Source organism: Schistocerca gregaria, chromosome 2, assembly GCF_023897955.1.
Source record: "Schistocerca gregaria isolate iqSchGreg1 chromosome 2, iqSchGreg1.2, whole genome shotgun sequence".
Taxonomy (NCBI): Eukaryota; Metazoa; Arthropoda; class Insecta; order Orthoptera; family Acrididae; genus Schistocerca; species Schistocerca gregaria.
Genome location: NC_064921.1, coordinates 705,927,395 through 705,999,483, shown reverse-complemented (window position 1 = coordinate 705,999,483; position 72,089 = coordinate 705,927,395). Strand labels below are relative to the sequence as shown.

General features: G+C 42.2%; 1 non-coding gene across 1 annotated transcript; it reads left to right on the top strand.

The window, feature by feature from the left end:
* The first annotated feature begins 39,563 nt into the window (after nt 1–39,563).
* Nucleotides 39,564–39,635, top strand: Trnaq-uug (transfer RNA glutamine (anticodon UUG)). Its single transcript has one exon. It is a non-coding gene; the product is annotated as a tRNA-Gln (tRNA).
* The last annotated feature ends 32,454 nt before the right edge of the window (nt 39,636–72,089 follow it).

Here is a 72,089-nt window from a genome sequence, read left to right as displayed (position 1 = left end):
GCGAGAGCGAGGAAGTTGTTTAGAGGACTCGAAGGGATAATAAAATGTCGAGGCGATTATTTTGTGGAAGGTGCGCAGATGGTATATGAAAACGTATGGGAGCCACAAGAATATGGCTGCAAACGATATTTCATGGAGAAGTAGAGGGGGCGGAGAAAAATATGGTAACACTAAAAAGACAACGCATTACCCATTCAAAACAGCTTGCAGTCGTCTCGGAAGTCCTGTATGGTTTTTGCGGGACTCATGCTTTCTGCAAAAACTGTGGTGAGTTCAGGTAACGATGATGGAGGTGGATAGCGATCAGGCACACTTGGTCCGCAGCTCGTCGTCTTCCGGTAAGAGTTCCCTCTTCCCGCGCACCGGGTCCCGGGCTCGATTCCCGAGGGGATCACGGATTTTTCCTGCCATGAGAAGACTGGGTGTTGTCGTGTCGTCTTCATCGTTATCATTCATCCCCATTACGGTAGGAGGAAAGCAACGGCAAACTACTTCCGCTAGGACTTTGCCTAGTCGGTGGTGTGGGTCTCCCGCGCCATTCCCTACGCTCCTCGGAGTATGGGACCTCATCATCACCATCATCATCTGTCGTCTTGGAGCACAGCATCACCATTTTGGACCAAACATCATCCCATGGGAAGGACTTGATCAGCTACAATGGTCTCATAACACTTGGGAGTAACACGACCTAGAATATTAATCATGGGGTCCACGGAATACCACGATACGGCTGCCCAAATCATTACCGAACCCCCGCCATGATTCACTCGTTTGCAACAAGTAGTCTGCATCGTACACTTGGAACGGCACGAGCCAGACGTAAAGTACGCCAGAAGATGGAAACAATGTCAAACAAAACTCGTCCGACCAAATAACTTTCTTCCATTGTTTTATAGCATCGGTACCACGTTTCCCTGTTACAGGCATCTGCATCACTGGTGTGTCATTTTGGAATTCCAGCCCTACTTGCAATTTCTGCTTATGGAGCTCGCTTTGCCTTGTTTTGGTAGTGACAGGTGTCGGGACCGTCACATGGAGTTCTGTGTGCTGAAAACATTGCCGTTCGTGGTCAAATACAACAGTTCAACCCGCAGGCTTCGACTTCTGCGTTTATGTTCAAGCATGCTTTTCTCGCGTTTTTTCGATTCTGTTGCCCAACACTTGTCGAAGCGGTCAATGGTAATCACTTAAAATATTATAAATGATACAAATCTCCTGGGAAGAAACCGTTGGATCTCATTTGGAATTTGCAAGATTGGACTAAAGAAAAGAGGTATATAACTGCTTACTTACTGCGAACTGATGCTTTGGACTTGTACACATTGTTGTCCACGGGACTTACCTGAAAAATTAAAGAAAAATAAATTAGAAATATATTTATTTTTAAAATTTTAGGTACTTTCATTTAAATGGTTGCAGAGACAGATGCTGAGTGAGAATATGTTAAAAGTATCGGTTAAAAAGAACTTCAAGGTTTTCTACCAGTTCGTCAGTCACATCGTGTCTTATTGCTATCGCAAGAAGAGGTTATGTTAAAAATGCGTTGACAACGGGAGACTTTCTTATGGGATACATGGAGACTGCCTGTTAATAGAGGAAATATTTGATACAAGATACTTTACGGCGGAACGAACAAATTTGGTAGGAACACCTATTAACTAGAAAACATCTCTGAAACCAGGTCTTCAAGAAATTGGATCTAATAGTGTGTATCTTGAATTTTCGTTCTAAAAGATAATTGACGAAAAAATTTTGATATGTTTTTAGTCCATCCTTTTAAATCTAGTACTAGTACTGCTGGCAGGCTGATGAAATGTTGACGACAACGTTAGTCATTTAAATACACTACTGGCCATTAAATTGCTACACCAAGAAGACATTCAGATGAAAAACTTTTATTCCTTGGACAAATACGTAATACTAGAACTGACGTGTGATTACATTTTCACGCAATTTAGGTGCATGGATCCTGAGAAATCAGTAACCAGAACCACCACCTCTGGCCGTAATAACGGCCATAATATGCCTGGGCATTGAGTCAAACAGAGCTTGGATGGCGTGTCCAGGTACACCTGCCCATGCAGCTTCAACACGATACCACAGTTCATCAAGAGTAGTGACTGGCGTATTGTGACGAGCCAGTTGCTCGGCCACCATTGACCAGAAGTTTTTAATTGGTGATAAATCTAGAGAATGTGCTGGCCAGGGCAGCAGTCGAACATTTTCTGTATCCAGAAAGGCCCGTACAGGACCTGCAACATGCGATCGTGCATTATCCTGCTGAAATGTAGGGTTTCGCATGGATCGAATGAAGGGTAGAGCCACGGGTCGCAACACATCTGAAATGTAATTTCCACTGTTCAAAGTGCCGTCAATGCGAACAAGAGATGACCGAGACGGAACCGGCCGCGGTGGTCTCGCGGTTCTAGGCGCGCAGTCCGGAACCGTGGGACTGCTACAGTCGCAGGTTCGAATCCTGCCTCGGGCATGGGTGTGTGTGATGTCCTTAGGTTGGTTAGGATTAAGTAGTTCTAAATTATAGGGGACTAATGACCACAGCAGTTGAGTCCCATAGTGCTCAGAGCCATTTGAACCATTTTTTTTTTACCGAGACGTGTAACCAATGGCACCCCATACCATCATGCCGGGTGATACGCCAGTATGGCGATGACGAATACACACTTCCAATGTGCGTTCACCGCGATGTCGACAAACACGGATGCGACCATCATGATGCTGTAAACAGAACATGGATTCATTGGAGAAAACGACGTTTTGCCATTCGTGCACACAGTTTTGTCGTTGAGTACACCATCGCAGGCGCTCCTGTCTTTGATGCAGCGTCAAGGTTAACCCCAGCCATGGTCTCCGAGCTGATAGTCCGCGCTGCTGCAAACGTCGACGAACTGTTCGTGGCCCGCCGGAGTGGCAGAGTGGTTCTAGGCGCTACAGTCTGGAACCGCGCGACCTCTACGTTTGCAGGTTCGAATCCTGCCTCGGGCATGGATGTGTGTGATGTCCTTAGGTTAATTAGGTTTAAGTAGTTCTAGGTTCTAGGGGACTGATGACCTCAGAAGTTAAGTCCCATAGTGCTCAGAGCCTGATAAGGGTTTGCAGGTACTCTGGTTGTGCAAAATTATTTTCCGACATTTTACTCATTACGCTATCTGGTGCGCCCCCCGTTGCGTGTGTAGCAGAACTCCCGCAACACGAGCTCGAGCACCCCAGCGATTCTCCTTTCAAGATGTATGGACATTGTTCTTCTGAGAGAGCGTCTTCGGCGTCGCTGAGGCGGAAAGTTCTCGGCCCTCTTGTTCAGAAAATACTACGTAAGTGTGGTAGTTGTTAAGCTGCGTCGCCTGGCTAGGGATGCTCTCGAAAGCAGCTGAGTGACGTTACCGGCCAGCGTACTGCTGTGCCAATGCTGTTCGGCTCCTGGTCAACCAGTACACACCCCACTAGAAAGAAGATCAAGAATAACGGAAAAAGAGTACTCTCTTTTTTGTGAGAGGTGATCAAGAAGTTCCCTTCCGAATGTTTACAATACACGATCGGTATACCGATTGGTCGAAATCGCCGTCAATATTGACGCAATGGTCCTATCGACGCACCTGGTTGAAGACTGTTTGATAGAATATCATGTCCCGCTTCGTGTGAAGAAGCCTGTAACTGCCTGTTGGACATCCTCGTCCGCCAGGAATCGCCGACCTTTCAAGGCCTTATTTGAGAGACCAAAAGCGTGATAATCGCATAGACAGAGATTAGGACTAAAGGGCGGGTTATCGAGTGTTACCGCATTTACCGCACGCAAGTCGGAAAGACACGAACCCCTCATTAATCCCTCTCTTACACGTCGATTTATATATATCCACATCGGGGTTACGCTACGCTGCATATACGATGCAGCAACGCACTCAAAATTTTCACATTCGAGTCACTGCTAGTTCAAAGTAAATGTATGAATGCATGGTGTCGCCTTGACATGACTTGATAAAATCATCTCATGACGACAGATGGCCACGGTTTTGTGCTGAGTGGTAGTGGCTAAGAGCAAGCGTGTAGGTTTTTCTGTACACACTGTGGCTGAGGTGACCCTTGCTTTTCCGGCTCTCCCTCGGTCGAAGATTCGAGTCCTCTCTCGGGCATGGGTGTGTGTGTTGTCCATAGTGTAAGGTAGTTTAAGTTAGATTAAATAGCGTGGAAGCTTAGGGATCGATGATCTAAGAAGTTTCGTCCCGTAAGATCTTACCACAACTAATCCTTTTCCGGCGAACGGACACGTCAAGCAAGGGTAATGTATCATTAGTCTCTGCTTGCATCGTCAACTTTATGTGGTCATGAATGCCGTTCAGATGTTCGAAGAATTCTCCCAGTTTCTCTCGTCCATGGGCCCAGACGATGAAAGTGTCGTCATTGAAACGACAAAAACGATGTCTTCAAATTTCTCCATAAAAATGTTAGCTATGGGGGGAGCTGACGGACTTCTCATCACCACACCGTGCAACTGGTCGAAATACTGGGCGCCATATAGGAATTACGCTTATGACAACGAGTGCTTAAACAGTCCCACAACTATAGTATCGAATAACAGAGAGGAGATCTATGCAGTCTTTAACTGGAACACCAGGAAATAGGGAGACAACATGAAAATGACCATTCTATCATCTTGCCCAAGATGCAGGTGTTTGATTCGGTTGAGAATGTCGTTGGTGACCTCGATGTGATGCACACAGCGACCCCTATGCGGAGTAAGGGGGCTGTCCAGGCGTTTTGCCAGTCTGTAAGTTGGTGGCCCAATAGTGTTCACAATGGGACGTAGAGCAGAACCAGTTTTGCGAATCTTTGGCAGCTCATTAACCGTAGGTGATCTCGGCGCCTTATGGAGGAATTTCTTAGTAACAGCTTCCTCTAATGATGACTGTTTTAGGAGCTGTGATGTCTTCCTCATTATTCTTGACATCTTCCAGGGCCCGACGTGTTGCGTGCAAACCGTGAAGCTAAAGATTTGAAAGTAATCCAACGATGAAAGTTATTTTAATCCAAATTGAACATATTTGGAACAGGTCCCTTATAAAAACTTTATCTATTCAGTCCTCTTTACAGCCCCTAGAAGTCTGTAACAGGAAATGTGAAACACCCTGTATATTAGAAAATATACTCTTTGCGTATGTCAAATAAAGGTGTAATCCACTATCCGAGAGTCGACAGCCAGTATTCTTCGTATCTACGTGGTACGTACCGGCAGTGTACATATTTCCTTTATTATGCACACATGGCAATCTGGACAACTCTTGTTAAATATGTGTGAGGGCAGGTCAGTTTTTGGCAGCACAAAACTCCGCTTCACTACTTTTAAAATGTGGTTGCTTGGGTGACATCCGGACGCAACAAGAAAGAAAGAAAGGACTTCGGATGCAATATGCTCATCTTTGCTGAATTCAGTTAAAGTTTCACGTTCAAAAACGCAACGTTAGCTGTTTATCCCATTCATATATGACTGCTCATTCTTAATCGTTTTGCACCTTGCAGACAACTAAGAAAAGTATGTTTTCTCTCACAGATGTATGTGAGCTATAAATTCATAGTTTGAAATACAGACCAGATACATCCGAATATCTTTCGTTAAGAACGGTTACATTTTCATTTATTTTAGAATATTTATCTTTCAACTGTCACTATAAATATAATTTACTTCTAATATTACAAATGTATTCACAAACAGACATAATACTAGTCTGCCTCACTGAAGTAATAATTACAGACGTTCCGTTTAAAGATCACCACACCATTGCCGGCTGTTGCACGAACCTCTTAGCTGTGGGATGTCCCTTCCCTCTGCCACCATACTCAATCAGTAAGTAAACTCCAGTGCCTGATTCGTGAGGTGCACGTCCTTTGATACAAAGAAAGCACGGTCAGAACTGAAACTATGTTAGGGCCTTCAGAAAAAAAGTATCGAGGCTTACGACATCCTTAATAGTTAAAGTAAGTCACGTAAGTTAACAACGTCGAGTTTGAAGACATTTCCAGTGATTTGAAACATACACGAGATTTCCACTTGCCTCTTGACTATCTGGTTACAAAATGTGGTTGTAAAGGTAGGAATAACTGTGGTTAGGAAGTGCTACCTGCTTTCGGAACACACTGGAAGAATACGCAGTTAACCAAATAATGACTGCATTTGCGCAAGGTGATGTGAAGCCTCAACATGTAAGCAGACAGGACCAAACAACTGCCAACCCCAAGACAAATCACGCATATGCCGTGGAACACTGCCTCTGGCACTGGTAACAGGTTAGCCTCAACTGGGTGACGAAAATCGTCCACAGGTTTCTTTCGGTTTGCTAAATCCAGATGAAACCAGTCATTGAAGATTAGATGCCGCAGAGCTACAAAATTGCGGATATACTGATTGCTACGTTCCAACCCCTGTTTCAAATAGTCTCAGACATTTTCTATAGGATTCAGATACAGTGATTTACAGGACCAGTGGAGGTGCAGTAGTGTTCCTGGGTGTTCTCCAAACTACGAACGTATTCATGCAGCCGTGTGAACACAGCTGTCGTCATCTTGGAATACGGAAGTGTCACATCATACTCGTCATGAAGACGTAGCACAAAGACCAATACTTAGTCACCGAGGATGTTGGAATAAACATCCTAGCTCATGTTCACGGGAAAGTGAAAGAGAGGGCCCAAGTCATGGTACGAGAAACACCCTCCGAAACACCACAAAACTACCTCTGACTTGAACTACACCCTCTGCACATTTCGGGTTAACGCTTCATTATGTCCCCGGTGCATTCGACGCCTTGTAACATCTGAAGAGAGGCAAAACTGCGATTCATCGAATTAAACTACACGCATCCAGTCAGCTAGTTTCCAATTTCTGCGTCGTTTAGGCGATTGAAGGTGTGCAGCTTTATCTATCGCTTTTAACAATGATCTTTCGTAAGGTAGACGACTCCAAATGTGTACTAGAATGAGTTATTGATATACCTGGAAGCTATTGTCATAAATTTATGAACCCAGAAGATATTAACAATTATTACGTCTTATACTCCACTTATACACAGTACAAAAGGACGGTTTTGGAACGCTTCTGAATCAGAGCTTTGCATTGTGAGAGGGAACTAAGCCAACTTGGACTATGTCTTTACTCCAGAGGACTGGTTCAGAGCTGTACAGAAAGATCCACTGAAGAGGTTTCTCGGTGTGCAGAGAATGACCAAGGAAGACTTTCGAGATTTACAGGCAGCAGCTGCAAATATAGATAAGAAATGTGCACATTCGCGAAAAAGATTAAATTTCGCAATATTTCTTTCGTGATGATCGAAGCCATTAAGTCTGATCTTGTGCGATTTAAGGAAAACTACTCTCCACTGTTTTTTGTGAGGAAATTAAGGTCTTAAACAAAAATACTGGGTGACCTCGGAAACATAGAACATCAACCGCATCACAGCGTGTTCACGCTTACAAAACGCGGAGTGCGTCTAAAGAGATGGTAGAAGGACTGCTCCTGTAAAAAGCAGAGACTTAATGTTCCTGCTCGTTGCATCCTCGAAAAACGTCATGCGGTGTACTATGCCATCAACCAGAAGTTCATGGTGGAAATAGCGTGGAGGAGGAGAATCCAGACCGTTGAAAGTGAATATGGGTTTCGATAAAAGACGGCTGCTTAGAGTCGATGGGACTTGTATCCCAGACATTATTAGTAACCAATAAACGTAACGAGAAATACATGCTGAAGTAAATCTGAACTCAACCACATTTTACAACAAGTAATAGGTGAAAACTGGACTGTTATAAAACTAATCCCTTTCTTAAATTTCATTTTCCAGGTTTGCAGCTGAAATTTTCTGATAAGTAATGGATATTATAGGACGATTTCAATATTTTTTTAATTTTTTGACTATAATTAGTTGTTTATGGACATAACAGTTACCTGTTAATATGCTCAGCTTCATACAATAAAGGCAAACTCAAAACTGAAAAATTTCAGTTCGACGTCTGTGTGGGTTAGTTCCCTCTTACATTCGGGTATACAGATGTCCATTTCATGCAATTCCCTTCGCAATATTCGCTCGAAAAGTAATTGAAGTGGACCTGAATTCACTGATACAAATAATTCCTATTTGATTCGAACCCGACTGTCATGAATAAGGTGTGACATCCGTCTCCAATCTTTGTCAGATAGGATCTTTTTCCTAGTACAGGACTGGAACCACGTTACATGGTTGCCAGTGGTACATCTTGCACAGATGTTGGACAATGTGTTGATGCAACAACAAATTGGCCAGTTTTATTAAAGATGCAATATTAGGCAAGTCCACAGACGATATCTCCTTTCCTTCATTTTATCGCGTCTCCGTGTCCACACTGGGCGCTGTGTTGATTCCATTCGACTGACTGCCGCAGCACTGCTATACTTTACGTCACCAGTGGAGAGTCACATGACTGTCTGATACCATTTCTGCTCCATCAAGAACTCTCAAAAGCGACCAGTAAAGTCCTTAAAGTCCTTTAAGAGCGTGACTCACATTTTGTCTGGTGTGCTTACATCTTTTAAACCACGAAAACGGAAGGTGAAAAACTCGATTTTGCTTGTGTTTTCCTGCACACACGAGGTTTGATAAACTAAAACGAATTACTCATTACTGAAAGACCGAGCGAGGTGGCACCGTGGTTAAGACTCTACACTTACGCTCGCGAGGACGTCGGTTCAGAACCCCTCCACTCGTCCACATCCGGATATTCGTGGTTTCCGTAAATAGCTTATGGCAAAAGCCGGTATAGTTCGTCTGATAAAAGCACGACCGATTACTTTCTCCATTACTCCCCAATCCAAGCTTGTGTTCTGCTGCAATGACGTCGTCGATGGGTCGTTAACACTTTGAATCCCATGCCCGTAATATTACGTTCTTAGTATTGGAAAGAAAGACATTATGACCATAGAATTATTTCCAATATTGGACACAACGAAATATTACGGGCAAGGCACTCAAAGTGTTAAACCCTAATTTTTGTACGTTAAACCCAAATTTTCGTACGGTACTGAAATGTACATTCGTATGAACATAGTCTCTTTATTGTGAGATTGACTGACAAATAATCAAAACCTAGTATTTAATCTCTCGCCGACGTTAAGGTTGTTGGAGACGGAGTGCGCATTAAACAAGAACATTAGCCGTTGCTACTTCAAAGGAGCCATCCCAACAGGGCCATGAAGTGATTTATGGACGTTTAACCAATGGAGAGTACTTCTCGGTTTTCTATTGCGTTTTCGCTACGTCAGAAGTAATTACTGAAACCCTTCCATCAGTAACAACAATGGAAATGGAATGCAAAACAGCCAATCGTCTTCTCGTTGCGTAACGACGAGTAGGAGTATTTTTTTCCAAGTTAGGAAACAAATTCGTCCGACAAAGTGGGCTGCAGACTGGTTGTTTCACACGACACACCCAGTGAGTAAGAAATCGACGAGAAACACAAATGTTGGGAAAATGACGTAACCGGTCGTACTTAGTCTATATGAACGTAAAAATAACTAATGTAATCAAAGAGCAGTACATCGCTCACATCTTCCAACGCCCTTCACAGCCATCTCGAGTCCTCTGAGCGTTCACTTTTTGCACGAGTACGATGTACGAGAGCGTGCTCAAAACTAATGCCTCCGAATTTTTTACCTGAAAGCTCTTGAACCGTTTCTAAATAACACAGACGTTATTAACGTTCTACGTATTTATTCTTCATATCTATGTATCTGCCGCCCTCTGCAGTTAGAGGGGTCCGAACTGTAATGTTTAACATGGCAGTGTATAACCTAACCATGTCGGTGCTGTACATGAGTTTCGAACTCAAAGTGTTCGTTCACAAATGGAACACACTTTCCTTCAACGTGTCAATGATAGATCACACATGAGCGCTGCGACATCTGCAACAGTCTTGGCTTCACTCTCATCGATCGTTCTCCATGCGGTCCCGGCTTGGTACCATCCGATTTTCATCTGTTTCCAAAACTTAAAGGACACCTTCGAGGACTTCACTTTGATAGTGATGACGCGGTGCATGCAGCGGTGACGTTTTCGCTCCGTCCAACATTCTACCGTGGCAGTATCAACGAACTGGTCTCTCGTTGAGGGAAATGTGTTGACCGCCAGGCAAACTGTGTTGACAAGTAAGCTTGTAAACATCAAGAATAAAGATGTAGAGTGTTAAAAAAGTTTTATTTAAAAAGCTTTAAAAGTTTTCATTGTAACAGTTCGAAGGTATTACTTTTCAGCACACCCTCGAACATCCAGTGGTACGGATTCGACAGCGCTGATTACTGGTGTAGATTTCTTTTATGTTAGCTGCATAATACTCCAGGCATGGCTTACGAGCCAGTCTCACAGCTCCTGTTGTGTCAGTAGCGATCTCTCTTGCTCTGAAACCATCACATAAGCACTCCTGCTTACCTTGCTACACTAGCACATCTCAAAGAAAGGATGTTCTACAGAAATGACTTAGCCACTGCCTAGGGAATTATTTCCAGAATGTGAAGGCTATTCGTGTGTGGACAGTTCATTCGATAAGATTACTGCCGCCAAAAGTAAGAATCCAATTTTAATCTATCTCTTAAGTTTCAAAGATAGAGAGTACTCCGGTGCTGAATGAAGTATCCAAGTCTCATCCAACAGATACAGTAACTCAATATTTAAAGTTTTCGAATTCAATAAATTTTAGAGCTACGTAATTAGCACCATTAAAATTACCCATGATCGTCATGTATCGGTCTGCAAATAAAAGTGTTTGAGAATTGTAAATCATCTGTTTGCAAGTCCGTTTTGCTGTCCATTCTTTTTCCCTTACGTAATTCAGCTTCTTTGCCGGACTCCAAAAGGTATGCAAAGACTGAGGCGACGACCTGATAGAAATGGGATAAATGAGACTAGATAACATGCAGAAGAAAACATAGTAATGAATGGAAAAATTTCGGGAGGTCTTTGTACATTAGTAGATGTCAAATGACTGATGCTGATAATGATGTCGATGACAAATGATGAAGATGACGACGATGGTGATGAGTATCAAGATCTCTGACGATCCACTCTTGGTGAAACTTCGTGTAACGCCAATCGATATCGATTTATATGCTTCTGCAAGCTGAAGAGTAGAATGTTATGTGGTCCATATCTAGTTGGCATTTCAATAGAGACAGAACAAATTCGGAAGTGCGCTCCTAGGATGTGTAGCTCGCGCCAATTGTAACAGAAACGCTGTGGAAGCTTAAACAAAAATACTTGGAAAATAGACCAAGTACTCTGTTGGGTAACTTTGGAGCAGCTCACTTCTAAGAAGACTGTGACACCTATTTCTTACTTAAGAATCCTGAGAACATGGCACTAAAGGACAGGGCGCGTCCGGAGGCATAAAGATAGTTATTTCTCCTTCGAAAAATACGAGTATGGAGCTGATACTGGTGGGAAGTACTCTTTATTGTGCACTGCATACAGGCTAATGGATATAAGATACCATTATGTATATTTTATAAAATTAACTGTGCTTGTGAGTTGTCCTCAATAACGAATGTGATTTGTTTTTGAGGAAGGAATGGCGGAACAGCCCAGCATCCCTTTATAAGTGCCTAAAATTTAGTGGGAAAGCGTCTCAAAACTACAACCCTGCTGTGTGGTGCGGCAGACAAACGATCGTTATCAAACACCCTGCAAACGACACGAGATTGACTCATTCGGCTTTTTAGGAAGCCAGATAACTCTACTCCCGGAAACTACTTCACTACGAGCTCTTGCATTTTCTTCGTTTACTCTTTCGCAAAACACTAATCACCTCTTGCGCTACAGCCCAGCTTCTGTAATGAAGCAAAATATTGCAGACATCGATTTTCAATTAAGTGAAATCTAAAAGAAAGAAGCAACTAATAAACTGCCTGGCTTAAACACTGCAAGTGCTCTATGATTCTGTTTGTAATGATAAGGATACGAACAGGAAATTAAACGCATTAAGAAACCTTCTTCCAATCAGTTCCCACGGAAGTACAATTCGGAATTCCGATAAAACCCGGCAACTAGAGTGAGAGGCTACGTAGCGGGGAGGTCGCTGCACTGTAATCGATACTGAGAGTAGGAGAGCGTGGCAGTCAGGTGATGAGTGTCCGGCAGTCAGTCAGCAGCACGTGTGGTGCGTGTGCGCCCGCTGCTTTGCGTAATGGCACCGTACGGCGCTGCCAGGAATGTGCTAGCCGGGCAGAGTTCGCAGGCGCGGGACAGCAACCCGCGCAGCGGCCGGCGGCAGCGGTGGACAAACGTGTCAGGGGATGGATGAACGTGGTAATTACTTCCGGCTCGCCTAACTGCTATCAGGTGCTTCGCAGTATGAAGGTCGATTCACACGTCCCATCGTTGCCTATTACTGAAAGGTGAAAGTGACACTGAGGACGGCCGTTTGGCTTTTGAAAAGTCGTGATATTGCCTCAGCAATTTGGCAGTAATCTATCTGAGCGAAAGTATGCAGCACCAGTATGCAACATGGAACATGGAACTGAATATTACCTGCTACGGGAGGCAGACCCGCCCGTATAAAAGGAGGTGCGGTATACTAGGTTGTCAATAGAGAAGTAGTAACAGCAAGTCAGGAGTGCTCAGTGATTTTGAACGTGGCTTAGTCATTGTATATTACCCGAGTAAGAAACCTCCAGCGATATAAATTTCTTCTGTAGCTAAACAAATTGACCTTGGTGACATGATTTTTAAGTGAAAACGCGAAGGAACAACCACAACGAAAGCATGATCAGGCACACACCACATACTGGCAGACATGGACTACCGAGCACTGCGAAGGGTAACTGTTGGAAACCGCACGAAATCAGAGGAAGGAATCACTCATGAGTTCCAAAGTACACCAGAATTGCAGCTAGGAAAAAGGCTGTTCGTAGGAAGGTAAAAAGAATGCTTTACACTAGCAGAGCAGGTCCTTGTAAGTCACAACCTCTGTAGCCACTGGACAGTCCACACCTGGGCACGTTGTTATGGAGTGATGACTCACGGTACACACTTGACAATGCTATGGAAGGGAGTGGATTTAGCCAATGCCTTGCCAACGTTACCTGCCAACACATGTGGTCCCAGGAGTGAAGAACAGAGGAGGTGGTAATGCGGTGTGGGGCTGTGTTTCGAGGTTGGGTGGTGGACATCTTATAGCGCTTGAGTAAACATTAAGTGCCTAAGGATATGAACACATTTTACAGCATTGTGTTCCGTTCACAGACAATGATTGATTGTATCAGAGTAACAACGTATTCTGCCGCAAAGAAGCGTGTCTGAGGCTGTTGCCTCATACGGAGGCATGTTGACAGGCGTTTTCCCTCGCTCTATTTGCAAGTGGAACATAAAAGAAAATGGCTAGTATTGGTACATGGTACCCTCCGGCATGCACCAAACGGTCGCTTGCGGATTATACCGGGTCTTTCAGCTGTCCTACTGATTTCGTTTCATGCAGCCTGCAGTGTTGTATCTGGCCTTCAAAGCCCACTCACGAGATTTCCAAATTTTCACTCACTACACGCGAACTATTAGTATTGCAAAAAATGAACAGTACTCGTTTGTAGGAAATTTAAAGATGTTAAATTTTTGTATCGGGATTCGTTTTCACTGGAAGTCACGATTTTCGGATTATTAAAGCAAAATGTACAAAAGTGACCTCCAAAGGCACCTCCATCCCCCCCCCCCCCCCAGTCATCCCTCACCAGAAGGTATATTTAGTATGTTTTTGTGGCACTCCCTCCTGCCAATGAACACAAATTTACGACTACGCGAACTATTCCTGATATTCGACTTTTACTGGTCTCTACTGGGTTCAAATGGCTCTGAACACTATGGAACTTAAATTCTAAGGTCATCAGTCCCGGGGTCAGGGATTTTCTCTGCCTCGTGATGACTGGGTGTTGTGTGATGTCCTTAGGTTAGTTTAAGTAGTTCTAAGTTCTAGGGGACTGATGACCATACATGTTACGTCCCATAGTGCTCAGAGCCATTTGAATCATTTCATCAGTCCCCTAGAACTTAGAACTAACTAACTTAGAACTAACTAACATAAGGACATCACACACATCCATGCAGCCGTAGCGGTCACGCGGTTCCAGACTGTATCGCCTTGATTGGGCTATTACGACACCAGCGTAGTCTGCTATGTAGTTAAATTTGTTAATTTAAATGCGCCTGTGTGGGTAATAAAAGAAAAACGGCTTTTGTAAATGGTATGCTAAAACTAATTACGTTGACAATTCGATCCAAACTTAAGGCCCGAGGAATACAGCGATGTAAGTATTAAGACTAAGTTAAAATTCATAAAATCCTTAGGCAAAACTTAAAAAAACGTGTTTCAAAATTTTTAATCGCTCGACTTAGCAAGTGGCGCAATAAAGGCCAGTCAATGAAGGCCAAGAAGGTTGAATTTGGAAAATACACTCCTGGAAATGGAAAAAAGAACACATTGACACCGGTGTGTCAGACCCACCATACTTGCTCCGGACACTGCGAGAGGGCTGTACAAGCAATGACCACACGCACGGCACAGCGGACACACCAGCAACCGCGGTGTTGGCCGTCGAATGGCGCTAGCTGCGCAGCGTTTCTGCACCGCCGCCGTCAGTGTCAGCCAGTTTGCCGTGGCATACGGAGCTCCATCGAAGTCTAACACTGGTAGCATGCCGCGACAGCGTGGACGTGAACCGTATGTGCAGTTGACGGACTTTGAGCGAGGGCGTATAGTGGGCATGCGGGAGGCCGGGTGGACGTACCGCCGAATTGCTCAACACGTGGGGCGTGAGGTCTCCACAGTACATCGATGTTGTCGCGAGTGGTCGGCGGAAGGTGCACGTGCCCGTCGACCTGGGACCGGACCGCAGCGACGCATGGATGCACGCCAAGACCGTAGGATCCTACGCAGTGCCCTAGGGGACCGCACCGCCACTTCCCAGAAAATTAGGGACACTGTTGCTCCTGGGGTATCGGCGAGGACCATTCGCAACCGTCTCCATGAAGCTGGGCTACTGTCCCACACACCGTTAGGCCGTCTTCCGCTCACGCCCCAACATCGTGCAGCCCGCCTCCAGTGGTGTCGCGACAGGCGTGAATAGAGGGTCAAATGGAGACGTGTCGTCTTCAGCGATGAGAGTCGCTTCTGCCTTGGTGCCAATGATGGTCGTATGCGTGTTTGGCGCCGTGCAGGTGAGCGCCACAATCAGGACTGCATACGACAGAGGCATACTGGGCCAACACCCGGCATCATGGTATGGGGAGCGATCTCCTACACTGGCCGTACACCTCTGGTGATCGTCGAGGGGACACTGAATAGTGCACGGTACATCCATACCGTTATCGAACCCATCGTTCTACCATTCCTAGACCGGCAAGGGAACTTGCTGTTCCAACAGGACAATGTACGTCCGCATGTATCCCGGGCCACCCAACGTGCTTTAGAAGGTGTAAGTCAACTACCCTGGCCAGCAAGATCTCCGGATCTGTCCCCCATTGAGCATGTTTGGGACTGGATGAAGCGTCGTCTCACGCGGTCTGCACGTCCAGCACGAACGCTGGTCCAACTGAGGCGCCAGGTGGAAATGGCATGGCAAGCCGTTCCACAGGACTACATCCAGCATCTCTACGATCGTCTCCATGGGAGAATAGCATCCTGCATTGCTGCGAAAGGTGGATATACACTGTACTAGTGCCGACATTGTGCATGCTCTGTTGCCTGTGTCTATGTGCCTGTGGTTCTGCTAGTGTGATCATGTGATGTATCTGACCCCAGGAATGTGTCAATAAAGTTTCCCCTTCCTGGGACAATGAATTCACGGTGTTCTTATTTCAATTTCCAGGAGTGTAATTCGCTCGGTCGCAAATTTTTGTACAGTGGTAGATGGGAGTGCTATTAACAACATATTAGTAATCCTTATCAGGGGGGGCTGAAAGTGGGAATCGGGGTGCGTTGAAGGTCACTTTTGTACGTTTTTCTTGAATAATTCGAAAACAAAGACCTGTTGTATGAATATCAGGAACTTAGATGAAAACCCAGTTCTAAGCAAAGAAGGGAAAACAGGAAGGTGGAAGCAGTATATAGAGGGTCTATACAAGGGCGACGTACTTGAAGACAATATCATGGAAATGGAGGAGGATGTAGATGAAAATGAAATGGGAGATATGATATGAAGAATTTGACAGAGCACTGAAAGAACTAAGTCGAAACAAGGCCCCGGGAGAAGACAACATTCCATTAGAACTACTGACAACCTTGGGAGAGCCAGCACTGACAAAACTCTACCATCTCGTGAGTAAGATGTAAGAGGAGGCGAAATACCCTCAGACTTCAAGAAGAATATAATAATTCCACTCCCAAAGAAAGCAGGTGTTGACAGATGTGAAAATTACCGAACTATCAGTTTAATAAGTCACAGCTGCAAAATACTAACGCGAAATATACAGACGGAAGGAAAAACTGGTAGAAACCGACCTCAGGGTAGGTCAGTTTGGAATCCGTAGAAATGTTGGAACACGTGAGGAAATACTGACCCTACGACTTATCTTAGAAGATAGGTTAAGGAAAGGCAAACCTACGTTTCTAGCATTTGTAGACTTAGAGAAAGCTTTTGACAATGTTGACTGGAATACTCTCTTTCAGATTCTAAAGGTGGCAGGGGTAAAATACAGGGAGCGAAAGGCTATTTACAATTTGTACAGAAACCAGATGACAGTTATAAGAGTCGAGGGGCATGAGAGGGAAGCTGTGGTTGGGAAGGGAGTGAGACAGGGTTGTAGCCTATCTCCGATGTTATTCAATCTGTATATTGAGCAAGCACTAAAGGAAACAAAAGAAAAACTCAGAGTAGGAATTAAAATCCATGGAGAAGAAATAAAAACTTTGAGGGACGCCGATGACATTACAATGCTGTCAGAGACAGCAAAGGACCTGGAAGAGCAGTTGAACAGGATGGACAGTGTCTTGAAAAGAGGATATAAGATGAACATGAACAAAAGCAAAACGAGGATAATGGAATGTAGTCGAATTATGTCGGGTGATGCTGAGGGAATTAGATTAGGAAATGAGGCGCTTAAAGTAGTAAATGAGTTTTGCTATTTGGGGAGCAAAATAACTGATGATGGTCGAAGTAGACAGGATATAAAATGTAGACTGGCAATGGCAAGGAAAGCGTTTCTGAAGAAGAGAAATTTGTTAACATCGAGTATAGACTTAAGTGTCAGGAAGTCGTTTCTGAAAGTATTTGTATGGAGTGTAGCCATGTATGGAAGTGAAACATGGACGATAAATGGTTTGGACAAGAAGAGAATAGAAGCTTTCGAAATGTGGCGCTACAGAAAAATGCTGAAAATTAGTTGAGTAGATCATATGAAGAGGTTCAAATGTGTGTGAAATTTTAAGGGACTTAACTGCTAAGGCCATCAGTCCCTAAGCTTACATACTACTATCCTAAGGACAAACACACACATCCATGCCCGAGCGAGGACCCGAACCTCCGCCGGGACCAGCTTCACAGTCCATGACTGCAGCGCCCCAGACCGCTCGGCTAATCCCACGCGGCCATGAAGAGGTACTGAATACAATTGGGGGAGAAGAGAAATTTGTGATCGGTTCGCAGGACGTGTTCTGAGGCATCAAGGGATCACCAATTTAGCATTGGATGGCAGCATGGAGGTTAAAAATCACAGAAGGGGACCAAGATATGAATACGCAAAGCTTTCAGAAGATCATTCAACGTCATTTCTGAGTTATCTTCATCTGTCAGAAACCCCTATTCCAGTCCAAATCGGATTCTAGGACATCATACTGACTGAATATAGCGTAGTAAAGAAAGGCTCGAAAGTGTCTCTGTAAAAATCTGCCTTCCAGTTTACCATATATAACACTCAGGAATACGACTCTGAAATCATTATTAGTAGAATGGACAAATTTGTGTTTCATTTCTTAACCTTAGTGCAATGAGGAAAATGGTCATATGTTTTCGCTGAGGTACCTAAGATCAAGTTCTTAACTTGGTGTTCTCCGTGCACATTAATTATTGTACTAATGGAGCTAAACCGATTATTTTCAATGCTTGCAAATACTGATCGTAAGTTGATACTTTATAATTAATAAAGGAAATAACTAAAATTATTTTTCATGCTGAATAGAATAATAAATCGACTACAATGTAAACTGTTTGGCAGGAGGTCCTAAAACTTTGTGTCGTGCAATCATCAAGTGTACAGAAGTGGGCCTTCGGCTCCGAAAGCCCACATCAATGTTTCGTTGAACGGTTCGCACTCTGACACTGTTGATGTCCCAGCATTGAAACCTGCAGTAATTTGCGGAGGAGTTGCACTTCCGTCGCGTTGAACGGTTCTCTTCAGTCTTCGTTGGGACCGTTCTTGTACGATTTTTTTTCAGGCTGCAGCGATGTCGGAGGTTGATTTTTTTATCGGATTCCTGATATTCACGGTACACTCCTGAAGCCGGCCTCCGTGGATGAGCGGTTCTAGGGGCTACGGTCGCAGGTTCGAATCCTGCTTCGGGAATGGATGTGTGTGATGTCCTTACGTTAGTTCGGTTTAAGTAGTTCTATGTTCTATGACCTCAGAAGTTAAGTGCCATAGTGCTCAGAGCCATTTGAACCATTTGAACACTCGTGAAATGGTCGTACGGGAAAATCTCACTTCATCGCTACCTCTGAGATGCTGGGACCCATTGCTCGTGCGCCAACTATAACACCACGTTCAAACTCACTTAAATTTTGACAACCTGCCATTGGAGCAGCACTAACCGATGTAACAACTGCGTCAGGTACATGTTGTCATATATGCGTTGCCGACCGCTGCGCTCTATTCTGCCTGTTTACATATCTCTGTAGTTGAATACGTATGCCTGTACCAGTTTCTTTGCTGCTTCAGTTTATAAAGCAGGAACAATTTAGAGTACACGATATATACACTCCTGGCAACTGAAATAAGAACACCGTGAATTCATTGTCCCAGAAAGGGGAAACTTTATTGACACATTCCTGGGGTCAGATACATCACATGATCACACTGAGAGAACCACAGGCACATAGACACAGGCAACAGAGCATGCACAATGTCGGCACTAGTACAGTGTATATCCACCTTTCGCAGCAATGCAGGCTGCTATTCTCCCATGGAGACGATCGTAGAGATGCTGGATGTAGTCCTGTGGAACGGCTTGCCATGCCATTTCCACCTGGCGCCTCAGTTGGACCAGCGTTCGTGCTGGACGTGCAGACCGCGTGAGACGACGCTTCATCCAGTCCCAAACATGCTCAATGGAGGACGGATCCGGAGATTTTGCTGGCCAGGGTAGTTGACTTACACCTTCTAGAGCACGTTGGGTGGCACGGGATACATGCGGAAGTGCATTGTCCTGTTGGAACAGCAAGTTACCTTGCCGGTCTAGGAATGGTAGAACGATGGGTTCGATGACGGTTTGGATGTACCGTGCACTATTCAGTGTCCCCTCGACGATCACCAGAGGTGTACGGCCAGTGTAGGAGATCGCTCCCCACACCATGATGCCAGGTGTTGGCCGTGGGTGCCTCGGTCGTATGCAGTCCTGATTGTGGCGCTCACCTGCACGGCGCCAAACACGCATACGACCATCATTGGCACCAAGGCAGAAGCGACTCTCATCGCTGAAGACGACACGTCTCCATTCGTCCCTCCATTCACGCCTGTCGCGACACCACTGGAGGCGGGCTGCACGATGTTGGGGCGTGAGCGGAAGGCGGCCTAACGGTGTGCGGTACCGTAGCCCAGCTTCATGGAGACGGTTGCGAATGGTCCTCGCCGATACCCCAGGAGCAACAGTGTCCCTAATTTGCTGGGAAGTGGCGGTGCGGTCCCCTAGGGCACTGCGTAGGATCCTACGGTCTTGGCGTGCATCCGTGCGTCGCTGTGGTCCGGTCCCAGGTCGACGGGCACGTGCACCTTCCGCCGACCACTGGCGACAACATCGATGTACTGTGGAGACCTCACGCCCCACGTGTTGAGCAATTCGGCGGTACGTCCACCCGGCCTCCCGCATGCCCACTATACGCCCTCGCTCAAAGTCCGTCAACTGCACATACGGATCACGTCCACGCTGTCGCGGCATGCTACCAGTGTTAAAGACTGCGATGGAGCTCCGTATGCCACGGCAAACTGGCTGACACTGACGGCGGCGGTGCACAAATGCTGCGCAGCTAGCGCCATTCGACGGCCAACACCGCGGTTCCTGATGTGTCCGCTGTGCCGTGCGTGTGATCATTGCTTGTACAGCCCTCTCGCAGTGTCCGGAGCAAGTATGGTGGGTCTCACACACCGGTGTCAATGTGTTCTTTTTTCCATTTCCAGGAGTGTATAAAGTCTCCGTCAGTCAAGAGACAGTATTTCGTTTATTTATCGAGACGAACATCTTAGTTCTCACTCATGTAATGGGCCGTTTTAGACGTTACATTAAACTGTATGGCAATATATGCCCACGAGGTTTTTTATGCTGCAGCATTGGCGTGATCTTTTTAATATGTTCTTTTACAGTGTCGCTTGTTTGTTCATTTTGCTCGTTTTAGTTTTTCTTGTTTACAGACCTGCCGATGACTGTTGCTTACAGTCGGATTGTGATTAGAAATTGTGATCTTAGTCTGGATAAACAAAAGAGAAAGAATTATTTTATTAGTCATGAGATTTTCCAAATAACACTATTTGACGTTTTACAAAAAAAATTTTATGTATCTCACAGTGTTGTAGTTCCCTGAAGTTTGCAGAGCGTTTTTTTTTTTTTTTTTTTTTTTGTAGGGAATACATGGTATCCAGTCTATTGGTACGTGATAATTTTCCTGATGGCACGTTAGACGTGTTATTCTTCTTGTATTGGCAATTACGTGTCGTGACGACAGTAATTTCTAGTGTACAAAACCAGATCATGGAATGTTCAAAAATCATTGCTGGAGTAATGGAACAACTCCCCACGGAAACCGCGTATATTTTTGTTACAACAGTTACCAGTGGCAGTGCAGAAAAGTCTTTATGATACTTGCGTAGACATGCTTGGTAGGGTTGTCTCAACCGCCGAAGTTGTTCGCCGGTATTCTGAGATACCAGATATTGTGTGCCACTTTATCGTGTTGCACAGTGACCGACGTTACGATGCTCTGCTTTAAAGCAGCTTCCATATAGCATGGAGTAAGACTGTGGATTTCATTTATGGGCTTTCCGTAATTAACTACTTTGCGAAGTAGTATCTCTCTTCCGAATTGATGCCGTAGTCGTTCAGCTCATGCGTCACTCAACACCCGATGCCTGCTATCTCACGGACACAGCATGAAAGCCACGAGTCCAGGACGTCATGCTGGCTGAATACAACCTGGTAAAATACTGAACATAAGTTGATACTTTTTTATTAATAAGGGCTATCAACGAAATTTACCTCAGCACTTGCAAGCAATTAAAATAATTGGATTAACTCAACTACGGTCGAAACTTCAAAGCTTTCTCTGACGTTCACATGACGCCTAGGAACGATATTAGTAGTATGTGGGTACGTTGGGAACACCCCCTCTTCTAAGGTTCATTTTGACCATAAAATTATTTCTTTTTTAAGGTCCAAGACAACCTTAAAAAATATTTTGCTAATCTGTAGGGTGACCCTGTTTAAGATCAAATCTCACCATAAAACGCAATCAAAAGTTATGGATCAAACCAACCACAACCTCGCCAATGAGGTTTCCAAAAGTAATCTCTTTTAAAGTTGAAAACAACCATAAAAATTTTAAAAATTAACACCCCAGCCATAAAGATATTTTAAGGTTCTAAGTAACTATAAAACGCAATCAAAAGTAATGCTTAAAACTAACCATAAACAAGATTAAAGAAACACCACAAAATTTTATTAAAAATATGGCTCTAAGTAGCCATTAAAACCTACTCAAAAGTTCTGAGAAAAATTAAGGTTCACAACTACCCTAAATAACAGTCAAATTCCTGGTTAAAACCAACCATTATCCGAAATTAAAATTACCAGAAAACAGCATTAAATCTGTGGTGAAATTATCCATAAAAGTTACCAACGATTTTTTAAGGATGAATAAACATTTTTATTACCTACTGACATGTGGTGGAAGTCTACCTTAAAATTATTTCTTATTTTCCACAGGAAAATGATTCTGTTAAACCTTAAAAAACAATTCTCAATTTCTTATTTTCACGCAGGAAAATGGTTTGTGTCTACCTTAGTCTAATTATTATTTTCCTCAGGAAAATGGTTTGTGTCTACCATTATCTTAATTATTATTAGCCTTAACTTATGTTTACCCCTTATGGTTTTGAGCCTACCTTAACTTAACTAATATCCTTATGGTTTACGTCTACCTATTTATTTCTTAATATCTAATATCCCCAAGGCATCGTATCAATAATACCACCAGCCTCAGGCTTAATCATTCTAAGAACAACATGTAAAGTTGTTTTGAGAGAAGCTCCGCCTATTTTAGAACTAAAAGATTGTGAGAAATTTCGTGATGATGCTGGAAACACGTTTGAAGTAGAAGTAAGAGGAGTCAGAGAAGTTAATAAAATATACTTTAAAGCTATTGATATTGAAAAATTGTTTGAAATGGAAAACCTAATCAAACATATAAGTGAATATTTTGAGTTAGAAAAAGATTACAAAAAATTTCTTATACCTATTACTCCCTTAAAAAGGGAGTATAGGACAGAAGAAAAAAAACGAGTCAAACGACCATTTTTTACTTATAATGGTCTTTTAAAGGTTATTTTTAAATCCAATTCAGGTACAGGATATCGATTTCGTGATTGGGCTACTAAAGTGGTGTATACATCCCATCTCGGCACGGAAGAGCAAAGATTTGAGCAAGCTTTAGATATTGCTGGAGTAAACGCATCTCTCGTAAAACCTGTTGTTTCCATAAATTTTAATGGTTTAAAAACCATTAAAATTAAAACTTCTCCATCAAAAGTTTTCAGTAATTAGTCCATGCTTAAGATCATAAGTCAAGTTTCTTTTACCATACATAATTATGTATGCTAAAGTGTTGTCAGGAATTGGTGAATTAAAAGTAGCTGACAATTTCATGGCAGTTTTTTGTGCAGTGACAACATTCTTGCGTCTACTCATATTTATTACATATACAGGGTACGAATTAATGAAATTGAATGCACTAATTTTATGGTCACCCTTCAATTCAGTTATTCTCTTAAAGTCTGCAAATGCATTGTATGCCTTCAAACAAGTGTCTGGAGGGTCAATGTTCCACAGTTCTTCAGGAAATATCTCATTTCTGCCATTCTTTAGATAAATGTTTTGGAGATGCACGTGATCATACACTGATGAGTCTGCATCTTGGTTTCCTTTCCTGTTGGTCTGAAACACCACAAATACAAAATAAGGCATGTCAAACTCCATAGAATTGTAGTAATTCGTTATGTCTAGCTCAAAGTTTCTCTTACCACTAATTCCTGCTATTTCCTGCGTCTGAAGATCAAAAAATGAAATCGGAATCTTAGGGTCCTTTAGCATCTTTTCTCTTAGCTCTAGTTCATAGTTAGGCTCATACTTAACAATGGGTACTCTAATCTCTAAACTGGTAATGGTTACTTTACCCAACTCTGGTCGAGAGCCTTCAATATCAGCACCACTATTATTTTTTGAAAACCATCTAAACAAGGCATCGCCAGCATTTGCGCTTCCCACAAATGTTACTGTTAAGTCACCTTCCCACATGATTTCTTTGTAATCCTTAAAAAATCCACCCAACATTTTTAGTGGATACAGTACCTCGTTTTCCTTTTTTCGTAACTTACCATTGTTAATGAAATTACCCTCGAATCTAATGTCATCGTCGAGAGAAGAAGTAAGGTGGTATAAAACCGTCGACGAAATGCTTGGATGCTCTAACCTGTAGATTATGTGACCTCTTTTCTTAACAATTACTGCACTCCATAACTGTGTCGGAAAGTTGTCAACGAGTTTAACATTCGATTTACCTTCGTAAGAAGTGTAATCTGATCCATTTGCGTGAGTAACATTATAGGTCATATACAAGTAAGCATTGTTGTCAAACCAACCATCACCAACTTTGATGTCTATTTCTACATCTTTGTTTGGTAGGTTTAAATTATTCCTAGTCTTCTCATTTACTGGAAAAGACTGCCACTGATAGCTTTCTATTTTATTCATTTTATTTACTGCAAGATTTTAATTAAAACATTTCTAAAAGAACTGTTACCGGCGCTCCTCCAAAATCTATCGCAGCATCATTTTCATCCGTTACACTTACTTCCAGGTTTTGAACTTTATCGTGCACAGGGAAAAATAATGGATAACACGGTTCGTATATAATTGGACTGCCAAACTGTAAGTGACCACACATTTCCAACTTGGGTTTAAAACAAGCAATAATATTTGTCTCTCGATGAAAGTGGTCAGAATCCTTTACAAACATACCATCAGCTAAGTTAAAATGCACTTTAATTTTTTCAAAAGGGATTATTTTCGGTAGCTCATTTGCTACAACTTTTGTTGCAGGTTCCACAATTTCGTCTCTAAAACCTAGCATCCTCCCAATACTACATTCCTTATTAAAATACAGCTTAAAGTCTAAGCTTTCTATCTCAACTCTATTTAGGATTTCGTTAGCCTTAATCTTTATATTACTAGCATTGAAAGGTTCCTGGCTCTGAATACACCTCTCTAAATTGTCTAGACTGTACTGCCCTGATGGAATATTTAAAGTATTAACCACACCATCTTTCTCATAGTGTAATCTGTTATTATCCTTTGTGACATTTGGAGTTAAGAATGTTGAATAAAATCCGACCAAACCAACCTTTGTATACATGTTTCTTATTGGTACATTTAGCCTCTTTTTTAAGTTTGAGGATGTACCACTAATTTCAAAAATTCTATTCATTTATTAATTAAGTAATAAGTAGTAAATAAAAAAGTAAAATGACTGATTGGGATCCAAAGATCAGAATTCGAGAAAAACGAATCAAAAGCAGACATGGGAAGTTATTACCTAGTTCAATTCGTTGCGCCATCGTTGGACCAAGTGGATGTGGTAAAACAACTTTAATGGTTGATAATTACCTTCTGTGCCCTGGATGGCTTAACTGGAACACCATTAAACACTTGTACATCTACTCGAAAAGCTTAGAACAGTTTAAGTACAAACATCTTATGGAAAAATGTGAAAGAATTGAAAATGAACACAATGAGAAGGTAGCTACATTTGTTAGTAACTGTGATGACATTATACCATTAGACGAATGTGAAGAGTGCTCCGTTGTAGTGTTTGACGACTTTATATCAGAAAACCAAGATATTGTAAGAGAATACTTTACCAGAGGAAGACATAAGAACATTGACTGTTTCTACTTAGCGCAAACGTATTCTAAAATACCCAAGCAGTTGGTGAGAGACAACCTTAACTTTTTGAACATATTTAGACAAGATGACATTAATTTGAAACACATCTACGACGAATTTGTAGGTGGAGACTTTAAATGGAATGACTTTAGAGAGCTTTGCAGTAAGGTGTGGAACGAGGATTTTGGATTCATAACTGTTGACATGACTCGAAAGCTGTATGACGGTAGGTACCGTAATAAAATTAAAACTTTTATAAGATTTTAATGGTTAAAAAACCATTAAAATACCACATTTTTTCTGTTTACCCAACTATTGTGTGAGCTATCAAAACCTAGCCATTTAACAAATACTTTGTCACCCTTTTTTCTTAAAACTTTTTCTACAAGATACACATCTGGATACTTTGTCTTTTGTAACTCCTGTTCGTAAAAACTTCCTTTAATTTCTTCTTCACTTGTATCTTTTAACTTGTATGTAGTCGGACTTGTGTTATTAATCTGAGTCACTTCAAATATTTCTGTCGACCAATTAGCAGTATAGCCTTTCTCGAACAAGCCTTTAAGTTTACTTATCCTAACTTTGTCACCTATCTTGAACTTGGGTGCATCTGTTTTGAGTTCCGCTGTAAAAGCGGCCTTCACCACCTTTTTTGCATTCTTTTCATCTACCTCTATAGGTTTCATCCCTATTGTCCTATGTTTTCTGTTGTTGTAGTCATATACCAGTTTAGGTAGTAAGTCAACCCACTTTTGATTGCCCTGAAGAGCAAATTGTTTCCACATTTTTTCCTTTAAAGTCCTGTTGAACCTTTCAACTACTGAAGCCTTAAGTTCTGTAAACGTAGAATAATGATTTACACCTGTAAGTTTCATGAGCTCTTTAAAGTGTTTATTGTAGAATTCTTTGCCATTATCTGTTTGTAAGTGTTTTGGTTTCCTTTCTTGTAGTATACCTTTAAAAGCGCTGGTAATACTTTCACCTGATTTATCTTTAACAGGAATAGCCCAAGCATACTTTGAAAATACGTCTATTACAGTCAGTAAATACTTCATACCGTTGTTGAATTTTGATATACCTTTAAGGTGACCAGAATCCATCTCAACCAAGTCAGCTTGCCACAAATCATCTATACCATAAGCTACAACAGGTTTTCTTGGAAAATTCTTTCTCAGTGGTTTGTGAAGCTCATGTATAATTTCTTCACGAATACTTTTACTTGTCGCAGACATTACTTTATTTTTATAAACTTACTTTTCTTGGTATTACACACCCCACAATAACCCTCAATCCTATGACGACCGTTTTTCGTGGCAACAGTGTGAGGCTGAAGTGTAGCAGTAAATCTCTTACACCTTAGGCACCAAATATGTTTCTGTTCTATCATTTATTTAATTGAAAATTAAAGATCAAGATTCTAAGCCCTCGTCAATAGCATCTTTAACTGATGCTAGTTCGCCAAATAGTAATAGTTTTACGTCCACAGGGACTGTCTTCGCCGACTCTTTTAGTCTTACGGTTAGGAAATTTCCTTTATGAATTAATATTGGGTTATGCTTATTCTCAATTACGTGTACTTTGTCATACATACTTACTGCAACATCAAAATCATTAAATGTTAAATCTTTGTTTATATCTTTTCCAATGACAATAACTTTTTTCAGTACAAAATCATACTCGAAGGTGTACGTTTGTTGTTCTAATCCAGTCATAAAAGTGAATTCAACTGTTTGTTTATCACATATTTTGTTCAGGCCTTGTTCAGTTTTGTTGATGTATTGTGATAAATCACCTTTTGTATAATAATCTGAGAAAACTTTTTCTAGGTCCTTTTTACTGTAATAATGGTCGAGGTTGGTTTTACTTACATAATTATTAAGGGTTGTTAGTATACTTGTGTATTTGGCATTAGCAACATCATTAACAGCATCGAGCTGGCTTTTAGTGACTGCATCATATCCACCTATGGCATCTGCTACGTTTACAATGCGCCTTCCTTTCAATGATACCCAGTTCTTTGAAAATGAGAAATACTTCTTAATATTAAGTTTACTGATACTAGATTCTAGTCCGTTTATGACGTCTCTGACATCGTCTAGTTGTTCAGTACCTTTCTTTATCTTGTTTCCGAAAATATCCATTTATTGTATCAAGAATTTTAATAAAACTCCATCCATCTGTAAATAGCTTCAGTACCATCACACACAAATGACCGCATATAAACTGATCGAAATTCTGATTTCTTTCTGAGTTGTAAAACAGATTGTCAGGACCCAGGTATTTCACTAAAGTTTGTGGTATACTGCCACCGAATGAGTCAAAAACGTATTTTTCATTACCCTTCTTGTAATAGCATATCCAGTGAGTACCAATGTGATCAGATGTATCCAAGTTAACTACCCCTGATTCGATTTCTTTAGGTTCTAACGGTAGGTCGTCGGCCATGAATACACCTCTAAAATTTTTGATTTTTAAAGACTTTGCTAACCTCTCGATATCATAGTTGCTCAACGGGTGATCATACTTTTGCACAATTTTTTCGACTTTTTTTCGACTTTTTTCTTTAAAAAAATACCATATCCCGCTTTCTTTTCCATTTCAAGATTATGCCTCTTTTGCTCCGCTAACTCTGCGTCTTCCTTTTGCTTCTTGTGCACAGCACTTGTTATTGCCGCAGCACCACCAGCTAAAGACCCGATTGCTCCCAACGCTGCAAGTATCAGTGGTAGAAATCCACCTTCATGCTTATTCAATCCAGAACCTTCTTTCAATCTCTTAGAGCTTAGGTACTCGAGTATCTTCTTCACAACAGGTATAGAAAATGTTATCAATAAGCTACCACCTTTTTTAAGTTTATTAGCTTTCTGTTTCATTTGAGTCTCTGTAAGATAAGCATCTAGAAAGCCATGATTTTTCAGGTCGTCATTGGACAGTTTTATTTTAATAGATTTCGCTCTCGGATTCCCACTGGAGGGAATGTTGTAGTCAATACTAAATCCTTTCATTTATTATCTCAAATAAATTAAATATTTTAGTACTACACTCATATTAAATTTTAATGGGTTGTGGCCCATTAAAATTACACCTCTTCATTCACATTCACAATGCCCATCCATTATCATCTAACCCTAGACCTAGCTTCCTTTTCCCAAACATTATTCCAGCTACAGCTGTTGAAGCTAATCTTTCTCCTAGGGAAGCATCTTTACTGAAAATCCTTTCCTTTGCCGCTTTCTGCAGTTCTTTATCAGCTTGATGTCTTTGTTCCAAATCTTTATGATCCCTGTATGCGATATCATGCCTTTTGCAAGCTTCATCTAGAGGATTTATTCCAGCATCTCCTCTTTCTAATCGTTCTTCTAGTTTGGTACCAGGGCCGCAGTAATTGTATCCAGGTAAATGCATTTCAACAGGAAGATTATTAATTAACGTGTTCACTAAGCCCTTTCCATAACTTTCTGCCTTCCAGAATGTATGAGGGAGATTGTTTAGAAATCTAATTAGGTAAGGTATCCCCTTTGGATTATTTACTATGAAGTCATTAAATTTACTCGTAAGCATCTTGGTTATTCCAACCTTCTCATTGTGGAAGTTATTATTTCCCGCATTCTCTTCACCATGAATAACCATTAGCCTATCAATTAAGTCTCTGACGTCATTCATCCACACGTACTCCACCGGTTTGTCTGTATACCTCTTTACAAAACCCATACCACCCTTTGTGTTTGGCGAGTTACCACGTTCTTTCTTGAGTGACTGCCATATTGGTTTAATGATGTTGTTGTATTTTTCGCTGCTGCTTGACTTGGGTTTATTCCCCTTTGGATCATTGTTCTGATATATCGCATTGGTAACCTTCAGCATAGTTGTATAGGTATCAAGATCGTCAGATGTGTACTCTTCAGGTGCTACGGTTTTCTGAGTCAGGAGCTTCATAAACCCATTGGTGGCTTTAAAGGAGTTACCCTTCACCATAATATTATCGTTGTTGAATGTTACTTCGGAGTCACCCATGTAATGCCTTCCATTGTCAAAACGGAGACCAAAAATTGTGTCACCTAGAGCGCCTAAGTATTTTGAAACTTTTGGGCCCAGGTAAGTTGTTGAGTAGTCTGAAACAGCCTTCATCTTCTGCCGTTCCTCGTCTTCAATTTGTTCCAACATAGGCTCCAACCTCTTACGTGTCTTTGGTGTGATGGGGTCATCAACAAATAAGCTTCTCTCAAACGATGTTACCTCAGGAGTAGGTGGTATAGGGAACATATCGTCAAACCCCCCATCGTAAGGTAGTAGCTGCTTTTCAATCTCACGATTTTTTTCTATAGCGTCAATCACTTCTTTCCCTATCGCATCTAATTTGTCAATTACTGGTTGGTCCTCCTTTTTGTATTTTTCGTATTCGGTTATAGGCTTAATTTTCCATTCTTTAAATTGGTCTTTGATTTGTTCAAATTTCTTTCTGTTCTTTTTTGCTTGCTTAACAAGCTTTTCATCATATTTTGCAAACATTTATTTAAGGAAAAATAATAAAATTATTCGTTGGACGTTGAGACGTTGACGTTGGGACGTTGACGTTGACGTTGGGACGTTGGGACGTTGACGTTGACGTTGGGACGTTGGGACGTTGACGTTGGGACATTGGGACGTTGACGTTGAGACGTTGACGTTGAGACGTTGACGTTGAGACGTTGACGTTGAGACGTTGACGTTGAGACGTTGACGTTGAGACGTTGACGTTGAGACGTTGACGTTGGGACGTTTTACGATGTAGATAGTTAGTATAGATTTTAATCTCTTTAAAGAGATTAAAAACCATTAAAATCAATTTAAAAGAACTCAATATCGTGTACCTTCTTGTCGTTGTTTGTTTCTTTGACACCATTGTATAACATCTTTAATCCAACCAAAGTATTGCAATCATCCCAGCTTAATAATTTGGTGTATCTATCGGGTAATATAATCTTGTATTCACTGTCGAGTTGTAGACAAAACTTTTGGCCATATTTTGTACTTATATTCTCAGCATTTGTAATGGTATAAGTGTGTCCCTTTTCTAACTCATTCAGCTTCGTAAACGTTTTGTTGGCGCTGTTAAGTTTCAATAGCAGTTGATTTCGTTCCATTTATTTACTGCAATATTTAAAAAAAAATTTCTCGTTAGGGTTTTAATGTTTCTAGCTGAGTCACAGTATCTTTTAAGCTCTTCACTAGTGCTGTAAATGAAGATGATTTCTTGGGACAGTTTATACCAAATAAAGAAAGATCGAATTTACCTGCTCTTACTAGTACGTTTGAGAATTCATTGTATTCATATAATATACCATCCTTGAAGAAGTAGAGCAAACCGTTTGTGTATCTAAAAACAGAGTCTAAGGCTGAAGGCACCCCCGGGAAGCTTTTACTGATCACTCCATAAGCCTTTGCTCTAAAACTACATTCATCTATTTCTGCAAAGTATACATCGTCATAGAAAATAAAGGTTCTGCCAGAGTAAGTGTTCACAGCTCCATGTACAACAGAATTTTGTCGCAGCCCTATATCAGATACTCTTTTTGGGTAACCAGGTTGTAACGTTAAACTCGGTATGTGAACCATGTATATCATGTTATTAATGATAAGAACGACTTCACCTGATGGTCTCTGATAAACAGCAGATACATTTTCGAATTGTTGAGGTAGAAACGTTAACCAGTCTGTGATTAGTTGCGGCTTCGAACGATCCTTGTTGTTATTAAGAGCAGTCATCCAAACCCACCTTCCACAAAAAATGTATAAAAACTCATTCACAATCACAGAACTTCCAAACTGCTTCAGTCTGCACAGTTCAGGTTCCTTTTCAGGCACGGCTTCGGTTGAGGGAGAAGCTGGAGTAGGAGGGTTACTAGAAGCACGTTTCCCATATAAACTTTGAATACCGCGTATATCGTCTTCAGATAGGGTGGTGATAGTGTTATTGTAAAATGCGTACATCACCGATTCAGAGAAATCTGAATGTGCCATACCCAGCGTGTGACCAATCTCGTGAACTAACACTGTAAATAGGTTTGTTTGTGAAGATGGTGTGTTATTGTCCATTTCCACGTACCAGTATTCATCCTGATCAACGTGAATTTCAATGGGGTCGTTGTACAAATTAGGATAATCTGCATGCGCTAATACGTTTCCTCTGCCATCAAAACTTCGTTGACAGAACTGTAGGGCTGAATTTTGGCGTCGGTGTGCACCTCTCTTGGTCGAAATGACAATATCAGGACTTTGGTTGCTGTTCTCAAAAGTAAGATCCGTGTGTTCCTGCCACATTTTGAATGCTGCCTCTGCCACCTGTAACATTTTTCTAGTTGCTAGGTAGTAATGCCACTTAATATTCTTCTTATTCCACTTGTAGATGTGTGTAGTAAAGCTTAAAACGTTATCTTCCACGCCACACCTCGGGTTCTTCATTAATTGTAATGTTTCATCAGTAAGCTCACCATTAGCTGGTAGATTATATTTCTGTTGGAATAACGTAAGTGCATCTTTGTACGCTTCATCACTCAATTGAGAAAGTTGATTTTCTTGGTAGTCTAAGTACCCAAAGTCGTGCAAATATTTTACTGCTGCTTCATCGTGAGCACACACTAAGGATAATATTGAAAGTATAATTATTCTGTTCATTTATTTGAATGGAAATAATAAATAATAAATCAGGCGGTGACGAGTAGATCCTTCCGTATTTTCATTGACGCTAGTATGAACAGGCGCGTCTCACCTCTTGCGATAGCTTCACGGCCAAGGCTGCTGCGACTGCGATAGCTAGCTGAGAAGGCAACGGTGAAGGTCAGGTCGCCGACGTCACTATCGCCTGCATTAGTCACAACAGCGCTGCTCTAGCGTAATATTTTAACTTAAATGTATATTATTCACTTAAACGTAAATGTTCCGCTAATAAATTGTTGTTTTTGGGTGTTGTTGTGTATGTTACACTACGTAATGTAAGTAAAAATATACGGTAAGTCGAATGAACCGTAATGCTGAGAGAGAGAGAGTAAGATTAATAGCTTAATCGAATGCATTTGCTTCGCCGGCGCGGTAGCTCAGCGCGTTCGGTCAGGAAGACTGGCCACCTTTCTGAAGAAAAAACTGAGTAAAGTTTTCATCGTGGAATTTTGAGTGACGTCATGAGACGTCCGCACTGATCCGCTCTCCCTCATCTGCTAAGAAGTATGGGACGAGACGTGGTAACAAAGAGAAAAAAAACCCTGTGGGGCAGAAGAACAACGACAACGACGAAGAAATGTTACAGACAAAAGACCCCACAGGGTTCCTCGGCGCCGAGGTTTTGCTGTTTTCGACAAAAATTAATTTTTTTAATTAGATAATACATATAATAAATGTCTGTGAGCAATAAACTAATACCTCCTTGTAGCATGACAGCTATAATGAAAGGCAATGACAACCCCGCAGCACTTTGTTTTGATATAAATAAGGTGCCAGAAAATCTGTTGTTTCCCGTTTTTAATTATCTGCGCAGCCTTCAGTACTTACAACTGACTATTATGGAACATGTAGAAGACGAGAGAGAACTCAATGCAATAGGTGAAGGTATGTCACAGCTAGAAAAACAATTTGAAAAGTTGATGGTTGAAATAATACCACAATCTGACTCTGAGGCTGAACAATCTGACTCTGAGGCTGAACTATCTGACTCTGAGGCTGAACTATCTGACTCTGACACTGAACAATCTGACTCTGACACTGAACAATCTGACTCTGACACTGAACAATCTGACTCTGAGGCTGAACTATCTGACTCTGAGGCTGAACTATCTGGATGTTTAACTGATTTAAATGCTAAGCTTGAACAAGAAATTGAAAAATTAAAAATTAATTTATATTTAAATGCTAAGCTTGAACAAGAAATTGAAAAATTTAAAATTAAGAATAAAATAAAAGATAAAGAAATCGAAATATTGCAATTAAAATTAGAAATTATGAAACAACATCTGCAATATCCTGAGGCTGAACAATCTGACTCTGAAGCTGAACAATCTGACTCAGGCTAAATTCAAATATTATTTTTAAGGTCTACGAAACCTTAAAACTATTGGTAGCAAGTAGTAAGAAGATTTTTTCGAAATTAAAAAAATGAATTTTTATTTAATTTTTTTAATAAAATAAATCAGTAAATAAATGAATATGCCGGAAGGAAATAAATATAACTATGCAGGTAAATACTGCAACAAGTGTGGAGTGGACATCACTTATAAGAATTGGTCCAGGCACTTGAAGTCAAAGGGTCATCTTAAGAATGACCCTAACAATGAAGAGAAGGAGGAGCACAACAAAGATAAAATATACCGCGAAGATCTTAAGATCTTGGCTAAGGATTATAATCTTAGTCGTGTTTCGAAAATGAAGAAATCGCAACTAATACCTCCTTGTAGCATGACGTTTATTATGTCTGGTGGAGATCGTTGCTTTAGAGTACCTATGTATGATATAAATGAGGTGCCAGAAAACCTAAGAGACATCATTTTTAATTATGCAAGACGGCTTCAGCAATTGCAGTTAACTATACTAGATTTTGTAGAAGACGAGATAGCCCTCAGTGAAATAGGTGAAGATATGTCACAACTAGAAAAACAATTTGAAAAGTTGATGGTTGAAATAATACCACAATCTGACTAAATAAGGTGAAGAAATTATTTTTAAGGTCTTTAATCTCTTTAAAGAGATTAAAACTATTTTTAGCAATTGGTAAGAAGATTTTTTCGAAAATAAAAAATTGATTTTTTTAATTTAATTTTTTAATAAAATAAATCAGTAAATAAATAATATGTCTGAAGTAAAGAAATATAACTATGCAGATAAACACTGCAACAAGTGTTCTGTGGACGTCTCTTACAAAAACTGGTCCAGACACTTGAAATCTAAGACTCATCAAACCAACGATCCGGGAGGTGAGGAGATTTTGGATAAGAAGATAGTTAAAGTGACTATTGAAGATCTCAGGACCTTGGCTAAAGATTATAATCTTAGTGGTTTCTCCAAATGGAGAAAATCCCAACTTATTGATGCCATAGATAAGGCTAAAGATATGCTCTATAAAAGGACTGATTTGGAAAAGTTTACGGTACCACAGCTCATAGACATCGGCAGAAGTAAAAACATTAAGGTGACTGTTCGGATGAGGAAACCTGAAATAATTGAATCCATTTTAAAGACACAAGACATTGTCTTTCGTAATAAGGTAGCTCAAGAGTTAAGCTTTCACGAGGACTTGATAGAACCACCTAAGGAAGAACGCAAACCTCCATACCAGATCACAGAAACAAACTCACGATTCATTAAGAAATTTAACGCCACTGAAGTAGATTACGCTATAAAGGTAAGTAAAATAATGGAAGTTGAGAACGCCATCAACGCAATGATTAAACTGGCCAAAGAGAAGGGAAACTACAAAAAAGGAGACAAATTAACAGTAGTAGCAAGCAATCCAAATTTTCCCCACGACATTTCGACTGTTGTTCAATCTGACGTCAGTGCTAGAACATTCATGAACCATATCGGCAGAATTCTATCTTCTAACGAGAACTTAAACATCACACAAACCAGGTTTAATATTAAGATTATCAATATGCCTAGAGGCCAGAAAGCACAGAAAATAATAAATCTAAGTGAGGATGTTAGGACAAAGAAATGTATCACACAAATAAAGAACAGAGATAACTTGTGCTGCCCGCGAGCCATAGTAACAGCACTGACCTACCACTCGAATGAGGTTCTCGGTAGGCAACTGGGTCCTATGGATATTAAACAAGTCAGAATGGGTAGAAAAATTCAAACTGAACTGACTGAAGAACTGTGTAAAAGACTCGGCAGTTACAACGAGGAAGGTTTCACTTTAGAGGATATAAAGAACGTGGAAAAATTATTGAATATTCAAATAAAGGTCGTCTGTGCTGAAAATTTTAATTCAGTTATATACTCGGGTCAAGAGAAGGATACTAGCCAGCTTCTAACGAAGTTGTATTTATACAAAAATGGAAACCATTTCGATGTCATAAACAGTATGAAAGCGTTTTTAGGAAGCTGTTATTACTGCGACAGGTGCGACTCACCTTACAACAACAAGGATAACCACAAGTGTAAGACGAACACAAAAGTATGTATATTATGCAAGAAACCAGCACACCCTCCTGAAGATAAAGCTAAAGTTTACTGTGAAGATTGCAATAGGTATTGTTACAACCAGGAATGTTTGAGTAATCACTCTGAGGTTTGCAAGGAAATTTATAAGTGTAGAGGGTGTAATATTATTTTATCGAGATCTAAAGAACACAAATGTGGATACTCTTTTTGCTACAATTGTATGCAGCCTTATAAGACTGGTGAACATCAATGCTACATCCAATATAAACATCAGAAAGGTGGGAAATGTGAAGAAGTGTGTATTTGTAAGGCTACCGATAAAGACGCTTTTCTAAAACAATTCTTGGATGAAAATAGGTTAAAACTGTTCAAGAAACCGCATATTAAGGATCTTCAGAAACGTTTCTTAGCAGGGGAAATTTCAGAAGAGGAGTACAAAGTACTATTGAACAATGTCTTAATTGACATTATTACTTATGAAAACGGCTGCAGGTATACAGAGAAGTATATTTGGTTCGATTATGAAGCTGAGCAGGAGACAGGGGTTCACATTCCTAATCTGGTAGTAGCACATTACTTTGACGGGGCAAAAGTAAGCTTTAACACCAACGAAGAGTTCTGTAAGTGGCTGATATCAAAGGACCACCAAGGATACACGGCTATCGCCCACAATGCTAAAGGTTATGACTCACAATTTATCCTTAAATACTGCATAGAGAACACTTTGAAACCATACACTATATACAATGGTACAAAGCTGATGATGCTTGAGGTAAACGGCCTAATAAGCATTATCGATAGTCACAATTTTGTAGCTTCTCCCCTGAGCGAGTTTCCTAAAACATTCGGACTGAAAGAACTTAAGAAGGGTTACTTCCCCCACTTCTTCAACACAAGAGATAACCAAAATTATCTTGGACCGTTGCCTGAGAAGAAGTACTACGGAATTGATACAATGAAGGAGAAGGCTAGAAAAGAATTCCTTGAGTGGTATCATCAAAAGGTTAAAGAAAACTATATATTTGACTTTCAAAAGGAATTTATGGGTTACTGCAACTCTGATGTAGATATTTTGCGTAGGGGTTGTCTAGAGCTTAGAAAACAGTTTTTGGAAATAGCTAACATCGACCCATTTCAGTACATAACTATAGCCAGTGTATGTATGGCCATCTACCGTTCCAAGTATCTTCAGGAAAATACTATGGCTGTTATTAAGACCGATAAGAAAGAAATGTTCAGCAAAGAGTCCATTGCTTGGTTATCCACGTTCAAAAACGTACAGCACGCGCTAAATGGAGGGGAAGTAAGAATTCTAGGAGCAAAAGTTGACGGATACGACAAAGATACCAAGACTGTATACCAGTATCACGGCTGTTTTTGGCACGGTTGTCCTGACTGTTATGATTGTGAAACCATTAATAATGTAAACAATGAGAGTATGGACGACCTTTGGACAAAGACACAGGTACGGACTCAATCCTTACGAGATGCTGGTTATAAAGTAGTAGAAATTTGGAGTTGTGAATGGGTAAAATCGAGAGCTTACCGGCAAAGCTTAAATAAGAAAATTGAAATTGTTGAACCTCTCAATCCTCGAGATGCCTTTTATGGAGGAAGGACAAATGCAAGCAAGCTTAAAGTCACAGATAAATTATTACGATACATAGACGTCTGTAGTCTCTACCCTACAGTACAGTATTTTGATTACTACCCAGTCGGTCACCCCATAAGAATTTATAAACCAAAAAAATACGATCAGAATTGGTATGGTTTGATTAAGTGCGAAGTACTACCACCGAGGAAACTGTACCACCCTGTGTTACCGGTAAAGAACGATAAGCTGATGTTTGGGTTGTGTAGGACGTGTATTGAGGAAAAATGTGGTGTTTGTCACCACACAGACGACGAAAGGGCAATAATAGGAACGTGGACGACTGATGAAGTGAATAAAGCTATCGAGAAGGGGTATAAAGTGGTACAAGTATACGAGGTTTGGCATTTTGAAGAAAAGAGTAATGATCTGTTTACAGGCTACGTCAAAGACTTTATGAAAATAAAGCTAGAAACGAGTGGATGGAAAGATGACTTTGATACTATTGAAGAGTACATCGCTGCGGTTAAGAAATGCCTTGATATCGACCTGAATCCTGAAGAGGTGGTTCCAAACCCTGGTAAACGTGCTGTTTCTAAGATTTGTTTAAACTCATTGTGGGGAAAATTTGGTCAAAGGCAAAACCTGACCCAAAGTGAATACGTCGTTGATGTTAAGAGATGGTACAAACTAATGTTAGACGACCGCCTAGATATAAGCAATATGATATTTATTAATGATAATATTGTACAAGTTACCTACAAGTACAAAGATAATTTCGTTGAGGACTCCTACTCAACCAACGTTTTTATAGCAGCATTCACAACTTCAAATGCGCGGCTACGGCTTTATGATATGCTAGACAAATTAGGAAAAAATGTGGTCTACTACGATACGGATAGTATTGTTTACATCGATGACGAGACAAACATGGTTGAAACAGGTTGTATGTTGGGAGAATGGACTGATGAACTGAGGAAGGATGATCATATCACAGATTGGATCTCTACAGGACCTAAGAGCTACGGATACAGGACAAATAACGGTAAGGAAACTATGAAGGTGAAAGGCTTCACTTTAAATTATGAAAACTCTAAAGCACTCAACATAAATACCATGAAAAATATTGTGGATAAGGAGATAGATAAGGTTAAATTAAACTACAAAATGATTACGAGAGATACAAAATCTAAAAGCTTGATTAATAAGGATGTTAGTAAAGAATTCAAATTCGAGTATGATAAGAGAATGATTAAGCCTGAGGCTGGTGGTATTATTGATACGATGCCTTGGGGATATTAGATATTAAGAAATAAATAGGTAGACGTAAACCATAAGGATATTAGTTAAGTTAAGGTAGGCTCAAAACCATAAGGGGTAAACATAAGTTAAGGCTAATAATAATTAAGATAATGGTAGACACAAACCATTTTCCTGAGGAAAATAATAATTAGACTAAGGTAGACACAAACCATTTTCCTGCGTGAAAATAAGAAATTGAGAATTGTTTTTTAAGGTTTAACAGAATCATTTTCCTGTGGAAAATAAGAAATAATTTTAAGGTAGACTTCCACCACATGTCAGTAGGTAATAAAAATGTTTATTCATCCTTAAAAAATCGTTGGTAACTTTTATGGATAATTTCACCACAGATTTAATGCTGTTTTCTGGTAATTTTAATTTCGGATAATGGTTGGTTTTAACCAGGAATTTGACTGTTATTTAGGGTAGTTGTGAACCTTAATTTTTCTCAGAACTTTTGAGTAGGTTTTAATGGCTACTTAGAGCCATATTTTTAATAAAATTTTGTGGTGTTTCTTTAATCTTGTTTATGGTTAGTTTTAAGCATTACTTTTGATTGCGTTTTATAGTTACTTAGAACCTTAAAATATCTTTATGGCTGGGGTGTTAATTTTTAAAATTTTTATGGTTGTTTTCAACTTTAAAAGAGATTACTTTTGGAAACCTCATTGGCGAGGTTGTGGTTGGTTTTCATCCATAACTTTTGATTGCGTTTTATGGTGAGATTTGATCTTAAACAGGGTCACCCTACAGATTAGCAAAATATTTTTTAAGGTTGTCTTGGACCTTAAAAAAGAAATAATTTTATGGTCAAAATGAACCTTAGAAGAGGGGGTGTTCCCAACGTACCCACATACTACTGATATTTAAAGCCATTCCAATATTTATGCAATGAAAAGAAGTGTTAATTCTAAATAAAGCAGCTTATTCTCCCGGATTAATAAAACTCACGAGAAATTCGGAGAGAAATACGATTGTCTTCAGAGAGAGGGACAGCGCTTCGGAAGTGAAACGCTGAGAGGAACACGCAAGCAGTTGGAGTGACGCAAGAGCCTCTTGCAACATCGTAACGGCACTACCAGTATCCGGCGCTGAGCTACAGATGCTGGCAAGGTCCCATGGTGTAATGGTTAGCACTCTGGACTTTGAATCCAGCGATCCGAGTTCAAATCTCGGTGGGACCTAAAATTTTAAGAGAGAGTTGCAGCAGCGGGGTGTTTTCATAATGCCATTCGTGTGTTCTTCAAGGTAAATTAAACGAATAGTATTAAATATCGTTTGCGGCTTGAATGAAAAGGTCAGATACAGTATGATGTATAAAGCAAACTGTGAACAGCTGGTAGGCCACGTGTGAGAAAGAGGAACACAAGACGACATATTACAGTATCTGAACTTTCAGTTAAAACTCGGAAGTAAATAAGTACTTGGCATTGTTAGATGGCGGCCATACATGTACCAACTATGTCGTTGATCGGCTGCCTGAAAACTTCAATAAATTTGAGTCAGTAGGATGGGAAGAAACAGGGTGAGGAGCATTTGAGTTGAAATTCTTTAACAGAGTGACCACAAGGGTTACACTCACGTTTTGATGGTTCCTAAAGTCTGCAATACACAGCTAGCGAAGGAATGAAGCACATTCTTTACCGCACTTCGACATTATAACTGGTCCGTACAACGACCAATGGCCTCTGTACAGTAAAATGCGCACCATGTCTTCTAGCTGACTTCCGCTACAGGTGTTCTACCCAACATCTCTTCAGTAAATAGTTTAATCCTTCGTTCCTCGCGTAATACTTGCTCAGTTATTCTCCACACCAAACGAGTAACCAGAATTTCTGTTTATAAGACAGAAAAGTAATCACTCTTGGGCAAGTGGAGGCATCTTTCATTACGATTTACGGAATTCTACTGAATGTAAGCTTCAATCGAAATTATTTGCTGGAATCCCAGAGATGAGAGGCGATTTAGACGATGATTTAATCGAAGAAGGGTGGACGTCATTAGAAAGGAAGCAGGAGCAACGTATATTAGAATATCTGAACATCTTAACGCACGGAGAAGAGATGAGGAGGCCTTTAATCAACGTTATGTCCAATGGACCCTCCTCTCGAAGGTAAAATTTTCCGTGTTGTCTTTTTGCAAGGGGTTGCGGAGAGAGGAAGCTCCTACTCGCACTATGAACATATTTGGCAGCAGTGCAGAGATGAGGAGTCCGGATCGCTGTTACCGTACAGCAATACTGTGACACGGCCACAATGTTTATGGTACGTCCATTAACTACGTGATGCGTTTTTTCTTTAAATTTGGAACCCCCTCTCCCCCCTTGGTGAGATTTGGTGAGATCTGGCGGGACCCCCCTCCCCTCACTACCCCTCACGTGAGATTTACCCCATAGTGTGGTAAATAGACGAATAAATGATTTTTTGAACAGCGATTAAAACATTTTAATCAAAACCTGCTTTATTTATTAAATGTATAGATCAGTGTTTTAACACGTGACTAAAAACACATTTTAAGCATGCCATCGCTGAATAGTATTCGAGGGATAGACTGATAGAGAAAAAAGGACAAAATGGCTTGATGGATCCTTAGAAACTGCTCTTTTATTTCTGTGTCGTGTACATTAAGTGTCATTGAATCTTTACCTACCATTACTTTGCAGATGAAAGACAACGTTGTTTGTACCTTCCTTTGAACGGTATGATTACGTGGATTTCAGTCTCTTGATTTAAACGAACACTAAGAGAATTCTTGTTGGTGAACAGCTTAGTTTCTTCCAAGACGATTAACTTCTTGCTCGCTCGTGTGTTTACACTGCCAGCATGCCACGTAACATACGCATTACAGAAGCTACGAGTGTGATACAGGTTCATGGTTAACACAGCAACATTAGCTTTATACGTGTTCAGAATATCATGGCTGACACACAGTGCTCTCCATCGGCGAGGCACTTATTTCAAAGCGGGGAACCCCAGGCATGCACACGTGTAAAGCACTAGACTTTAAAAATTAGCAATCACTTTAATACTGTCTATACTCAGGATTAATCATACAAAACAAAATTTTTTCCAATATAGTAATGTATATCTTCTTAATCAAAAAGTTAAAGTGAGATTTAATCCCCCCTCTCAACCTTAATGAGATTTGGAGAGATTTTGCTAGAACCCTCCCTCCCCCTCCTCGTTTTGAGCTCACGTAATTAACTGATGGCCCCTTAGAATGACTAAAAAATTGCTGACTAACACTTAAATGATTGCAACAACCAAGATGAGAAATACTTAAATGTTTTGTGTTATGAAACTTGCGTTATCACAAAACATATTTTCATAATGATTTACATTACTACTCGATAAATATTAATTTTTATAAAAAATTAATAAATGAATGAGAGCAAAGGATGAACAATGACTGCAGTTGCTATTAGGCTGAAGAGTCATTTGACGCAAAGGCTGATGCCTGGTGACAACAGCCACACTGCGTGTGGCCTTCTGATTTGTGTCGATTGAGTGCTAGAGAGCCAAGAGACTACAAAGTCGTGCGGATACAGGTGGAAGGACATATTAAACGTGATGCTGCTCGACGAAGCGTCCCGCCATACCCCTCAAACGTTCTAGCGATAGATTCTGAGTACCTGAAGAGGAATAAACTTCCCCTCTTCAAAACTTCGGCATGCAGTCTCAATTGCTGCATCACCTTGTTCCATGTGATTTTACTACAATTAATTGTATTTTTATATGAGAAAACTTTAACCTTATTAAGTCAGATTACCAGGGTTTTCTGACTTCATCCAAGTAATAGCTTCAGGAAGAAGTGAGAAACAGTACAGATATGACAACAATAAATGGATACAGAGTAATGTCATGAAATATTTCTATAAGAAAATATACAAGGTGACTGTTATCGAACTATATGAAATAAAATAGCCAGAACTTCTAAACGGTTTACGTTAGGACGTTCAAGTTTTGCGGATGGCCACGGGGCATCACGGGAATTAGTATTCGCATACGCGAACTTCTTTTTGTCGACTATTTGCACGTGAAAATGTCACGGAACAGCGTGCATGAAGGTATAGCGCTTGTGAAGGCCTAATATGCGAGCAATAACAGCCCAACTGCTGCTCAAAAGAAAGTTTGCGACCGATTCAAACTAACGACAACAGGTCGAAGTGAGCTATAATCAAGAATTTGATTCGCAAGTTTGAGAGTGCTCGTGATAACAGTGTTAGCAATGGCGCTCGCCTAGAAAGGTTCAAATGGCTCTGAGCACTATGGGACTTAACTGCTGAGGTCATCAGTCGCCTAGGACCTAGAACTACTTAAACCTACCTAACTCAAGGACATCACACACATCCATGCCTGAGACAGTATTCGAACCTGCGACCTTTGCAGTCGAGAGCCCAAAAGGCTGAAAACGCCTGGAAACATCGAGAAGACACGCGCTATGTTTCATACCAGCCCCAGGAAATCGACCACACGAGCTGCACAACAAGTGGCAATCAACCGGGGTGACACTGCTACAAACTGTTGTTGCAGACCTGCATCTCTTCCTATACAAAACTCAAACTCATCAGCCATTAAGCCCCAGGGCCGTGGAATGGCGGCTGTGATTTGCCAATAGAACTGATGGAAAGGACATTGATGTGAATATAGTTTGGTTTAACGACGAAGCTCACTTTTATTTGGATGCGTTCGTCAGTATACAAAACTGGAGGATTCAGGGGACTGAGAATCCGCATTTCGCAATCGAGAAGTCTCTTCACCCTCAAAGCATGACTGTGTGGTGAGCAATTTTCAGTCACGGAATAATCGGTGTGATACTCCTTTGTGGCACGGTGAGTACCGAACGGTACGTGAAGGTTTTGGAAGATGAGTTCATCGTAGCTATCGAAAGTGACCCTGATTTCGACCAGATGTTCATGCAAGACGGAGCTCGACCCAATCGAAGCAGGAGATTCTTTAATGTCCTAGAGGAGCACTCTGGGGACCGCATTCTGGCTCTGGGGTCTCCAGAGGCCACTGCCATGGGCTTCGATTGACCGTTATATTCTCCGGATCTGAACACATGCGACTCCTATTTGTGGGGCTATATTACAGACAAGGTGTACAGCTGACAGGTGACCTGAAAAGAGCCATTCAAGAGGCCGTCGACAGCGTCGATGTTCCGACACTTCAGCGGGTCATGCAGAATTTCTCTATTCGTCTGTGCCACACCATAGCTAATGATGGCAGGCATATCGAACACGTCATAGCCTAACTCCGAATATCTGCAGTGACGTTTACATGCTGTGCACAGCGTAGTTTGTAACTAATTTACGTTTTTTTCATATAATTCAATAATTGTGGAGGCTACACATGTTACTAAACGCTTGCTTCAGCAACGGTCGATACCCGGTTGGTCAGAACCGGTTGCGGTATTGATCCGTAAATATAGCCATCTCATGTGTTCCGTATTCACTGTCACAACAATAAATCTTGAGCGAATTGGAAATCTCTAAATGGGTGTTCTAATTTTTTTTTTCCGGTAGGGTCTTTGTCGTAAATAGTTATTTAGTATTTCTCCTGTCCTCATATGATAATCAAATAAAGTTAGTTACATACACACGTCGCGGAAAGCTCAGTCAACCTCACTGGCTGGCGCTGTAAGGCGCGTTACCCAGCACGGTGTTAACATTCCGTTGGCGTACGTTCCTAGAAGGCGACCAGACTACGGCTCCCTCCCACGTATATCTTCCGAAAACAGCGTAAAGGGATTTTCTATTGACGACAGACCGCAAAGTACCGAAATACATGCCTAGACTACTGAGTACTAAATATCTGACATTTTCTCAGCCGTACCCTGTGACGCGGCTGGCCGGACGTGCAGCGCCTGCTGGCAGAGATTTCTGCAAGGGCTGCTGCCCCGCAGACGCTGCAGGACGGGTGGAGGCCCGGAAGAATCTGTTTTATGGCCGAGCCGTTTATGGTGGCGGTTTCGCAACGCCTATATTAGGGGCAGTTTTCCGATTATTCTTTTTAGGTGACATGGCAGCCTGGATTACGTCCATCAATTCTCGAGATTATAACGGCAATATTTATTATATGCAAGCCTCGGAGGTGGCAGCTGTACGTTGCAGTAGTAGAACCCTCCTGAGGCACCGGAAGCTATCCGTGAGGTGTATGGTAAATGTCCATTGGTCTTATGATACATTTCACTGTTTTACTGTGATTCCTTTTTTTCTTTTACTGAGGATGGAGAGAGGTCGCGGACATCATCTTTTTTAGCGTGTATTGAACAATTCCATTACTTTTAAGCTGAGGGCCCAGGATAATGTAGTTAACACCAAATCAGCATATTAACTGAACGGGATACATCATGAGGTTACTTTCTTGGAATTTGACGTAATGATATCACCTTTGGTACGGGAGAATATGGCAGATAGTTTGCAAACACTCCCAACGCACTAGGCGCGTCGTTATCTGATCTCAGTTCGCGCCTTCCACGACCCTACAGCATAGAGAACGAACACAAGAATTAAAGTTGCTGCAGTGCAAGCTGCGACTTGATCCCATTATTGAAAACACTATTAGAGAATCACTCAGTAGAACTTCCGAAGATGTCTGTTTTTTGGCCGCGATATGGTTATTAGCCGGCCGCGGAGGTCTAGCGGTTCTAGGCTCTCAGTCCGGAATCGCGCGACTGCTACGGTCGCAGGTTCGAATCCTGTCTCGAGCATGGACGTGTGTGATGTCCTTAGATAAGTTAGGTTTAAGTAGTTCTACGTTCTAGGGGACTGATGACCACAGATGTTAAGTGCCATAGTGCTCAGAGCCATTTGAACCATTTTTTATATGGTTATTAGAATCTGAAAGCAGTTTCCAGTAAATGGTAAATACTAGGCGTAATATCAAACTGCCGCAGTGGATAGCTTCCCAGTTAACGAAAAGAAAATCTAATACATCTTTTCCCTACCCTCCGCGCCTAATAAAAACATAAAAAAAGCCAGGCGGAGGTTCGAGTCCTCCCTTGGGCATGGGTGTGTGTGTTGTTCTTAAAATAAGTTAGTTTAAATTAGTTTAAGTAGTATTTAAGTCTAGGGACCGATGACCTAAGCAGTTTCATTCCTTAAGAATTCACACACACATAAAAAATGTTCTGGATCACCTCGGTTACGAGAGTTACGGAACCTGTCTAGAAAACTGGAATAGAGATGAACATAAATATCATTTCCGCCATTTTTATTGCTCATGAAAACCACACATTGTATGTTGTACCACCATACAGTGAAACATTCAGAGGTGGTGGTACAGATTTCTGTACGCACCGGTACCTCTAATGCCCAGTAGCACGTCCTCTTGCATTGATGCATTCCTGAGTTCGTCGTGGCACACTACCCACAAGTTCATCAAGGCACTGTTCGTTCAGATCGTCCCACTCCTCAACGGCGATTCAGCGTAGGTCCCTCAGAGTGGTTGATGGGTCACGTCATCCATAAACAGCCCATTTCAATCTATCCGAGGCATGTTCGATAGGGTTCACGTCTAGTCGAGCGATGTCGTTATCCTGAATAAAGTCATTCACAAGTTGTGCACGATGGGGGTGGGGATTGTCGTCCATGAAGACGATTGTCTCGCCAATATGCTGTCTATATGGTTACACTATCGGTCGGAGGATGGCATTCATTCATGTATCGAACTGCCGTTACGCGCCTTGCATGACCACCAGCGGGTTGCGTCGGCCCCACCCCAGCCCCCACCATCCGAAACAGCAGGGAATCTCCATCTTGCTGCATTCGCTGGACAGTGTGTCTAAGGCGTTCAGCCTGACCGGGTTGAATCCAAACACGTCTCCGACGATTGTCTGGTTGGAGGCACATGCGACACTCATCGGTGGAGTGAACGTAATGCCAATCCTGCGCATTTCATTCGGCCTGTTGTGCCTATCTGCACCGCGCTGCATGGTGTCGTGGTTGTAGAGGCGAACCTCGCCATGGACGTCGGGAGTGAAGCTGCACATCTTGCAGCCTATTGCGCTCGATTTCAGTCGTAACATGACGTCCTGTGGCTACACGGAAAGCATTATTCAACGTGGTGGCGTTGCTGTCAGGGCTCCTCCGAGACATAATCCGTAGGTAGCGGCCATCCACTGCAGTAGTAGCTCTTGGGCGGCCTGAGCGAGGCATGGCATCCACAGTTTATGTCTCTCTGTATCTCCATGTCCGAACAACATCGCTTTGGTTTACTCCGAGACGTCTGGACGCTTCCCATGTTGAGAGCCCTTCCTGACAAAGTAACAACGCGGACGCGAGTGAACCGTGGTATTGACCGTCTAGGCGTGGTTGAACTACAGACAACAGGAGCCGTGTACCTCCTTCCTGGTGGAATGACTGGAACTGATCGGATGTCGGACCCCTTCCGTCTAACAGGCGCTGCTCATGCATGGTTGTTTACATCTTTAGGGAGGGGGGGGGGGGGGTCGTGACATCTCTGAACAGTCAAAGGGACTGTATCTGTGATACAATATCCACAGTCGATGTGTATCTTCAGGAGTTCTGGGAACCGCGGTGATGCAAACGTTTATTGATGTGTCTATATGAAACAGCGATAGTACTGCACTCCTAGAGGTGGTAAGTATCACATCGATAAGGAGAGAGACAGAATTATAGCGCACGGCAGATGCTATTCAGTCTGAAAGAGAATTAAAGTTCAGGGTGAAGAAACTAAAATTTTCAAGCTTGCCGATGGTATTCCAATTCTGACAGAGAAGGCAAAGGACATTGAAGATGGGGTGACCGGAGTGCATTGTATGTTGAAAATAGGTTATAAAATGAACATCAACAACCGTAAAAGAAGGAACTGGAATGTAGTCGAATTAAATCTGGCGTTTCAAAAGGTTTTAGATTAGGAAATGAGGCACAGTAGTAGTAATAGTAGAGTAGTAGCAGCAACGGTTGGGTGTGCTGCTTGCTTAATTTCCTATTGCAGTTTTGTGGGATTGTTCTGTTTATGCATCCTTCATTCATCTCCCTTGAGATCAGATGCTGTAGAACTTGTGGATCTTTACATATGGTCTTTCTGTCTTCGTTTTCCGGATCTGCCATATTGTTTGAGTTTGGAGTGTGTATCTGTAGGCTGGAAAATTTCCTGTGTCAAATAGTTGTTTCATCTCCGCTGTGGTAAGTGTGTTGTATCTTAGCCTGCAAGTTGGTATTATTCGCGTCTATTGGCTCTATTTCTGATTGTTCATAAACTACAGAGTCTTTTGTTTTGTTGGTGACTTTTAATGAGATTCTTGTTTTAGTCGCAGATACTTCATATATTCGTCTTTTGAATCTGCAGCTCCTGTCTTTCTTTTCGTGTTTTCAGATAAATTATTGGATATAGATTCCGCCTTTTATGCAAAATACTGTTTTTTTTTTTGTTATCCAAACACGTTTCTGCCCCCCCCCCCTTATGACATCACCAGAGGTTTTTGTGTATTGAAAACTGTAAAACGTGAATATATTTTAGGTTGTAACTAATCTAACAAAGTGAGGCCTAAAGGAACTTGTAAACAGATAAGGGACGAATTCACAACAAACACACAAAACCTTAGTCAATACAGATCAACGCAACATACAAACAATGAGAGCATGCAAGACACAACAGCGCAACAAAAATGGTTCAAATGGCTCTGAGCACTGTGGGATTCAACATCTATGGTCATCAGTCCCCTAGAACTTAGAACTAATTAAACCTAACTAACCGAAGGACAGCACACAACACCCAGTCATCACGAGGCAGAGAAAATACCTGACCCCGCCGGGAATCGAATCCGGGAACCCGGGCGCGGGAAGCGAGAACGCTATCGCACGACCACGAGCTGCGGACTAACAGTGCAACCACACAAACACAAAAGCAAATGGCACATACTGATCTACAATTACAAAATTGTCCACAGAATTGGCAAGATACTGAAGAAAAGGGGACTTCAAATAGGATACGGGACAGACAACACAACACAGAAAAACTCAGAACACAGGAGACACCCACAGATAAATTCAACAGATCAGGAATACATAAACTCGTATGCAACACTGACCAGTCGGTATACACAGGACAAACATGCAAGAACTTCAAAACAAGATAATCAAAACACTTCACAGACATAAAAAGTAACTGCACCCATAACACATTTTCTGATCACCGTATAGTCTATAAATGCCACCAAACTACAAGAGCAACAGTCTATAAATACTGAAATCCAGCCACAGCCTATACCATAAACTGACAACAGAAGAGAACTTCCATAAACAAAAGGAAATAATAGAAGGCAAACAAGTTTTAAATGAAAACACTGCACTCTGTAAAGGCATTCTGTAAAGGCTCATTATTTAACATATTAAATAAACTTTACGCGCGCGCGCGCACACACACACACACACACACACACACACACACACACACACAGAGAGAGAGAGAGAGAGAGAGAGAGAGAATGAACAAAATTAAAATTCGCCGCCAAACTCTCTCGGGAACAAATGAACCCCGACAGGGTTAGGAAACAGAACAACGTAGTGCTCACCTAATTTTGCGAAGTGGAAAAGGAGTTTGGTAAAACGAAATTACACAAAGTACCTTATTATGTGTGTGTGCAGTGCTCTCAGAACGCAAAAGAAGAAGGATCAGTCACATAATACTAGAGAAGTAACAGATATATATGTCAAATATTTTGCCACATGAAAACCACGCTTTTAAAAAATCAAGGGGTGTGTTAACTTGCTGATGAAATTCGCATATACATCCTTTGGATTGCAAATGACAAACAATCAGTGCACGGCACTATACAGATGATCCTGCAAAACCATATAATATAGTATCACCTTAATAAGAAAAAGAACAAAAACCTTCTTTAGGGCACACTTTGTTAGACCAGTTACAACCTAAGATATGTTCACTTTTTACAGTAGTCAATGGACAAAACCCACTGACGATGGCAAAGAGGTGCCGAAATTTGTTTAGGTAAAGAGAAAAAATGTGTTTTGCATAAAAGGTGGAACCTATAGCAAATAACATACTTGATATGTTTCTGTGATGTGAGCCGTCCAGACTGGGGCCACATTATGTAGCACTGACCTGAATAATGCCTTGTAAGTATGTAGCACAGTTACACTGTTGGTACAATGTGCCCTGTCTCTAAAGGTCTTGACTAATTCTTCTTCGCATCCTGATTTTGCTACTGTCACCACGATGTGTTGGTTGCAAGACAGTGTTCCGTCTAGTTATCTGATTAGGTATGTTGAGGTCTTCTTGGGGACGAAATCTTGACGCCATAGATTGAGTGTGACACCTTTCTGATACTCGGTTCTATCCATTGTTTCGTTCCGTTGGAAAATTGTTAGGTGGGTCTTGAGGGTACTTAGCCGTATTTTCTACTTTTCTAGCGATGGTTCTAATTTGAGGATTACTGGCCATTCATTTCTGAGAGTCTTACTGCTGTTTGTGACTGACATTAGTATCCCGCGTCGTAGGCATAAAACTCCAGTCCTTCGTTCCCCTAGGTGGGTTGGGAATGTCTGGCATATAAAGTGAATGGAGCAGTGCTGCCTATCGCACTCTTGCGTCTGGGTAAAAGTTATCAGAGAGTTTTCCATTTATATATGCTCTGGTTAGCCTTTGGCTCAGTGTGTTTTAAGAAGATGTATGAGTATTAAGCCTTGTGGAAGTCCCATTAGTGACAGCTGTTATGCTACATTTTCTTGTAGGCCCTTTCGGCGTCCAGCATCACCGCATTGATTGAGGCTTTTGGTGATTTTATTACAGAGACGTAGAAAAGGACTGATTGTTGTTTGTTCCATACGGAAGCAGACTTCTATTCTTAGTATGAGATTTTTTTCTTTTGCATATTTCTGGAGACGAGTGACAAGCATAGCTTTAAAAAGCTGCTGGTACGATTGGATCGTACCCGGAATTTTAGCTGCATTGTCACCTTTGTGGTTTTCCACTTCTTTGGTATATTTTGTAGCTCGTGAATAATTTTACTGCACCTGAAATAGTAGCTTAGACGCAAAAGCTATCGGCTGCTCTGTACCATCAACATTCTTATGCGACAGGAAGGCCCCAGTCCTGTATTGTGATGTGTTGGTTGTAAGGGTCAGGAGGTTGCCTTGAGTGAACGTCGCTAAGCGAAGACCGGCCTCATCTTTTTCAGTTGCAAGAATGCTTTGTGACACTCATGAGACGGCACGAACTGAATGCCTTTCTTCCACATATGGTTCAACGGATGTATAAGGTGAGCTGCCTGGCGAGTGAGGTTTGAGCAGTAATTCACTTTCCCCAGAAAAGACGGCAAGTTTTCTGGAGCTGGCAACTTATTAATAGCGTCAACTTTCTGTGACATAGGTATGTTCCCATTTCTGCTTAACATGTACCCAGAATATTGCTTGAACAAGGCAAAGAATTTGCATTTCTCCATGTTACAACTAAAACCGTTTTCTGTTATCCGCTAAAATAGTGTTTAAATTTTTCTTATATTCTTCCTTGGTAGCTCCATCACCCAAATTTCATTCAAACAGCCTCTGTACTTCTGAATACATTGGTCTACTCGCTCTGCGTATCTTAACAAAATATTTGGTGTTGAGGCGACCCCAAATGGTACTTTTCAAGCTTGCTACTCACGTTTAGAATCTGGATTTAATAAAAATGGCACGGTAATGTTACTCAGAACACAGGAGAAGTTGTGATCTAAATGACAATAGTTTTATTCAATCTTAACAAAATAAGACAAAACAATGAAGAAACGTCACACAGACATCTTTATTTGACAAACGCTTTCACTAACATGGGGTCTATGGTGGACAAAGTGATCATATCGGGAACGACACACTACACTAGCCAGAACACTAATCGCTCTATGTGACCTCATACACGTGAGTCTGGGATATGGCACAACAACAACCCCACAATCATGTATCTATACTCCACGATTCCAAAAAGAAAAATATGATTCCAAAGAACAGGGTGCTGAGAAACATATACTGGAGCCCTACGGCGTAGCAGCGAATACTTTACCATCGTCCTGGTCAGGGCGGCACATCACGATGCGTTCGGCGACTGAAGTCATGGGCGGCCGCAATCTGTTATTTCGCGTTCGGTTCATTCGGAACGCAGGTACTTTCCTATGAGCCTCTGAAACCCCAGTGGATTCCAGTGTGCAGGTGGACCCGTTTGCTGGTCTCTCAAGCCACTTTGACTCTGTGCCATGACTGTGCGTGACGGAATATGTCAAATGTTTAGACGACCGGCTCAAGACAAATAAGTACACGCACGCGTCACTCGTTGTGCGTGATGCTAGAAGCAGTACCTGTGACAGTTCAGAAGGTGACTGGCATAGGCTCTAAGTGGCACACTGGCAAAGGACACAAGAATCACGGTTTAGGTAGAGACCTGCAGTTATTTACTAGCGAAGCGCCAGTACAAGAGTGATCTCTTCTCTTTCTGTCCGCTTTTTTGTCAGCTTGGTAGCAAAGCACAATTACATCTTAGACTTCCCCCACTTTAGCACAAACAGATCAAGAGCTGGAGTGCGGCATTCGTAGCTCGGAGAGTGCCCCTTGCTCTGCATACACCGATTTGACCAATCAGAGACTTTACAGTTAATTGGGAGAAAAAGAAAAAAGATTGAGCTTCGCGGCCTGTTTCCCATGCTTTTACGCCGTGTCTTTTGCTAACATGACCGGGATGGAACCACACCCCTCCATAAAATGCTATGTCCTGTGTTGCGACCATTTGGAAGTTTTCAAAGAACGGTCATAAATTCATATAACCCTCGTGCTTTGACAGATATGTTTTGTAACAGAGTCTGGACGTCTGGGCGCCAGTGACCTGCCCACGGAAATGCAGAACGCTCATAGTTGTCTTGTCGGCTTCCTGCCCAACAAGAGCCCATCCTCTGCTTTATTGCCGGTCTACAATGCTCTGCCCATTGCAGCAGTGACTTCTCAGCGCTAGTCAGTCTTCCCATATGTGGCTGCCTGCTGACGGGGGCCAACCAACATGTCTGCACAATGAGACCACGGAACTCGGCCGTCCGGAAATGTTTCCACCCAGGTTCCCCAGAAAAAAAACGCGCTTCCCTTAGCCGACTGTCGCCGTGCTTTTACTGCAGTCGTTTAAATCGTCACACTCTTCCTTTGAATGCAGGTAAAGCTTATAGTTATTCCTTCCTTAGAACACGCAAGCAAGAGCATTAACTTCTTCCCCCCATTTCATCAGAATGTATGAAGTCAAACTGCAGTAAAGATCATATTCTCTAAGTACATGAAGTGGCATAACACCGAATCAGAAGTGAGAGTGCCCTGCAATTTCTCAATTTTTTTAAAATTAATACTGAAATGTGGCATTTAATCCACCTTTCCTGAAATTTTGTAGTTTTATTAAGTTCTACAAAGGGTGTCATCTCTGCCTGTGATTTATCATGCCATGAGGAGGCACGGTAGAGGTGTGGGGAGAGATCACGCTGCCGGCCGATGTGGCCGAGCGGTTCTAGGCGTTTCAGTCTGGAACCGCGTGATCGCTACAGTCGCAGGTTCGAATCCTGCCTCGGGCATGGATGTGTGTGATGTCCTTAGGTTGGTTAGGTTTAAGTAGTTCTAAGTTCTAGGGAACTGACGACTACAGATTTTAAGTCCCATAGTGCTCAGAGCCATTTGAACCAAGAGATCACGCTGGGAACTGAATTGACTGATTTTTATCTATATTGTAAGGTGTTTGTTATTCAGCACCCACATGTACCATTAACCATCCATCCCAACCATGGACGACTGTTAGATTGTATTAGTGAGGGTGTAATTGCAAATGCATGCACATTGGTAAATTCAGGTGGACTTCTTTGGTTCGGCTTCGTAACAGCGCCTGGGAACGGCCGTACCGTTCCAGTTTCAAGTTGAAGTTTTCGTAGGCTTCGGGCGCCAGTTTGGTGGGGCATCCATTTGCCTGGTATTTCTTAACACAGGGGTTCACGATTGGTTCCCTCGCACCCATATGCAAGGTTAGCATATATTCAAATTTAGGTGATGAACAGATGGAAAATTTTTAACATAGTAACCACACAATATTTACCTTATCTTCTAAATGGAGCAGACGCCAGGATCAATGAAAAATCGTCTTGTCGATTGGTAAGTTTGCGCCCAACAAGGTTCTTTCTTTCTCTGTCCACGGAGACGAACGAATCGGCTTTTGTGCAGAGTTAGTCACTCGCTGTGCTGGAGTCTGGTGAGTATGGTGTGCCACTTCCGTGAGCACTTGGAAAATGATTCTGAATGGGAATTAGATCAGATTCTTGTCTTAGAAGGTTTCTATAATTTGTTGGGAGCATTATGGGATTCTCACGACTTACAGCTTTTCTATTGTTCAACTTGATCCTAATGGAACTATCTTTGTTCTTTCTGGGGTCACGACTCACCTCATCACTGTGATACCAATTACGTTCACACTTCATATTGCTGTGAGTTACAAACCAGTTTTGCGGAATCAACATTTACAGGAAAATAGTGAATTCTTATTCTTTGAACGTTTGAATCTTCATGTGCGAATAAAGGTGATGAATGTAATGAAAAACAGCTTCCCTTAAGAAAGATTGTGTTAGTTTTTGATACGTGTTAAATATTTACTAACGTCGAGAAATACATTCCATTTCATGCAGTTCACATAATATCAAGAGTACTGTGGGCCCTTGTTATTGGCCATGGTATGGGAGGAACATCAACCTCTGTTCTATTTACCGCTAAATCAAGCCACTCGACAAACCAACGGCGTCATGAAGTGAAGTAAGTCTATAATTTTATAACTAAAAGTGTAATAGATTGACCAGCGTAGTTGGAATTTTATTACTTGAATAACATTGTTTTCTTGCATATTGTCACATAAATAATTTTCCTAAGTTAATTTCCAAGTAGTATCCATCCTATCCCTTTGTATGAACCGAGATAATCAGTAAATGAATTGAAAATGAAGTGAACATTAATTTATTAGATTATCAAAACGTAATTTTTCCAACTTTTGGACAATAGCGTAACAATGAAATCTGTGGTTGTAGTATGAATGACGTCAGAAAGAGAATGATGCAAACTCCAGTATTAATTCATTGGATAAAAATAGAATAACTTTCATAATAAAAAAAACTGGTAGTAAAAATTTACGTAACTTGGCACAGAATTTCACTGACAGAGCACAGTTCTAATTTATAGTTTGCGGCATAGTTTGTAACTGTTATTACAAAGAAATATCAAAGTAACTGCTAAATTCAAACAATCTTTGAGCTTGCTACAATTACGACAGCCAGTATCACGGTGAGAAAAGTAACAAAAAGTTTCTGTGCACAGCCAGTAAACAGTCATACTTTACTTGACAGCCCGACAGCGCTTAACTTCGGTGTTCTGACGGGAACCGGTATTACCACTGCGCCAAGGCCGTTGGCTTCCACTAACTACTGTTAATTAAAAACTAGTTTACCTAATTAAAAATATATATAATTAACCGAATTTCTAATAGTTATTGCTAAAATACTGGTCATGGCGATTCCGCTATAATTTCACCTACTTTTGTCGGTTTTGCATTATTATTCAGAATAGATGCCTTTTTCCCACAGATTAGCGACTTTAGGTACACGGTGATATAGAAAAGCCTAATTAGCCGGAGAAGTAGCAGGATTATAAACTTACTCCCTAAAGAATTTGCTGGATGCATCCCAATCTCTGCCATTCCCCACTGTTTTTACCGTCTGCAGCTCCCTCTACTACCAGGGATATTATTCTCTGAAATCTTACCATATGTTTTATCATCCTGTCCCTTCTTCTGTTCAATGTTTTTTCATATCGACTCCCACTTCTTCTATCACATCACGAGTCAGTTCCTTCTCCTCCTATAGGCATTCAGTTTTTACCGTCTGCAGCTCCCTCTACTACCAGGGATGTTATTCTCTGAAATCTTACCATATGTTTTATCATCCTGTCCCTTCTTCTGTTCAATGTTTTTTCATATCGACTCCCACTTCTTCTATCACATCACGAGTCAGTTCCTTCTCCTCCTATAGGCATTCAGTTTTTACTGTCTGCAGCTCCCTCTACTACCAGGGGTGTTATTCTCTGAAATCTTACCATATGTTTTATCATCCTGTCCCTTCTTCTGTTCAATGTTTTTCATATCGACCCCCACTTCTTCTATCACATCACGAGTCAGTTCCTCCTCCTCCTATAGGCATTCAGAGTAGTCTCTCCACCATATGTTCTTCCTCAGCGTTTAACTTCCTTTAAGAAAGGGAATTAGAATAATTTTTAACGAAATATACGCTAAGATTGTCTTAAACTGTCATAAGAAGACAGAAGATCCAGTTGAATCCAAACTCGAAATACATATCTGAACAAGAAATGATTCAGAATGCAGAATTCCACCAGCCTTGCGTCTGTCCAGTGGAATGGTTGGCGCTACGCCAGTCTCATTCAGTTAACAGCCAGCACACGGAGTGGAGACGTGAAAGCAAATGGCAGACTGCCTCATCGACAAAGGAGAGCTGAGGATCAGCATGTAAGTGAGTTTGAAATGGCAGAATCATCGGTCTCCGGGAAGTAGTGGCACTGTCGTACAGAGGGCACATTCCGTGTGTGGCACCAGTGGATTGTGGAGGGTGGTACGCAACCCGGTGTGATTACAGTACGGGATGGCTGCCATATTCTCGGTACTGCCGCAGTGATATCCGCTTCATCGTCCGCGCGGAGGCTCAGCGTTTGAGCACTGCATTGCCTGTGAACCTGTTTGTGCTACCGGCTCGACACCGTCTCCTCTGAGCTGTATTAGTAGCACACATACTGACGCATCGATTTCTATTGCCCACACAACACAAAGGCCTCCAACTGCACCGTGGGCGTGGGCGTGGGCGCTTTCGATAGTGTGCTGAATGTCGAACTTAAGCGTTTTCCGACGAGTGCCTTAGCGGTGCGTTTCAGAGTATTGATAGGATACCACTAGTTTTTATCACTATCATTTTACTAGGGATTGTACAAAATACCGATGGGCTTTTTTTGAAAAAAAAAATGTACCCTGGGCGTCGAACTGAGTGACTGTTCCCACGGAGAGCTTCTGTAGTGAATCACATGCTATCTGTCAGCTGACTGTGCCAAATTTACGTAATGCTTACTCTATCTTTTATAAGCCATCAAATAAACTGAAGATAATGTCGCAGTATCATTCCGGAAAATATTAATGTTTTTATGCTGTTACTTACTTACGTTATCCGAATAACCCGAAAAACACTAAATAACTGAGCACCGATAGAATAATAAATGTGTTTTGCGTTGTATCAAAGTGTTTTTTAAAATATATCATTTACAAAACACGTGGACGCTTAGATACGCGATGCGTCCGAAATCATCATAAAAATTTTAGTTGCCCATCGTTATAACAGCGTATTATTATGACCTGTTATCAGCTACCACGAGCTCTGTCTGTACTTACATAAATGTGCTAGAAGCATCGGACGTATAATTTAGGTAATTCTGTGCCGGATGTAGGCTATGTACACCAAGCGAAATAAAATAAAATGAAATAAAAAGCTCTTGCGAACTGCAGAGAGAGAGGGGATAGTGAACAAACACAGGTCTGTGATAGTTTGGAATGGCACTGAATACGATATGCGACTTCGGGTCTTATCTATTAAGGACTTTTTGTGCTTTAGCACTTGCTGCAGGAGGGTTTACAGACAGGGACATAGGTCCTCGTTGACGTAACTGAAGATACCTAATGACGGCAGGAAACTCGCCTACTCATACGTCGGGAGACATGTGTGGTAAAAGAAGGGTACATAGGCATCCACGTTCGTTCTATACGTTGGCCATCTAACATTGTTAGGACATAGTTGGTCGCAAATTGTTTGTCACAGGCTTATAAATTCCACTTGATTTTTTATGAAGTCATATACAACCCGCATGGAGGTAGATTCCGTAGCAATTCATCCAAGCTCTCTTTGTATCTATGTCACGGAATTTAGAGGCTCTGATTGGGCTCGACATAAAACTTAATTCCTATGAGATTTCATGTACCTAACATGTACCTAACGTGTGGTATGAAGTTCTTTTCCGTGACATCTATCCTCTTTGATTCTGGAATTTGTTTTGATTGAAAGTTGGGGAAGAGACGTACAGCACTAACGATTGTGTAATCGGATCCGTACTTGATATAATGATTAGCAGCTATCTTTAACAGTAGGGAAATGTAAGATAATACCTACAACAAAGAGAATAAGCCCAACAGATTCCGATTACATGATACTGCTGAATACCTCGAGTATGTCACATCCCACAGCTATTTAGTGATAACACTAAGAAGGAATATGTAATGGTAAAATCAGTCTTACAGGAAGCATATGGAAGACTTCTTGGATTTTGGGAAAATGCAATGGGCCTGTATAGGATTTCAAACAAAAGTCTCTAGAGAAACCAATTCTAGTGTACTGCTCCAGCGTTTCAAGCCCTTACGACAAAGAACATCGTAAGAAACTGCGGGGTCGTAGTAGACTGGAATAGCTCAAGAAACGTACGCGGGAAACCTTTGAAGAAAGACGATATAGCTGTCGCGAAATCATGTCCAGTAATCGTGTATCACTGCCTTAGACGGACGGAGACGCGTCGATGGAAGGGACCATGAATATCGCGGTTTTGCGGTGATGGGTAAGCCTAGTAACCGCCGGCCACGAATATCGGACACCTGGGGAACGCAAAGATGTCAGTGTAACTAACCATCTGTCTTTGGACAGCCACGCAGGCACGCCACTACCAGCCACGCAACGTCCCCGTCCTCTTACCGACACTGCAGCTGGGCTCTCAGAGCGATACCGCTGCGCTTAGATGGACTCCACGTTTTGTCGTCTAGCCATGCTGTACTTCCAGAGGTCTTTGACTCTCTCAGCAGTACTTGACTGCAAGAGATAAACTCGCATACAGTTCCTCCACATTTCTGTGCTACCGTGCCATTTGCCGAATGGGACACTCAGAACGTTCTCACGTCATTATTCAGTCAAAAATGGTTCAAATGGCTCTGAGCACTATGGGGCTCAACATCTGAGGTCATAAGTTCCCTAGAACCTAGAACTAGTTAAACCTAACTAACCGAAGGACATCACACACGTCCATGCCCGAGGCAGGATTCGAACCTGCGACGGTAGCGGTCGCGCGTTTCCAGACTGAAGCGCCTAGAACCGCACGGCCCCTTCGGCCGGCCATTATTGAATGACAGACGATGAAATTCTGATATTTCCTTCAACTTGTTATATTTTCTTGTGTAGTTTGATTTCTTTCACAGATACAAGGAGGTGTCCATTTAAGAGTTTGATGGACATTAAATACGGTATGGGCGTGTTTCCGTGGTTTTGGTATGGTCTCTTATTACACGTAAGAAAACGTTAATTATGGAAGGATGTTTAATTATTACTATTTGTGACAGAAAGTAAATTTAGGACTGTGCAATCATTACGCACTGTTTGATCAAAACTATCCGGATACTCATATGTAACGCGCAACTGACCAGAAGATGCCACGAGAGTCTGACCCGCCAGTATAAAAGCAAGCCAGGGCTATTGTGCCGTCAGTGGAGAAGCAATAACAACAGGATATGTCCGTCAATGGAGCTCAATGACTTCGAACGTGCACGGTTCACTAGACGTCACCTGAGTAACAAATCCATCAGAGAATTTCAACGCTTATGAAGTGCCCAAGTCGTCTGTCGGTGGTGGTCATGCACTGACGAGCATTTCGGAGGTTGGTTGTATAAAAACTGCTTGAAATTAGCGGAAGGCATCACTCGTGAGTTTCAAAGTTCTACCAGCACTCCAGCTAACTGACAGCGTGGGGAGCTAAAAATAATGGGTTGCAATCGTCGGTCAACTACACGCAAGCCGCACAAACCGATGCCACTGGATAGTGAACCAGTGGAACCGAGTGACTGGGATTGATGGATCACATTACATCCTGTGGCAATCCGATGGAAGGGTTAGGCTCTGGCGAATTACTGGGTAACGTTATAGCCGTCATGTGTATTGCCCACAGTCGAGTACGGAAGAGGCAGAGTCGCGCTATGGGCGTGTTTTCCGTGGTTATGGTGTGGTCCCTTATTACGCGTAAGAAAACGTTAAATATGGAAGGGTGTTAATCCAGTCTGCAGCATTGTGTGCTGTGTACAGAAGAGAAACAGTTGGGGGACGGTGACTGTTGTTGTCAAAGTCACAAATCACACTGTCGTGAAGCAGCACCTGTGAGGTAATTATTTGTGAACAATAACATTTCAGTCCGCAGCTCGTGGTCTCGCGGTAGCGTTCTCGCTTCCCGAGCATGGAGTCCCGGGTTCGATACCCGGGAATTTTCACGTGCCTCGAGATGACTGGGTGTTGTGTCGTCTTCATCATCATCCTTCATCCCAATTACGGTCGGAGGAAGGCAATGGCAAATCACCTCCCCTAGGATCTTGCCTAGTACGCTCTGCCACTCTGCCAAGGAGTATGGGGTTCGATACCCAGGAATTTTCACGTGCCTCGAGATGACTGGGTGTTGTGTCGTCTTCATCATCATCCTTCATCCCAATTACGGTCGGAGGAAGGCAATGGAAAATCACCTCCGCTAGGATATTGCCTAGTACGCTCTGCCACTCTGCCAAGGAGTATGGGACTTCATCATCAATAACATTTCTGATATGGAGAGCCCTGCCCAGGGTGCTGTCCCCAATGGAACACCTTTGCGATGAGTTAGAACGTCGACGTCGCTCCAGACACCAGCATCAAACCACCTTGTGTGGGCCGGCCGGTGTGGCCGTGCGGTTCTAGGCGCTTCAATCCGGAACCGCGTGACCGCTGCGGTCGCAGGTTCGAATCCTTCCTCGGGCATGGATGTGTGTGATGTCCTTAGGTTAGTTAGGTTTAAGTAGTTCTAAGTTCTAGGGCACTGATGACCACACATGTTAAGTCCCATAGTGCTCAGAGCCATTTGAACCACCTTGTGTGGCTTCGGCTCTTGAAGAAGAAGGGGCTGCCATTCGAACACCTGAAATTAAGCACTCATAATGGTGAAGGGTGGACACAGACCACAGTAATGTCCTTTAATAGGTGCCGGCTACTGTTAATCAGACGCTGTATACCTCGTGTACGTCTCACGACAAATGAGAGAGATCGAGGAGGGTACAGAAGCAAACAGACAGGCGTCACTCTCGTGCCCAACACGCAAAAGCCTGGCAAAGAAAACTAATAATACTGACGCGATGTACTCGAATGCACTGTCGAGTGGCTTTTGGTGTGCATATATGTAAATATAGACGTAGAACCGTTTTAGCGGTGTGCTGGCTGGGCTTTTCTCCTTCGTAACACTCTGCGATAGCTGGAAGGGCGCTGTGACGTGACTCTTTCCTCGAAGCTTGCCGTTCTGAAAACCCAGGCGAACGCCTGCGCGGCGCCGTAACAACAAGTAGTGGCTCGGCGCCAGCTGACGGCCTGCCCCGCCGCCGCCGCCGCCGCCGCCGCCAAAAAAACAAGCGAATTGCGTTATCTCGCCGTGGGAGCGCCAGGGGCAGCACCAGCGCCGGCGAGTGTGCCGGCCCGCATTACTGCGACGGCGGGCGGGCGGCCGCCCACAGAGCTTCCGGCTGCGAATTACAGCAGCTACCGCCCGCCGCCTTGATGGATACGCCGGTCCCTACTGTCCCGACCCCACCACGAGCGGCGCACGTGTTGCGCCACTTCACGCCCTAGCCGCTGCCCTCATAACGATCTGTTCGTTGCTCTACATATTGCTGTAGCGTCCGCTAACATGGTATATTCGTTATAATAATGTCGTGTGACGACGGCCTCCCGTCGGGTATACCGTTCGCCTGGTGCAAGTCTTTCGATTTGACGCCACTTCAGTGACATGCGCGTCGATGGGGATGAAATGTTGATGATTAGGACAACACAACAGCCAGTGCCTGAGCGGAGGAAATCTCCGACCCAGCCGGGAATCGAACCCGGGCCCTTAGGATTGACAGCCTGTCGCGCTGACCACTCAGCTACCGGGGGAGGACGTATATTCGTTTACCGCAATAAACTGCAGCGTACTTACATTGCTGTTGTTGTTGTCTTCTTTCCTGAGACTGGTTTGATGCAGCTCTCCATGCTACTCTATCCTGTGCAAGCTTCTTCATCTCCCAGTACCTACTGCAACCTACATCCTTCGGAACCTGCTTAGTGTATTCATCTCTTGGTCTCGCTCTACGATTTTTACCCTCCACGCTGCCCTCCAAGGCTAAATTTTTGATCCCTTGATGCCTCAAGCCATGTCCTACCAACCGATCCCTTCTTCTAGTCACGTTGTGCCACAAACTTCTCCCCAATCCTATTCAATACCTCCTCATTAGTTACGTGATCTATCCATCTTATCTTCAGCATTCTTCTGTAGCACCACATTTCGAAAGCTTCTACTCTATTCTTGTCCAAACTAGTTATCGTCCATGTTTCACTTCCATACGTGGCTACACTCCAGACAAATACTTTCAGAAACGACTTCCTGATACATAAATCTATATTCGATGTTGACAAATTTCTCTTCTTCAGAAACGCTTTCCTTGCTATTGCCAGTCTACATTTTATATCCTCTCTACTTCGACCATCATCAGTTATTTTACTTCCTAAATAGCAAAACTCCTTTACGTGTCTCATTTCCTAATCTAATTCCCTCAGCATCACCCGATTTAATTAGACTACATTCCATTATCGTCGTTTTGCTTTTGTTGATGTTCATCTTATATCCTCCTTTCAAGACACTGTCCATTCCGTTCAACTGCTCTTCCAAGTCCTTTGCCGTCTCTGACAGAATTACAATGTCATCGGCGAACGTCAAAGTTTTTACTTCTTCACCATGAATTTTAATACCTACTCCGAATTTTTCTTTTGTTTCCTTTATTGCTTGCTCAATATACAGATTGAATAACATCGGGGAGAGGCAACAACCCTGTCTCAGTCCCTTCCCAACCACTGCTTCCCTTTCATGTCCCTCGACTAATAACTGCCATCTGGTTTCTGAAAAATTGTAAATAGCCTTTCGCTCTCTGTATTTTACCCCTGCCACCTTTAGAATTTGAAAGAGAGTATTCCAGTCAACAATGTCAAAAGCTTTCTCTAAGTCTACAAATGCTAGAAACGTAGGTTTGCCTTTTCTTAATCTTTCTTCTAAGATGAGTCGTAAGGTCAGTATTGCCTCACGTGTTCCAACATTTCTACGGAATCCAAACTGATTCTCCCCGAGGTCCGCATCTACCAGTTTTTCCATTCGTCTGTATATTTCGCGTTATTATTTTGCAGCTGTGACTTATTAAACTGATAGTTCGGTAATTTTAACATCTGTCAGCGCCTGCTTTCTTATGGATTGGAATTATTATATTCTTCTTGAAGTCTGAGGGTATTTCGCCTGTCTCATACATCTTGCTGACTAGCTGGTAGAGTTTTGTCATGACTGGCTTTCCCAAGGGCGTCAGTAGTTCTAATGGGATGTTGTCTACTCCGGGGGCCTTGTTTCGACTTAGGTCTTTCAGTGCTCTGACAAACTCTTCACGCAGTATATTATCTCCCATTTCGTCTTCATCTACATCCTCTTCCACTTCCACAATATTGTCCTCAAGTACATCGCCCTTGTATAAACCCTTTGTATACTCCTTCCACCTTTCTGCCTTCCCTTCTTTGCTTAGAACTGGGTTGCCATCTGAGTTCTTGATATTCATACAAGTGACTCTCTTTTCTCCAAAGGTCTCTTTAATTTTCCTGTAGGCAGTATCTATCTCACCCCTAGTGAGATAAGCCTCTACATCCTTGCATTTGTCCTCTAGCCATCCCTGCTTAGCCATTTTGCACTTCCTTTCGATCTCATTTTTGAGACGTTTGTATTCCTTTTTGCCTACTTCATTTACTGCATTTTTATATTTTCTCCTTTCATCAGTTAAATTCAATATTTCTTCCGTTACCCAATGATTTCTAGCAGCCCTCGTCTTTTTACCTACTTTATCCTCTGATGCCTTCACTACTTCATCCCTCAGAGCTACCCATTCTTCTTCCACTGTGTTTCTTTCCCCCATTCCTGTCAATAGTTCCCTTATGCTCTCCTTGAAACTCTGTACAACCTCTGGTTCTTTCAGCTTATCCACATCCCATGTCCTTAAATTCCCACCTTTTTGCAGTTTCTTCAGTTTTAATCTACAGGTCATAACCAATATATTATGGTCAGAGTCCACATCTGCCCCTGGAAACGTCCTACAATTTAAAACCTGATTCCTAAATCTCTGTCTTACCATTATATAATCTATTACATTACTTACATTAACGAAAAAAAAATCACATCGGCAAGAGGAAGCTTTGTGACATAAACGAAAGCTGGTAGGCGTGTATCTACATCTGACAGATCAATCTTAAGGGCCTGGGTTTGATTCCCCGCTGGGTAGGAGATTTTCTCCGCTCGGGGACTGGGTGTTGTCCTAATCATGATTATTTCAGCCCCATCGACGCGAAAGTCGCCTAAGTGGCGTCAGATCGAAAGACTTGCACCTGGCGAATGGTCTACCTCACTGGAGGCCTCGGTCACATTATCTGACCGATGGTGTCTAATCAAATTTCGCGCCAGTCGCGTAAGAGTGGCAGTAGGAGTGTCAGTTATTTTTGAGATCGGACATGGTAAGTTGACGTTAGTCAAGAATGCCTTAAAGGCAACAAAGATGTTATCAACACATCAATGAGTTTGAACGAAATCGCGTAGCAGGGCTACAAGAAGCTGGATTTTCCTTCTGCAACACTGTAGAAAGATCTGGCAGGAATGCAGTCACTGTACGTGACCGCTGGCAGCCGTGGTCTGGAGAGAGTACGGTCGCGAGAAAACCGGGTTCTGGACAGCCACGTGGCGCTACCGAGGGAGACGACCACCGTGTCCGGCGTATGGCTCTGGCGTATCGTACTGCATCTGCAGCAGCAGTTTGAGGAGCAGTTGGCACTACAGTGACAACGGACTGCTACTGTTCAAGAACAACCCCGAACCAGACGCCCTGTAGCGTGCATTCCACTGACCCCAAGTCACCGCCATTTCCGACTTTAGTGGTGTCAGGAGGTTGCCCTCATTGGAGGGCAGGGTGGTCTGTTTTGTTTTCTGACGAAAGTTGTTTCTGCCTCGATGCCTGCAGCGACCGTTTGTTGTTTAGAAAGAGTCCAGTTGAAGGCCTGTAACCAACCAGACTGCGTGCTAGACACACTGATCCTACACCTGCAGTTATGGTCTGGGATGCGCTTTCGGACGACAGCAGGAGCACTCTCGTGGTTATCCCACGCACCCTGACTGCAAATGTGCCCATAAATCAGATCATAGACATGCTCTGCTGCTGTTTACAAAAAGCATTCAGCGGTGGGATAACGTTCGCTCACATACCGCTGTAGTAACCCAACATACTCTGCAGAGTGTCGACATATTGCCTTGGTCTGCTCGATCACCAGATCTGTCTCAAATCGAGTATTTTGGAACAAAATCGGACGACATCTCCAATGTTATCCACAAACAGAGTTAAGAGTCCTGTACTGACCGACCAAGTACAACAGGCAGGGACCCCATCCCACAAACTGCCTTCGGCACCTGTAAAACACAATGCGTTCACGTTTGCATGTTTGCATTCACCACTATGATGGTTACACCGGTTATTCTTATACCAGCGTTTCAAATTTGCAATGGATTACCTCGCCTTACATTAATTAGCCTGTATTCTTGCAACGGTAATCACATATATTTTACCCAGACAAATGTACATCTGATAGTTCATCACTTAGATCATTATTTTTTGGTGTTGCAGTTTTTTTTCCGTTCCGCCTAGAGCAAACGATTTTTCTTCTTTTTACCCATAAATTTTTCGCTGAACTTACAGCATCATCAGTGGCTTTAGAAAGAAAAAAGTTTACCGTAACATTCCTAGACCTAAATTTTCCAATAAGATAACTTTCTACAATAAATTCTCTATGGTTGCAGAAGGCAAATGGAAAAGAAAAACAGCGGTAACCCAAAATACAGGAAACCACAGCATGTGGTGACAAGGTATAAACAAAAAAATTGGTATGTTATTAAATTTGAGAGTACTTTTGTTAAAAAATAAAAATCATTTATTGTGCAGGCAGTAAAGAAGAATTTCTGTTATTTAATAGGAAAAAACCAAAAAAACCACTGATGATGTACCTTCAGCGCAACATCAAGTAAGAAAAAAAATTATGTTTGGTCTAGCGGAACGTATCCAGAAACAAATTTATTTGTATGTAAACATGGACACAAGAGTGACATTCAATCTCAAGATGAATGTTTATAAATGATTTGGCTTGCTTGCTCTGTGTAGTCACGTGTTAATTAGAGATAATGCCAATGTCGATATCATACCTGAATATTTACAACAGCAGATCCTGTAACAGACACTGGCTTTGTATGACACGTAGATGATTCGTCAGATGAAGGTCCGGTAGTGAAGGGAATAGTTAGAAATCATGTTACCCGTAGCAGGTGCACAGAAAACACAAAATAGAAACAAGGAGCCAGCGTGTACAAAACTGACTTACTTGCAGTCTATAGTTACCAAGTAAGTGCAAGTAATGCCACTTTGACCACTCTTAAACATAAAAAGGACGTTCCACAGAAAAATCCAGGCGAATGACCTAGTTTAAATACGTCATAAGAGACGTTACAAGAGGTAGTTAAAGGGAAGGAAGACTAGGCTGAAGCATCACATCGACAACAAGGTCATTAGAGAAAAAGCACGAGTCTGGATTGAGAATGAAAGTTGGTCGTGGACTTTTCGAAAACATCACCCAAATATTTACCTTAAACGACTAAAGAAACAACGGAAAACCCAGATATGGACGGCCGGATGAGGTTTCAACAACAACCCTCCCAAATACCAATCCATTGCACCAAGTCTGTCTGAGGTTTATAATTTTAGGCAGACAGCATCTGCACGACTAGATGGCTTGCTACAATTGCCACGAACACTAAAGCACAATGTAGGTATTCAGAGTTACCAAAGAGCAACACTGACACATGTAGTATGAAGTCAGTATCGAGAGAACACGTACGCACCTCGTTTTAAGTAGAAACACAGCAAGATGAAAAACAGCCGTAGAGAACTGTGGACTCGGCCTCGGCAAGAGCACACAGGACGGTTCAAACAGCCGTAAACCCGAGAGCCAATTGCACGCTCGCAAATACGGGCGGGAACTGGCAGTAACCATGGAAATGCTGCCCATTGTTGGGCAGCTATCTCTGACGTACGAGAAACGCGTTACGCACGTACAGATGCATTGAATCTATCACAACGCGCAGATTTCTCTGTGTTGATCTGAGGCTGCATATTAGTCGTTCTATAACTTTCTCTTTCAGTGGAATGACTTTTGGTAAAATGGCTGTGACATGACACGACGGAATTTCTAGGGATCTTTTATGGGCGCTGTTACATAAATAGCGATGATCAATAAAACAACATTCTTGGTTGCTTTTCATTACGAACCTGCGTAGCGCATCGTCGGTCATTAAGCAATGTCCCGCTCTTTATGACGCCCTGAGTTGCCAAGTACAAATACAATCTGTGTTGACAGAAGTTAGCTAGTCAATAACTGGCAGTTAAACGGGTTTTAAGTTCTACAGTTACGTCTATGTCCATACTCCACAAGTCGGCTTATGGTGATTGGTGGAGGGTACTTAGCGTACCACTGACACACACACACACACACACACACACACACACACACACACACACACACACACACACACACACAGAGAGAGAGAGAGAGAGAGAGAGAGAGAGAGAGAGAGAGAGAGACCCATAACGGCAACTTCGAAGTTACGTTTACAATTAGCAACTTCTATCGTTTAAGATTTAAGAATGACATGCTGTGTCCTATTTATTAAGACCTCCTAAATACACTCAGAAAGCTAGTCTGATAGTCCATACTTTTTTTGTTTTGTTCATTAGGCGACAGCAAAGAATTACCTCAAATGCTCTCGGGAAGTTAAGGAATAGAGCGTCAACCTGGACGCCGTAATCACTTGCTTTCTGCGTCTTGAGTGCTAACAGAGCAGACTGTTTCATATGTTCGTTGTTTGCGGAATACTTGCTGACAGAGAGAAGATTTGCAGCCTTCAGAAAGGTCGTAATAAATGATCATAAGAACGTATTTCAGAAGTATACAACACATTGACGTGACCAGAATGAGATTTTTACTCTGCAGCGGCGTGTGCGCTGATATGAAACTTTCTGGCAGATTAAAACTGTGTACCGGACCGAGGTTAGAACTCGGGACCTTTGCCTTTCGTGGGCAAGTGCTCTACCAACTGAGCTACCCAAGTACGACTCACGCCCCGTCCTCACAGCTTTACTTCTGCCAATACCTCGTCTCCTACCTTCCAAACTTTACAGAAGCTCTCCTGCGACCCTTGCAGAACTAGCACTCGTGAAAGAAAGGATATTGCGGAGACATGGCTTAGCCACAGCCTGGGGGATGTTTCCAGAATGAGATTTTCAGTCTGCAGCGGAGTGTGCGCTGATATGAAACTTCCTGGCGGATTAAAACTTTGTGCCGGAGCGAGACTCGAACTCGGGACCTTTGCCTTTCGCGGGCAAGTGCTGTACCAACTGACGTGATCAATGTAGGTCTGTAATTTTGTGTGTGTGTGTGTGTGTGTGTGTGTGTGTGTGTGTGAGAGAGAGAGAGAGAGAGAGAGAGAGAGAGAGAGAGAGAGTAAGTGTGTGTGGGTGGGATTGACAAGCTTTCTTCAGAACGGGAAGGACCTGTGCATCTTTTCAGTCACCTGAAACACTCCGTTCTTCCAGCGACTTACGGTCGTCTTTCGTTACCAGAACTGTTCTCTCGTCGTAAACATCTCCAGACGAAAGAAAATTCTTGATGAGGTATGCTAAATGGATACTGAATTTGGAGAAATCGTACGTCCAATTATAAAACACTCAAAAAAAGAAATAAAAATAATTCTCCTCGTCCTCACGACCTGTATACTTCGTGTGTGTGTGTGTGTGTGTGTGTGTGTGTGTGTGTGTGTGTGTGTGTGTGTGTGTGTGTGTGCATTCATATGTGTTAGTATGTATGTATAAACGGAATAATATCCACTGGTAACAGTTCAGTCGTTGTACTGATAATCGTCAGACCCAGTGTTTGCGGATGTAGCGGCAATGCCCTGTGTCCTCGATTTTACTTGCGAACTCGTGTACTAGCTCTCCTTCCTACGCTGGTGTAAATGTTCAAATGTGTGTGAATTTTTAAGGGACCAAACTGCTGAGGTCACCGGTCCCTAGCCTTACACACTATTTAAACTAAACAGTCCACTTGTGCAAAAGATCAGACACGCAAGGAAACATCCTCAACATGACCCCGTAATTCGCGGAGAAAAAGCGCATCAGCCCCAGAGATCGAGCGCGCGCGGAAATCTGGACCATAACTCTGATAGCTCTCTGTCCTGACATGACGCACAGCTTTTAAACATTTGCGCGCGCCGCCTTGCCATTCACGCCTGAGCAAGCTTCATCACGAGTTATTTCCTCGTTTTTACATCCCTGCCGCTTTGGGCAAGGACACTACTCGAGAAGTGTGACTGCTGAAAGGGCAGCCTCATCATCGCATCGCCATCCTTACGTCAGTGAGAAGCATCTGACGTCAGTCCAATATTTTGTTCTAGGCCTAGCGTGTCTTCAAGCTTGATCTTTTCTATTATTTCTGCATCGAAATTGAAAAGTATAAACAACAGCGCAAAGCAAGCCCCCATATGCTTCTGTTTGCCTCGTATAAAAGTTAGTCGAACAGCCGTATGTAGAGATACGTACCAGTCAGGTCTTTCAGGAGCTCTCGTTCTTTGACTTTCAGACGTTAGAATTTGACAATCATTCCGTACCACTCTCCACGTGCCACACTATCGCTTATTGGTTCACGGACGTTATGATAACAAACGAGTCAATGAGAACCATAACGATCCACAACACAGAAACAAAGTTCTGAGAGGAACCGATATTTGAGAAAATCAAATTTAAAGAAATTATCAGTCTCATAGGACTGAGATATTTTTTACGAAGTCTGAACATCTTATACTTCCTATGATCTGATATATTAATTGATATTTAATATTCAATTTATTATTAATTTTCATTCACAAAATTTCTGTGCATAAGCGAGTCTCAGACGTTTTTTTAGAGTTGTAATGTTTCTAGTTACTGTGAAACTAAAATAGAACGTAGACGACAGATACTGAAGTATTACTACTACGTATGTAATGAAGACACTGAATTATGTTGCCAACTCTAGGTAACAAATGAACAGTGCAGGACAACAAAATATACTTCTGTGCTTTGGACCCATACGGAAAAGAATATCCGAGAAACCAGTGTGACAGCATTTCGTAAAAGTTCGTGTCTACAGTGTAGGGCTACAGATACAGATAGGCTCGTTCATCATAAAATCAACAGATACTATGCTAAATTCTTAAAGTCGATAACCGTGTGCTTTAAGTCGTCATGGCTCTCAGCGCTTGAACCGTATTCCTCATTTTACTGTATCGTGCTCCAACATTATACTGCTGCAGACGGGCGATGCGGGTGATGTTGAACATGCATTTTTAAAAGCTTTTCGTTCAGAAGGTTAAAATTGTGTACTATCAGAATTATTCCCCAAATTTTCGCCCCGGGTCAGTTGTTGGGAGGCGGACGGATGGAACCGCCGAGCGTAAGGAAATGGTGAGTTCGGTGATGAAGTCGTAGGACCTGCTGTGAGTTTGAAGAGAATATATAGAGCTAATCTCTAGTTTGTGTGTGTGTGTGTGTGTGTGTGTGTGTGTGTGTGTGTGTGTGTGTGTGTGTGTGTGTGTGTGTGTGTGTGTGTAGATAACTTCTTTCGCAATTCCCTTTTTGCTATAGGAAATCGGCACGTGCGGCCACGGCTGTAATGGAGGTGAGAGTAAATCGACATTCTCAGTGCAGTTCAGAAGATCGCTCTCTTTCTCCAATCGTGAAGAAAGAACACGCCTTATGTACACTGTTCAGTCTGTCAACATGTGTCGAAAGATCATTTCAAACTTAGACTGTGCGAGCATTACGGCTTGACGCTGAGAGGTGTTGGAAGCACTGGAAGCTGGCCACAGAACTGGCGTACACGACAGCGTTGTCATTGCAACGTTGAACTGCTGTCACAACATTGAATACCTGTTCACAGTTGTCACCTACAGTCACCAACACCATCTGGTCACCACAACCAGCAGATTATAGCCTATAGGTACTGCGAGGAGAATAACTGTGCGCTTTTGGAGGCAGATGGACGTGTTTACCCACATGGAACACAAACGTCTCTGCACGATCTATTACGAAAAACAGCTGCAACCCCCACTTGCACTGTGCTGCGCAAGACACGTGGGTAAGGAACATTTCGTTATAGCGATGCTGAGATCCTCAGCACACTCCACTTGCAGACATTACAAGAGATGCGATCTGCATCACAATTTCCACAAGCGTACGCTACACGAAGATTCAGGTCAGATGTAATTTCTTCCAATATATGTCCTGTGAAATGACCGCGACGAGAAAATAAGAGAAATTATAGATCGTACTCGGATTTATGGAGAGTCGTTCATCCGAAGCACCGGTCGCAAATATAACATGGGTGGAGGAAAGTGATAGTGGTATGTGAAATACCCACCGCCACACATCTTATTGTGACAAGCGCATTGTAGCTGTAGATCAGTGCTGCTAGGTTATCTTCATGAATGGATGCAAGATCTGTTTGACGCCTGATGGTAGTCATGGAAGTGTACGGACCGGGCCAGGTACCACTGAACGTCTTAACGTCTGGAAATAGGAGAAGTTGAGAGTGTGAAATTCTTGGGATTACAACTTGACAATAAATTCAGTTGGGAGAGACATACTAATGAACTGCCGGCCGGAGTGGTCGTGCGGTTCTAGACGCTACAGTCTGGAACCTCGTGACCGCTATGGTCGCAGGTTGGAATCCTGCCTCGGATATGGATGTGTGTGATGTCCTTAGGTTACTTAGGTTTAAGTAGTTCTAAGTTCTAGGGGACTGATGACCTCAGAAGTTAAGTCCCATAGTGCTCAGAGCCATTTGAACCATTTTTGAACTTACCTCACAAGGTAAACAAATCTACGTTTATTGCATTTGTAGATTTACAGACAGTTTCGATCATATTGACTGTAATACAAAGGGAAACCGCCTGATCGCCGTGTCATCTTCAGCCGTTGGTGCATTTGGATGCACTATGGAGAGGCTTGCCGTCAACACACTGCTCTCCCCGGCGTACTCCGTTTAGCGTACTTTGGAGCCGCTGCTTCTCACTGAAGTAGCCCCTCAATTGGATCACGAGGCTTAGCGCATCGCTTTACAGTCCTCCCACCAAGGAGAAGCCCATGGCTGTTAGGGCAATTGAATCTGGGTCCTCCACATCGCGATCAATAGCGCCGTCTATTCAGCTACGGGTCGCACAAAAAATACAGGGAGCGAAAGATTATTTACAATTTGTACAGAAACGAGGCAAAAATGGTAAGAGACAACGGACATACAAGGAAGCAGTAGTTGGAAAAAGAATGTGAAATGGTTCTAGCTTACCC